The 72,089-nt window shown below is 46.9% G+C and overlaps 3 protein-coding genes across 6 annotated transcripts in view; all 3 read right to left on the bottom strand.

Moving 5' to 3' along the window:
* The window catches only part of SLC25A34 (solute carrier family 25 member 34), a 17,941-nt gene extending 7,979 nt beyond the window's left edge, over positions 1 to 9,962 (bottom strand). The window contains exons 1-2 of the mRNA XM_044278590.1: positions 9,322 to 9,962; positions 6,231 to 6,296 (exon numbers count right to left, since the gene is read on the bottom strand). Coding sequence (XP_044134525.1) covers positions 6,231 to 6,296; positions 9,322 to 9,723 — 468 coding nt within the window. The 5' untranslated portion in view covers positions 9,724 to 9,962. The remainder of the gene's footprint in view (positions 1 to 6,230; positions 6,297 to 9,321) is intronic.
* A 9,970-nt stretch (positions 9,963 to 19,932) lies between these two features.
* Positions 19,933 to 58,980, bottom strand: PLEKHM2 (pleckstrin homology and RUN domain containing M2). 4 transcript variants are annotated; one of them, XM_044282474.1, is made up of 20 exons: positions 58,842 to 58,980; positions 54,322 to 54,428; positions 54,130 to 54,239; positions 53,959 to 54,058; positions 52,867 to 52,954; positions 45,509 to 45,695; positions 45,308 to 45,367; positions 41,389 to 41,764; positions 39,671 to 40,348; positions 28,914 to 28,983; positions 28,736 to 28,826; positions 28,590 to 28,654; positions 28,424 to 28,512; positions 28,129 to 28,261; positions 27,700 to 27,890; positions 27,552 to 27,617; positions 27,315 to 27,474; positions 26,434 to 26,613; positions 22,425 to 22,541; positions 19,933 to 22,301 (listed from the first exon to the last, which is right to left on the bottom strand). In XM_044282474.1, exons 1-20 carry the CDS (start codon positions 58,899 to 58,901, stop codon positions 22,167 to 22,169), a joined length of 3,063 nt encoding a protein of 1,020 aa, XP_044138409.1. In that variant the 5' UTR covers positions 58,902 to 58,980; the 3' UTR covers positions 19,933 to 22,166. The 4 variants fall into 4 exon arrangements, with proteins under 4 accessions (XP_044138409.1, XP_044138411.1, XP_044138410.1 ...); XM_044282476.1 differs by having other exon boundaries at positions 41,389 to 41,626; XM_044282475.1 differs by lacking the exon at positions 45,308 to 45,367.
* Positions 58,981 to 71,343: 12,363 nt separating this feature from the next.
* Positions 71,344 to 72,089, bottom strand: part of LOC122929038 (protein DDI1 homolog 2) — an 11,779-nt gene continuing 11,033 nt past the window's right edge. The window contains exon 9 of the mRNA XM_044282472.1: positions 71,344 to 72,089. This exon is cut by the window's right edge and continues 871 nt beyond it. Within this exon, the coding sequence (XP_044138407.1) occupies positions 71,666 to 72,089 (424 nt within the window). The 3' untranslated portion in view covers positions 71,344 to 71,665.

The raw sequence follows: 72,089 nt of genomic DNA, 5'->3' as shown, positions 1-72,089 counted from the left end.
CCATGAAAGCTGGACCTCACTGGCCACTCCCCCAAATGACAAACCACGCCCTCATAAATGAAGCCACACCCACACCTATGTGACGCCACGCCCCCCTGTCGGCAGCCGGGAGGAAAAACGGGGAGAGGAGAGAGAAGAAATTTCGGAGGAGAAGGTGAGCTGGGGGCAGCAGGGGTGGTTCTCTCCCCCTCAGTCAGCCACAGGGAGCCATGTCTGCGGCTCTAGTGACTGACTGGGGGTAAAAGAAGCTTCAGTCAGTTACTGCAGCTTACACTCAGACAGCGCAATGCTGCAGTCTGAACCTGAGCTACTAAAAAGGAGAACATCCCTGTGTCCGTCCAGGCCCTGCGCCGGACGGAGGACAGGGAGCCTGAAAACCGGACTGTCCGGCCTAAAACCGGAAGTCTGGCCACCCTCCTAATTGCGCTCAGCTGCCGGCAAATAATGATTCTGTATGAGGTCAAGCGATGGCATTAGTGATCATTTTCCCCCATACTGTGGAGGAGATCACTGCATGTAATAGCAGTGGTCTCCTCCGCCGACGAGCAGGTGATTGCTGGGAAGGACTGCTTCTTTCATGTCAATCATAAGGCTCATCTGCCATTATAATACAGCCCTAACCACATGAACCCCAACACATGGGAAACAACATAAAGGCTGAAATACCCTAGTAATAGTAATATCATGACATTGTGATGAGATCTGCAGCATCCCACATATCTGTGTAAATGGGACACTTTAAACATCTGCTTATTTATGTATTTATCTAATGTATGGTTTTTCACATTATCAGTCTGGCATTGTCATTCCACCCATTCGCCCCTAGGTGGTGCTGGCACCACACTATATATAGCCTTGGGTGTTTCTAGCTTAGAGCAGAATGTTATGTTAGAGTCAGAGTGAGAGAGGGGAAGCAAGTTCATGGAGGAGAGAAACAGGCCTAAATCAACATGTAGCTGTTTTCCTTTTCTCTGGGCCATGATGAAGCCTGGAGAAGACAACCAGGCACCAGACAGTGAGTCTATGTCTAAATATGAAGCAAGCCTAGTGAGGGTTACAGCTGAATCTAGCTTATGGACCTCATCAGCACAAGTGCCTGAGAGCAACTTTCCAAGTGCCGGGACACGTATGGATAATTAGTGCGCAGAATTGTCCTTATCCACTACACAAGCCTTCCAGGACATAGTGGAAAAACCTAAACCTTTTTAGGAGAGCATCCTGCAAATAACGTAGCAGAAGACTGATGCCTGCCACGAGGGACAACTGATAGGATAGCTCAAAGTAAACCGAAACCAGCATATTTAGTACCACAGTGCTGTAGATTAAGCTTAGAACTATTATAAGAAGTCTTGCCTGTAAAGTGTCAGCCTTAAAGAGAACTCCTCAACTGACAATTGCCTGAACCTGATAAGTGGAATACAATTGTACTTATTTCTGAGTCATCACTTATGCCATATGAATGCACTTTATTGATGGACTGTAACATCTGCCTTGAGACTAATGGTTCAAGTAAAGGTTGGAATTGTTTTACAACAACTGACCTTACGGTGCTGGCGTCACGAACACAGGGACCCAGCCACCAAAGCACCTTAAACACCTACATCATAAAGGGCACCTCAACTTCCATCTGGCTGGTGTTCCCTGCAATAGAGAGTGCCCCGGAGGATTTAGTGCTGTCACTACACTGCTAACCGTGTGTACAAACAACTACTACCCCCATCGGCCCACCGTGAGACTCACGTGGTTTCCCCTGCGGTCCGGCTCGCTGCAGATCCACAAACCTTATACTACAGTAACAACTATTCATCTATCACTGCTGACAACCAGCCTCTATATCATGTCTGAGAGGTTGTCACAAATATATAAAAGTATATATAAAGAAGAATTCTAGCTATAGATAGACAGACTTACTAATCCTATAGATGGCGGACGCTTAGGGTGTCTGGACCTGCACCAGAAGTATCACAGGGGCTCAGGGTTGATGATGAATGAGGTGCAGACTTTATACCAGGTATTGGTTGGCGCTGTGGCTCAATGTTGGTGCAAAATGTCACATTTCACGTTTCTTGCGCAAAACAGGCAACAGATTCCATTGCCACATTTTGCTGCAATGTACGTCAGTTTCTAGGTGCAGTCCTATTAGTAGATGGGGGCCACGTTTTTCTGTACTTGTAGACGTTGGCAGCCCAGATGTGTAGTCCTGGCATCCGGTCTGCGGTTATAATGATGTCTTATCCAGATTAAGATGAATCGGGATAAACTCTATAATAATAACTGCGACCAACAGTCAGAGATGAGAGGCTGAGACGCCAGAGGATCTGCAGCCGCAGAGGACGACAGCTGCCAGGGCTGAGAGGTCAGACATGAGATGCTCTGCAGAGTCACATTCTGCCTCTGCCCCAGGGTGGATGTTGGGGTCCCTCCACTCCCCAGAAGCTGTAAACTGATCACACATTTGATTATTGTTGTCAGGCCTCTCTATGCCCGAGGGGAAACAAGGATCAGGTAGGTTATATTTTATCATGGTCTATCACAGGGGTCGGCAACCTTTTTCGGACGTTGTGCCAAGGAAAAACATCATAGCAGAAGCGCTCAGTGTGCCGGGCAATACAGGAAAGTCATATAAGGCCTCATGCACACGACCGTTGTTTGCTTCCTCGTCCGTTCCGCCGATTTTAGCATTTCAGGTGCGGACCCATTCATTTCTATGGAACCGTTAAAAATGCGGATAGTGCACCATTTTCCGTCCGTGATCCGTGGTTCCAGTCCGTCAAAAAAAATATAACCTGTCCTATTCTCTGTCCGCAGGAAAACGGTTTGCGGACCCATTCAAGTCAAGGGGACTGCTAAAAAACGCAGAGGCAGACAAGATTGTCACCCGCGTCCGTTTTATTCCTATCATTTGCATGGCAAACCTGTCTTAGACTTTTTTTTACCTTCCTTTATGTCTGGTGGTCCTCCAAAAATAAAGGAAGACACGAAAACGGATCACGGTACCCCATTTTGCGGAACGGAACACAACAACGGTCGTGTGCATGAGGCCTAACACAACAAACTGCATGTGACATAAAGTTACCATTCAGTCTGAGCCTTGTTCCTGATTTTCTTTGCAAAGACGATCACGCTGTGGTTAATACGAGGAGACTTTCAGGTCTCTCCGGCAGTCACATGCAAAATCACTATCCTCCAACACGTCCCAAAGTTGTCAGAAGCTTGCTCTCCTTGCCCCCAGCAGTCACATGCAGGCTCGCTATCTTCCAACAACCCCCAAAGTTGTCGGAAGCATTCCCCCCCATCACCCCCAGTAATCACATGCAGGCTCAGCATCCTTCGACCACCCCAGAGTTGCCAGAATCTTGCTCCACATTGTCCCCCCATTACCCGCAGCAGTCACCTGCAGGCTCACCATCCTCCCACCCCCAAATTAGTCACAATGCTTCCCCCATTCTTCAAGCTCACCATCATCTTTCCATCTGCCTGTCCTTGCACACCATGCCCTGCCCACTACTACTCCCTTCCAATGTCACCTGTGCCACTACTACTCCCATCCCCCTGCTGGTACCTGTGCCACTACTACTCCCATCCCATCACTGTCCCTTGTGTCACCACTTCTCCCTGCTGTCGCCTATGCCACTACTACTCTCACCCCCCTGCTGTCACCTGTCCCTTGTGTCACCACTTCTCCCTGCTGTCGCCTATGCCAGGAGTGATAGAGCAGCAGAGGACCACCAGCGGGTACAGCAGCCAGCCCTTGAGGTAGTGGAGTCTGGTAGCTGGCGGGCACGGCGGGAAGGGCCTAACAGACACACCCTGTGTGGCGCATCTGAATTGTTTTTTTTTTATTAAAAGTGCAGCACTCTGCGTCTTGTGAGGCTGCGTGCCAGTGAAACACTGCTTGTGTGCCATCTCTGGCACATGTCTATCGTTTGTTCCCCTGTCCCCTGGAGATAAGTGGATCTGGAGGTGTCTGGCAGTCACTTATCCTTCTCTCCCTGTGGCAATAAACAAAAACACTGGGGCACTTGATTTTTTCTTGTTATCACTGGGGGCAGATGGAGCCTCTGAGCCCCGACCCCTGGTGCTATACATTCGGCCTCATACTGGAGCTTTATAGACTCCTATGTCTTTCTGCTGGGGAGGACTGGAGTGAACTGGAAGTGGGACGTCCATAGGTGGCAGGAGGATCTGATCCCCTCTATTCCTTGCTTTAAGGCCTCATGCACAAGAACGTACTTTGTTTCCGTGTCCGTTCCGTTTTTTTTTTTGCTGATAGGATGCGGACCCATTCATTTTAATGGGTCCGCAAAAAATGCGGACAGCACACCGTGTCAGTATGTCTGTTCCGTAGCACCGCAAAAAAAAATATAGAACATGTCCTATTCTTGTGTGTTTTGCGGACAAGGATAGGCATTGTTACAATAGATCCGCAAAAAAAAAAAAACAGAACGGACACGGAAAGAAAATACGATTGTGCGCATGACCCCTAGTGCTCTGAGCAAACGAACACCCAGCACAGGTGCCATGTAGGAAAGGCGAGGTGCTAAAGCATTATGTGGGGTTTTGATCTCATTGGAGGCATTATGTGCCTCCAGCCTCAGTCACGTCCCACAGCAATGTCCGCTACAGCCACCAGTGACAATTCAACGTGACAAGGAGCAGGATGCAGAGACTATATGTGCAGAGTCCAGTCACCCCAGTAGTAGAATAATAATTCGGGGGGCCAGGCCATAGGACGGATTACTGATTGGGTGACGAGGAACGGCCGCTGTCACAATCATTAAACCAGTCAGAAGAGGAGACACGGCTCCCACCTCCTCTGGACTTTGTATCCTGACACAAACCATTAACAACCAGTTACTGATTGTAAACAACCATATATATCCCACCAATCCTGCTCAGAGGGAGCAGATCAGTAGTGTAATAGTCTGCAAAATAATATAGCATTTGTATCTGTCAGGAGGTAGAGGACAGAGCAATGTTCTGCAGATCTCTATAGAGATCAGTAGTGTAATAGTCTGCAGAATAATATATCACTATGTATCTGTCAGGAGGTAAAGAACAGAGCAATGTTCTGCAGATCTCTAGAGAGATCAGTAGTGTAATAGTCTGCAGAATAATGTATCACTATGTATCTGTCAGGAGGTAGAGGACAGAGCAATGATCTGCAGATCTCTAGAGAGATCAGTAGTGTAATAGTCTGCAGAATAATATATCACTATGTATCTGTCAGGAGGTAAAGAACAGAGCAATGTTCTGCAGATCTCTAGAGAGATCAGTAGTGTAATAGTCTGCAGAATAATGTATCACTATGTATCTGTCAGGAGGTAGAGGACAGAGCAATGATCTGCAGATCTCTAGAGAGATCAGTAGTGTAATAGTCTGCAGAATAATGTATCACTATGTATCTGTCAGGAGGTAGAGGACAGAGAAATGTTCTGCAGATCTCTAGAGAGATCAGTAGTGTAATAGTCTGCAGAATAATGTATCACTATGTATCTGTCAGGAGGTAGAGGACAGAGCAATGATCTGCAGATCTCTAGAGAGAACAGTAGTGTAATAGTCTGCAGAATAATATATCACTATGTATCTGTCAGGAGGTAGAGAGCACAGAGCAATGTTCTGCAGATTTCTAGAGAAGTTAGGCTCAATTCACACGTCCGCAATTTTCCTTCCGCATCTGTTCCGCAATTTTGCGGAACAGGTGCGGATCCATTCATTTCAATGGGGGAGTAATTGCTGTCCGCATCAGCACTTCCGTGATGTGGTTCCGCAAAAAAAATTAAGCATGTCCTACTTTTGGCCGCAAATTGCAGTCCGTGGCCCCATTGTACTCAATGGGTCTGCAAAAAAGCGGATGACATGCGGAAAGACACTAAATGTCATCCGCATATCATCCGCATTACCCTAGCAGCATGTATTCCTCCTTCCTTTTTTATTTTTGCGGAAACACAGAAGCACGGAACGGATGTGGATGCACTTTTGTAAAAAACTGAAGGTTTTTTACGGAAACACGGATCTGCAAAAAAACGGACCGTAAGGAAAATTGCGGACGTGTGAATAGAGCCTTAGTGGTGTAATAATCTGCTGAATATATCACTATGTATCTGTCAGGAGGTAGAGAGCACAGAGCAATGTTCTGCAGAATTCTAGAGAAGTTAGTGGTGTAATAATCTGCAGGATATATCACTATGTATCTGGGGTTATAGACGTCGGTTCCCCCCCCATCTCACCTGGTGATTGTGCTGATGTCCTACAGCAATGGCGGCCACCGTCTGCGCCTGAAGATGCGTCTTTACCTACAGAAAAGGAGCAGGGTTTCAGATGATGAATTTTCAGGAGTCGGTATTTGGAATAATATTGTAAGATTAAGTAAATCCTGGGAAATAAGTGGGCGATGCTGATATTGGGGTGAGCGGTGGGCGTACAAGCTCTGACATGACAGGGGAGGGGGTTACACTATTACACACTGCGCCATAGTTTTAACTTCCACCTGGATGGAGGCCATGGACTTACTCTGGGTTCTATAGGGTCCGGGGCTGCGGTGCGCTATTCTATCCAGGACTTCACATATAGACTATGGAAGGACTGTAATCTATGTGGCGGTATGATGGTGGACGCGTATGAGGGCGCAGTGTCCTTCCTCAATGGTCGCCTGCAGACTGAAGCTCCTAGTGATGTCACCTTGGAGTCGTGCAGCCTGAAATACCGGCACAGAGGTCATAAGTAACGAGAGACGCCGGTCACGTGAGGGACAGGGATGGCTGCATTATTACAGAGAAACTCGGGGGTCGCCAATCTGCTCAGTTTTGGGGGGACCTTATGCAGTTGCGCAATTTTCTAATCAACTATAGTTTATTAAATTATAAATGTTATTATTAATTTAAATTTAAATTAATTAATTACAATTTAATTAAAATTTATTAATTAAAATGTAATTACAATTAATTAACATTTAATTATTAATTTATTATATAATTTCTCACTATATTAAACATTTATTTTGCTGTCAGTGAATGGAAACATTATTGTTTACATCCAGAGGTTAAAAGACCAAATACTTCTGAAAGCTGAGGGTTTGCTACAATTATATCCATTCCAGGCAATCTATGAGCTGAACAGCCTGGACTCCAGAGTGATACAAGGTACCCGAACTGATACATTGTCACAAACTCTCAGGACAGGAGATCTGTGATGATCTTCCAGGTGGAATCTACCAGGATCCTCCTCCCCTCGTCATTGTTAGGGGAGCCTGGCAGAGTCAGCGCCACCAGTGCCAGGGACCTGCAGATCTGGTTTCTGTCACACAATGGCAGCTGTTTGCTCGTCACTATAAACTAAGGTCTTTTCTTACCAGGGAGGTCATTAAAACCTCTATTGTGCTAATTCTAAATTCTATCTGTCGCTGGAAAAGTTGAGTGATACCAATATGGCCGCCCCCACTTTCTTTCTGTGTCTGTTCCATTTTTTTTTTTGTGGACCGTATACGGAACCATTCATTTCAATGCGTCCGCAAAAAAAAGGAAGTTACTCCGTGTGCATTCGGTGTCCATATGTCCGCATGTCCGTTCCGCAAAAAAATAGAACATGTCCTATTCTTGTCAGCATAACGGACAAGGATAGGACTGTTCTATTAGGGGCCAGCTGTTCCGTTCCGCAAAATACGGAACGCACACGTAAGCCATCCGTATTTTTTGCGGACCACAAAATACATAAGGTCGTGTGCATGAGACCCTAGGGTTCATTGTGTGAAAGTCAGTTTTTCCTGCATATTTATACACATTAATAGTTTTTGCACAATAGCGCAAAATTATCTAATAGGGTCTAATATACGGAACCAGAAAAACACTTTCTGGATAGACATTGTAATTGTAAAGTTGAAAATCGACAGTCTGCCTCAGAGGGACTTGTGAGGTCTGCCCATGAGGGTGGTAACCAGTTTTCCCAGACTTCAGAATGGAGGATTGTGATGTGATAATACAAGGTGGGAATGAAAAAAGGCAAAGTGGCAACACCTATGGGAGCAGTGATGGCAGCCATGTTGGTGTCACCCAGTTTTCTCAGAGATAGAAAGAGGTATAGTGATGGAGGTAGTATAAAAAGAGAGTTGTCACTGTGTTATCTGTGGTGTTACATAGGACTGCAGGTGACATCTACTACATTATCTGTACTCAGAGAGCTATGCCTGTGTTATCTGTGGTGTTACATAGGACTGCAGGTGACATCTACTGCATTATCTGTACTCAGAGAGCTATCACTGTGTTATCTGTGGTGTTACATAGGACTGCAGGTGACATCTACTACATTATCTGTACTCAGAGAGCTATCACTGTGGTATCTGTGGTGTTACATAGGACTGCAGGTGACATCTACTACATTATCTGTACTCAGAGAGCTATCACTGTGGTATCTGTGGTGTTACATAGGACTGCAGGTAACATATCCTACATTACCCACACTCAGAGAGCTATCACTGTGTTATCTGTGGTGTTACATAGGACTGCAGGTGACATCTACTACATTATCTGTACTCAGAGAGTTATCACTGTGATATCTGTGGTGTTACATGGGACTGCAGGTGACATCTACTGCATTATCTGTACTCAGAGAGCTATGCCTGTGTTATCTTTGGTGTTACATAGGACTGCATGTGACATCTACTACATTATCTGTACTCAGAGAGCTATCACTGTGTTATCTGTGGTGTTACATAGGACTGCAGGTGACATCTACTGCATTATCTTTACTCAGAGAGCTATCACTGTGTTATCTGTGGTGTTACATAGGACTGCAGGTGACATCTACTACATTATCTGTACTCAGAGAATGATCACAAGCTTATATTCTACATTATCTGTACTCTGATCTATCACTATAATCTGCACTGTTACATAGGACTGCAGAGAACATCTACTAATTTGTCTGTACTCAGAGTTATCACTGTGTTATCTGTGGATGTTACATAGGACTGCAGGTAACATCTACTACATTATCTGTACTCAGAGTTATCACTGTGTTATCTGTGGTGTTACATGGGACTGCAAGTGACATCTACTTTATCTGTACTGAGAGAGTTATCACTGTGTTATCTGTGGTGTTACATAGGACTGCAGGTGACATCTACTACATTATCTGTACTGAGAGAGTTATCACTGTGTTATCTGTGGTGTTACATAGGACTGCAGGTGACATCTACTACATTATCTGTACTCAGAGAATGATCACAAGCTTATATTCAGATAAATGACAGGTTCAGCTCTGCTACATCCGTGGTACATACAAAGTGGAACAAAACAGTGGCCAGAGACTGAGTGGTTTACTTACCAGGTACGCTGGACTGCCCACGAATGCCCCCAGAGCTCCAGCGATTGCCCCTGCAGCCACATTGCCCCCCGGCTGCTTCGTCAGTCCCATGTTCTCAGCGTATGAGTACAGGTAGAAGCGCACTCCATTCATCATTCCCTGATATAGCAGTCCTGCCGTCAGCCCCTTCTGCAGCCCGCGCAGTCCATCTGCTTGACCAACCGCCACCATGGCCTGTAAGACCCCCCGGTAATGCCGCGTGTAAGACCCCCGGGCGCGCAGTTCACCCTGCAGCTGTAGCCTCGTCTTCACCACTTCCAGCGGGTTAGTAAACACACATGCCAGGCAGCACGCGGACGCACCCAGCACGAAGTCCACCGGTGGAGAAATGGAGATGGCCGCACCAGGCGGAGGGCTCGCCATGTTTATACACAGAGAAAAATAACGCAAAAGGTTAAAGGGACGTAAAATCTGTAACAGGTGCAATCGGTCACAGCGGAGACCTCGCGCCCTCCATCAGGACCCGCAGCAAATGCCTCGCATCAGACGTCCATCGACTGTGCTCTCTGATGTCAGCCACAGGGGCATGAAGCTGGCATCTAGTGGGAGGCTGCAGTCTCTTGTGTGGTGCAGCCATAGAGCTTCTGCCTGCACACTCATCAGCTCTGGGATCCTAACTCCCAGCGTCCAACCCTCCAGCCCTCCCCTGACCAATCTGTGGCTTCTTATCCACACACACCTCTGGGAACCGGAGGAGGGGGTGTGTGGGGGGGGGGGGGCGGTTTAGTGGAGCAACCGCTTGTCACATATAGGGGAAAGGTCACCGGCTGCCGCCTCTTCCACTGCATTTCCTGGTTCGTGCCTTTGTTTCATTACCGGCCCTTTAAATGTGATCTTCAGGAGGCGATTGTCTCTCTATTATGTGATCTTATGCTCAGTATCGGTTGCTGTGGGTTTGATGCAATAATGCGGGAAAAAAAGTGACAAAAGCAACTTGTGAATATACGTCATAGTTCAGAGGGTTGTAATAACCAGATATGAAGGATTTAAAGGGGGATTCCAGTGATTGACTACTGTGCAGTAAATGATGACTGGTCGGGGCCATTTATAAGGACAGGGGCGTAGCTAAAAGCACATAGGCCCTGGTGCAAGGGTTCAGCTTGGGCCCACCTTCCCTCAATGCTTTGTGGCCAGGGGCAGGAAAGCAACCCCCCCCCCCCCCCCTCCAATGCCAAATTCTTGACCTAACCCCTTCCCTCCAGCCAGAGGTGTAACTTGACCAGTATGCACTTTCTATAATACCAGTGTCTTATTATGCAGCACAAGGGTCTACCTCTGCACCCCCTATAGCTATGCCCCTGGTCTAAGAAGATATAATGAAGTAAAGTCACATCCAGACACTGAAGGAGCGCAGGGCTACATGTGGCCTGCAATGCAATTCTGTGTGGCCCCTCAATGGCCACATGCATGCTCGTCTGTGTCTGCTCACATGTAGTTTCCATGTCAGAGAGAAGAGGAATGACGCGTAGAGCTGGAGCAGGGACAGGCAAGTACTAATAGAGCAAGTTCCCATCTCTGGGTCCTACATACATATCGGCAGAATGAGGGTCTCCGGATGCCTATGGTGCACTCCAGAAAGGAGGAGATGAGGTGGAGAGGTGGTCATGCTTGAGCTCTGCTATCTTCATTGTGTTGGCTAATTCAAGCAGCTCTTACTAACTACAGTAGTGTTAAAAAAAATTGCAGAGTTTAAAAAAGCAAAAGTCGCAAAACCATTCTAATAACATTTATTTACATAAATGCATTTGCACTAGAGATACTACACATTCAACTCCAAATCAACACTTAACTCAACATAACATTTCTCCAGTTTGTGTTTACAGAAAGTAAAGAAAAATTAACATTAAGCTGCTCAAAAACAGTAGTGCCAGCATTTTTCTTCAAAAACTCAAAAATGTAATGTATAAATTCAACTCCTTTAATTCCTGCTTGAATATTTAGTGGAGGAACCATTGTTTCTGAGAACGGCTTGACGTGTGTTGCATGGAGTCGACCACCTTCTGGGCCCTTTGAACAGGTTTTCCAGTCCAGGACGAGGGGACTACATTCCACAGTTCTTCAACATTTTTGATGGCACCCCACAAGTTCTCTATGGGATTGGGCCGGCCATTCTATTAACCCAATCCTGTTTGTAACCAAGATGTTATTCTCTTACTACTTTGTTTTGGGTCACTGTCATGTTGGAAGACCCATTTCAAGGACATTTCTTCATCGGCATAGGGCATCATGATCTCCTCAAGTATTCTGATATATTCATTCTACGGTAATCCATGATCCCTCTAATGTGATAAATAGGCCCAACACCATGGTGTGAGAAACATCTCCCCACCATGCTTTACTTTCTTCACAGTGGACTGTGGCTTAAATTTAGTGCTCGGCGCTCATCGGACATACTGTTTGCTGCCACTAGACCACAAAAGAACAACTGTGCTTTCCTCAGTCCACAAAATGTTGCGTCATTTCTCTTTGGGCCGTTCAATAGGTTCCTTGGCAAAATTTTTACCTATTTTCTACAATCGGACTTTGCGGAGAGTTCTTTCTGGAGACTTGGTTTCACTTCATTGTTTTCCGATAGTAGCAGTGCTCTCTGGTCACTTCAGATCTTCTTGGATCTTTCTTGAGGTGATCATTGGCTGAGATTTTGCCATTTTGGCTATTTTCTGATCCATTCGAACAGTGGTTGCCCACATTATGACATTTCTTTTAGGTTTTTGTTTCCATTTGAGATGGAAACAAAAACTTCTCTATATGCACTTGTCTATAAGTTTTCCCCTCTCCAATCAAGTTTTTTTTAAATGAAAGTATGTTCTTCATGAGAACAATGTCTGGAACTATCCATTTTCCCCAGTATTTTAGAAGGAAATGCACTACAAGCAACAGTTGCCTTCCTATCTTAAAGAAGGGCCGCAATTGACACCTATTATTCCACTTATATCTGTAAAGAATAAATCAAGGCAACTGGACGTACTGTAGATTTCTTGAAAACGTTTCACTCGTTCTTCCAACGAGCTTTCTCAATTCTGAGTGACTGTACAAGAATTCTCTGGGAATAAATATGTAACTGAATCAACATCTGGTAATTATACCCAGCATAGGGTCAGAGGTCATTATACCCAGCATGGGACCCCATGCTGGGTATAATTTCCAGATGTTGATTCAGTTACATATTTATTCCCAGAGAATTCTTGTACAGTCACTCAGAATTGAGAAAGCTCGTTGGAAGAACGAGTGAAACGTTTTCAAGAAATCTACAGTACGTCCAGTTGCCTTGATTTATTCTTTACAGATATACCATGACCTGGATAAATGAGAACCTTCACAGACCTATTATTCCACGGAATGACTTCACCGGTTTTACTCCTTGCTGCTTGATTTTGAGCAAGCCCCTTTCAATTAATGATTCAATTACTCAGAATGTTCGTCATGCATGCCATAATTGCCGGCTCTGTTTTCTTTCTATTAGTTTACTACGCTAACAAGTAAATTATTTGCTACACAGAAATACGACTTGTACCAAAACCAGTGATTTACCAGGTTAAGGCCGAATGCACACGGACCGTGTTCCGCGTCTGAGAGCGGTCCGTGGTATGCCGGGCTGGATTCCTGTTGAGAGCAGGAGCGCACGGCGTCATTGGTTGCTATGACGCCCCACGCTTCATGCCGCCGCTGCACTACAGTAATACACTATACGAGGAACACGGCCGTGTGCATTCGGCCTAAGGATGTTGAACTGCTATTTTTGAACAGTACTGTACAAGCTTGTCTGTGTTCACATGTAGTTTCCATGTCAGAGAGAAGAGGATTGACACATAGAGCGCATGCACATGGCCGTTCCTGTATTGCAATCTGCCAGGTCAGTGATGCCAAGAGATGAGAGAGTTTGTAACAGAAGGGAGTGGTCAACAGTGTCGAAGGCAGAGGACAGGTCAAGGAGAAGGAGGACAGAGTATTGTTTCTTGGTTTTGGCTGTTAGTAGGTCATTGGTGACTTTGGTGAGGGTAGTCTCAGTCGAGTGGTGGGGTCGGAAGCCAGATTGTAGCTGGTCAAAGAGGGAGCAGGAGGAGAGGTGAGAGGACAGTTCAGAATGGACATGTTGCTCAATAGAAAACATGTGGGTGGTGAAGAAATCACGAACGGGAAACGTGGATTGTGTAATTGGAAAGTGTGAGTAAAATGTGGTTCCAGGATCAAGATGTGAAAGATGTGCAGAAACCTGCTGGAATCAAAGCCCAAGATGGTGAAGCAACTCTAAAGGAAGAAATAGACCTAATTTCGTACCATTACTTCATCTCTTCATTGTCCTGTTTTTCCCAATTAGGGAGAGGTCACATCACTGTCATGCAGGATATTGCATGCAGGAATATTTCCCCCCCCCCCCCCCCATCTAAAAAAAATGGATCTCAGACCGAAATAGCTTAAACGGATGCCAAATGTGCATAACTGATGCACAGGATCCGTTTTTTCACAGAATCCTGTTTTTTTCTTCTGTTCTATAACAAAAATAACGGTGATGTGAACTCTCAGTATTAGTAGGAGGCACGGAGAGAATGGGTCCACATCCGTGATGCGGGGTGCACACAGCCGGTGCCCGTGTATTGCAGATCCACTGTTTTCAGATTGCAATACAGGAACGGCCGTCTACATGAGTCTTTATAGAGGCAAAAAAATGCTGGAGTGCTCACTTCACTGCACACAATGGGGGTAATTTACTAACATCACTATGCCAGTTTTTGGGTTAAAAAATCCATAAGACCCCTTTTTTGCGACTTTTTAGATGCCTGTGGAAAATATTTTGGAAGTGGACAGGATATTGGCCCCAGCAAGGCATAGAAGAGGAGTAAAAACCACTGCAGTATGGGGGCTGGGGTAGTTTTCACTTCAAGAGCACGGACTGCTAGAGGTGCGTCTAATTTATGACCAGGCCTGCGCCTCATCATAAATTAGGCTTTTCATGTGGCTATCAAAGCCAATCTTTGATAAATGAACCCCAATGTATCTCTGATCTTTCACTGCGAATTCTCCTGATCTTGTGGTCACCTGCTCACTATGGATCCTCTGGATAATAGGGTCTTCTGACTAGTGAGGGTTCTCCTGATTATGTGGCCCTTCTGCTCACTGTGGGGCCTCCTGTTCAAAGGGTCTTCCTGATAACTGTGGATTATCCTGATCTTGTAGTCCTCCCAATCAGTATGGATTCTCCTTTGGAGTTGCTTCACTATCTTGGGCTTTGATTCCAGCAGGTTTCTGCACATCTTTCACATCTTGATCCTGGAACCACATTTTACTCACACTTTCCAATTACACAATCCACGTTTCCTGTTCGTGATTTCTTCACCAGCCACGTTTTCTATTGAGCAACATGTCCATTCTGAACTGTCCTCTCACCTCTCCTCCTGCTCCCTCTTTGACCACCTACAATCTGGCTTCTGACCCTACCACTCAACTGAGACTACCCTCACCAAAGTCACCAATGACCTACTAACAGCCAAAACCATGAAACAATATGCAGTACGCCAGTCCCTTAGGGTAAGCGAATGTGAGGTCACGGGGGTCAGTTAACAGAACGAGGGTTGCTCTTAGTACTCACAGTTATGTAGGATACCCTGGGCAGGCGTACAGCAGTGATAGAGAGGCTGGCTCGTGGATCCTCTGGGGCACTCTCTGGATATAGGGACCAGGCCGGGTGGTAGGTGAGGTGCTGCCCTGGGTGTTGTAGGTTTAACGTGCCTGTGGCAAGATCCCTTACAGTTCGTGACGCCAGTGCCGGTAACGGTGGCACACCGATTTGTTGTAGTAATAATGGAGGTACACTCGTTTGCAGTGAACTAGAACTCCACTTTACTGAACAGTTCAACTATACACAGGCTTCAAACAGTTCCATATAAAAGGTTTTGGGTAACAGGCAGGCTTCACATAAATGGCAGGCAAAGTCCTTGCAAGATACTCAGAGGGAATAACACTCACAGATCAGGCTGTACTTTCTTCAGATCCTGTCTGGCTTTCTCCAAGACCCGTATGCCCTATAGCTGGCTTTATCCTTGGGTAGGGAAACCTTCCTCTGGTATAAATCTTCTTGCTGTGAATATCCTTCTGCCCTTCAGCTTTCTACTTGGCTGGATAAAATTGGCTCTGCTCTGTACTTTGCAAGATGCTAGATATCTTCAGGAGGCAACTTCTTCCCCTGGATGCAAGCTAGGAACCTGGGCTATCTAGCTGCATATTAGAAGCTGATCTTCAGCTACTCTCTAGCTAAAGTGTACACTGGCTTCTAACCACACACTTCACTCCCTGAACTGGACCTGACTATATATATTAGGGGGTTCCCTGGCTCCCTCTACTGCCTAGGAGGAGGAACTACACCCCTAACAGGCCTGGTACACAGGAGATAACATGACAATACACATTATAATGCAATACAAATACCATGACCATGTTCCACAAAAGGTGGGGAACAACGTGACCCAATTGACCCTTGAGTAGTGCCCACATTTACGTAGTGGGACACTACAAATACTCTGTCTTCCTTCTCCTTGACCTGTTCTCTGCCTTCGACGCTGTTGACCACTCCCTTCTGTTACAAATTCTCTCCTTTCTTGGCATCACTGACCTGGCCCTCACCTGGATCACATCATACCTCACAGACCGGACGTTTAGCATCTCCCACTCTCACACCACCTCCTCGTCTCATTCCCTCTCTGTTGGTGTCCCGCAAGGCTCTGTCTTAGGACCCCTGCTCTTCTCTATCTACACTTTTGGCCTGGGACATCTCATTGAGTCCCATGGCTTTCAGTATCACTCCTATGCTGATGACACACAAATCTACCTCTCTGGTCCAGACATCACCACCTTACTATCACAATGCCACAATGTCTATCTTCCATATCATCCTTCTCCTCTCGCTTTCTAAAATTTAACATGGATAAAACAGAATTCTTCATCTTTCCCCCATCTTGCTCAACCCCCCCCCAACAGACCTATCTATCACGATCAATGGCTGAACACTCTCCCCGGTCAACCAAGTGCGCTGCCTTGGCGTGACCTTGGATTTTGCCCTCTCCTTCCGACCGCACATCCAAGCCCTTTCCACCACCTGCTGCCTCCAACTCAAAAACATCTCCCGCATCCGCGCTTTCCTCAAGTTTGAGTCTGCGAAAAATGCTTGTACATGCCCTCATCTCCCGCCTAGACTACTGCAACATTCTCCTCTGTGGCCTTCCATCTAGCACTCTTGCACCCCTCCAATCTATCCTCAACTCTGCTGCCCGACTAATCCACCCCCCCCCCCCCCCCTGTTACTCCTCTGCCTCTCCCCTCTGCCAATCCCTTCACTGGCTCCCCTTTGCCCAGAGAATTCACTTCAAAGTACTAACAAATACATACAAGGCCGTCCAGAACCTGTCGCCTCCCTACATTTCTGAGCTACTTTCCTGATACATCCCCACACGCACTCTCCGATCCTCACAAGACCTCCTTCTCTCCTCTCCTCTTATCACCTCTTCCCACAATCACCTCTAAGATTTCTCCCGCGCATCCCCCACACTCTGGAACCCCCAGCTACCCCAACATATCAGACTCTCACCTACAGTGGAATCCTTCAAAAGAAACCTGAAAACCCACCTCTTCAGACAAGCCTACAACCCGTGACCCTGCTGCCTCTATACCGCCACGACCAGCTTCACCCGCACCTACTGTGTCCTTCTCCCATACCATGTAGATTGTAAGCCCTCACGGGCAGGGCCCTCTCTCCTTCTGTACCAGTCTGTAACTCGTCTTGTTCATGCTTAGTGCAATTGTCTGTATTATATATGTGCGCCGCTTATCATATGTACAGCGCTATGGAATGAATGGCGCTTTAATAAATAATAATAATACTGGGTTCAATCCGGCGAGTTTCCCGGCTCCTCCAACGATGCATGCTGTACCTGGATATATGGCGGAGTGCCAGGGCTTGCTGAAACATAAAGTCACCACTCGGAAACCATTTCTGCAGCGTTGGTAGCAATTTTGTCTTCAGAAGGACCACAAATGTTTCACTGCTCCTTCAGTGGGATGGAGTCTCTGGTTCAGCAGCTGTAAGGGCGCCTTCACACTGCAGATTTTATTGCAGAAATTTCTGCAACTGAAGATCTGTTCCATTCATTTCAGTGGGGTGACAAGCACATGGATTTCCAAAAGCCCCATTCAGTCACTACAAAATCTGCAGCGTGTAAAGCCGCCCTAAAGCTTTGGATGTGGTCAGGTCAAAAAGGTTATCTGGGTGAGCGCTGGACAAACTTTGATCTATGCTCTTACACCTTTTTTTTTTTCTGGCGAAACTGAATACAAAGTACTTTTTTCCACTTGTCCACAGTGCAGTCTTGTGGTTTCTTTGCCCATACCGGCGCCTTCACATGCGGCAAATTTAGTGGCAGAAAATATCTGCAACTGAAAATCAGTTCCATTCATTTGAATGAGGCAGCAAGCACATTGAGGTTAATGGAAGTGATTTTCAGTAGCTGAATTTTCTGCCACAAAAATCTGCCGTGTGTGAAGGCGCCCCAACAAGCACTTCTTTTATGGTGGCTGGTAATGGCTGCTTCTTGACAGGTCATTTATCCCTGTAGGAACATGTCAGAAGTCTGCAGCGCACCGTCCAGGCATGGATATCGACCCTATGCGAGTCCATTTCACTTTTGATAATCCAGTTTACATTTCAAGAGTTGATGCTTAATTTCTGAATCGGAGCGTCATCTCGTGAAGCGGTTTTCCGTTGTCTTCCACAGATTCCGTTCCTGAAAGTTTCTGTTGTCCTCCACACTTTATGCAGAAAGGATACAATACATTGACTTGCATGTCCCAAGTAATTTCCATAGTACTACGACGTGCAGCATAGGCCATTATTAAAGAATTATAATAGAGGCACTTGTGTAAGCCTCATCTATGTATGTTGTAACTGGTGTAGCATTTATGGGCTGCTTGCCATCTCAGATATTCCGTTCTCAGGATGCGGACTACATTTCCCATTATGCCTCTGACTCTGTAGAGACAGAAGTGTGAAGTCTTACCCAAACCACTGCAAATGATAACTCAGTGACAGAACTGCCATCTACTAACTCACACTGCAGAGTCTCTGTGTATCCTATGTAATGCAGCTTCAGCCTGTCTCACCAGTTTCCTGCTTGTGATAGGTTCCATTACCATGGGCCATAACCGAATACCTTTAAGAGGCATTCCGTCATAATAGAAGTCTATGGGCCGCATAATGGATCCACCTGGTTTCCGTTATGCAGGGTTTATAAATAAACTCATCCCTAATGATCGATAGCTACCACGCTAGAGGCAGGAGACATGCAAGCTAAAATTGACAAATATGGTGCTCACAAGACAGGCAAACATGTCAAAGCATCAAAAGGCAGAAGGTGCTCCCTAAGGGAGAATAACTGGCAGTACTGAGTGGCTGTGGCCTCCACTATGCCACCTGGTGGACAATAGATGAATGACACGGCAGCAAATGCAGATTGTGCAAGATCAGAAGAGTGTGAAGCTCATCTAATCCGTCTATAATACCCTTACCCTAATCCGGACATTGAGAGCACATGGGGACCTGCAGAACATTGCTCTGTCTCCTCTACCTTCTGATTTATACATAGTAACATATTCTGCAGATTATTACACCACTCACCTGCAGAACATTGGTCAGTTTTTTCTACCTCCTGACAGTACTTTATATTTTGCTACCCTCACCTGACAGAGACATAGTGATATATCCTGCAGATTATTACACCACTGACCTCTCTAGAGATCTGCAGAATATCGCTCTGTCTCCTCTACCTACTGATTTTTATACATAGTGATATATTCTGCAGAATATCATGAAATATATACAGAGTTGGGGGGGGGGGGTTAAAATGGAATATATACTGTGAGAATTTTGACGTTTCATTTGGATTTATGTTCTGGTTAAGAAGCACGACTCGTACTTATTCACAATCAAATATCTGTAAGTAAAAAATTAATAATATCTAAAATTGTTATGTAATTATGCAGCAGACTGACAGCTAATATACTGTGATTACAATCTTTTTAATTGTAGGTAATTTACCAAAATATGGGTCCAGAAGGTTTATGCCTTATGTGGGGAATCTTTGTTCCAGAATATTTAAAACTTTTTCTATATTTTATATGGTAACAATAAAAAAAAATTAAACACCTATTTTTTTTATTTATATTGTACAATACATTAAAACCTATCGGGAGGGGAGCATTTTAAAGTTAGCCCTGGGGCCCATAGAATTCGAGTTACGACACTGGCTTTATTCATCCATGTGGGATCTGAAAACCTCTGTGGAATGTAAGTTGTGGTGCAGCCACGTTTCCAGCTTGCGCCCAGTTGTCTAGTGCAGAATGCAAGCAACACAGTGGTACGTGATCCGACCGTACCAATAGTGGAGTGTTACCCCCCCCATCCTCCTTTCATGGATATCTGGTGATGTCACCTCCCATGTAATATACCATCTGGTCTGCGATGATGGCAGTGCTGTATTTCCTTGTCCTTGCGGCGACATGGCATCTTTAGAAACATGAGTCACAGGGTAGAAGTGTTGTAGCGGTTTATTACGATGTGGTCACCAATGAGTGAATATTTAGTGTTTATTTACATACATGGGGCAGATATTATAAGGATAAAGCAGAGCTGAAAGTACAATACAAGCAGCAGCCGCCCAATCTTCTCCCTGCACACCTCAGAGGTCAGGACTAGGACATGTCGTACCAAGACCCAGTATGTTCAGCTACTACATCCCAAAATCCTCTAAAATCCAACAGGTCAGGGATGCCCAACCTGCAGCCCTCCAGCTGTTGCGACACTACAGTTTTGCAAGAGCTTGAGGGCCGCAGGTGGAGCATCCCTGCGCTAGGTCATGAGGGTCAGACCCAGGCTCTGCCCAGTCCAGCCACCGCCATACCCATCATCGTTCACAGGAGGACAAATAAATACAAAGTGGCACAAGGCACCGGGAACAAATCTGTAAGTAAATATCGCAAGATGGCACAGCTGGAGTTGAACGTCAACATCAGAAACGGCGCCAGGTGCAAAAAACAAAACAAAAAAAACAACAAAACAAAATGCGGAAAGTAAAATAGTGGTAACACGAGGCAGTGAGAGCGCAGACAGATCAGGGCGATCCCTCCCGGTATAACCCCCTCCCCTATGTGTGCAAATTATTATTAAAAACTCCACTGACTTGTCCGAGATGCTGTCATTCAGTGCAAAGGGTTAAATAAAGATGCAGCAGAGGACCCGGACTCATGCAGACAAAAAAGCGCAAACAAGGAATGGCGTCTCCGTGAGGCTCTACTGCACAGTTCTATGGAGACATGGGCTGCACAGATAGCTACCAGCAGAGAACCCGAGGGAATGGGGGGAGGGAGTGCTCCCCTCCCCCGCTGTTACATAGTGTGGTAGTAATGCATGGCATGCAGTATTTGGCTCCTTACAGTCAGCACGGCAATGCAGTTTTCCATAGAAGAGGCTGCCGGATAAAGAGCAGAACGTAGACGAAGGCTTCAGTAGGACTGCACGTCAGTGTATAAGAACTTAGAGGAAATATAGCAGGGAGCCGGGTCTGTGACATCCTTATTACACCATATGTATACGCAGCCTGTCCTATAGAACAAGCCATCATATAAACCACTGCATTTACCCCCACCACCTGCAGGGGGCAGCACAGCAACACTTAATGAGCCTCCTGTAAATACATTCTCTTAATTATTAGTTCTGCAACTTTCCAACAAACTCCATTTCCATTCCCCACCATTTAAGATCTCTGCTTGCTCTCAGCAAATAAAAACACACCATTTACAGCCATACCCAACATAAAACTTCTCATACCTGAGGGTTTGTAACAACTGTATCAGTCTAGGCCTCTGTAAGATAAAACGGCCTGATGTATTTTATCTGCACTGCTACATTGTAACAAAGCCAGTAGGATTTGAGGTTTTGTGTACAGCAGATCTCTCCACATCTTAAAATCATCAGGAGGAGATGACGGGTCGGACATGAACGTGTATGAGCACAGCATTAAAACCACCTAGTCCTGTACGCTCAGACAGAAGGCACGATGTGGAAGTCACCAGTCTCATTCTATATTCTCCACAAGGCCCCGAATTGAGCACTGTGACCCCCTCCCTCACCCACCCACCAACGATGATGATGATGATGGGAATGATGATACTTGTGTAAAAATTGTTAGAATCTAAAAAGCAGCAATGTGTTAGGGCACAATACACCCAGTTAATAACTCAACCATTCAACCTGATAACCCTGACAACTGGGTCCACATAGTTGTCCACACCCACAGCATCTCAGTTGTCAGTGCCATAGGTGACTACAAGCATGCACAAGGACCTGCAGGTTCTTACTTCCCTCCATTTTCCACCACTTCTGTGGACTGAACCAGCAGTGACATGCACTCTCCAGGCCCAGCGCTCACCCCTGCTGCAGACACACCACACCCTGATACATATTATACTGAGCAACAGGTATATACGGGTGCCATGTGATGCCAGTGGTAGGGTTAGCAGCAGCAATGTAAAGCGTCCCATCTTCTGTAAGGACATTCCAGGGGACTCCGACGTACAGAAGCCATCCTGTGGGTTGAAGCAGCGGAATGGCAGCATATATACACTCTCCTATATATAAATATACATAGATACATGTATAGCAGTACAGTCCCAGAGATGTCCACACCAAGAGTCCACCAAGCACTGGGACTGATCGTCATGCAGGGGCCATCCCACCATCTCATGGACTGGCACTAGCTTGATTATCAACACCAGGGGTCCCGGGAGGAGCGGCCGCGGCACAGGCTGTCACTGCGCTGCCAGATGCTGTGGATCAACGACAAGGCATCTTCACACTTCTTCACAGAGGACTCCGCAATCAGTTTATGAGGAAGGTCCACCTGAAACACAGAGAACGCGAGACACTGTAGTGTGTATGGAGGACTCTCCACGGGTTTATCCTAGTTCAGGACTGGCACTTATGATAAGGTTACCCCCTACTGACCTCCTGTTCTTAAACTCACCTGGTATATGGATTTCCACGATGACCTCAGAGAGGACAGAAAACGCTCAAGCTCCTGCCTGCAGCTAAAATACAAGACCCAGGGCAGCAGAAAGTGACTCCGCTCCTGTGTGAACTCCTGCAGGAAGCAAACCGTGGTTATAATAAAGCTGTATCGGTGTAAGGGCTCATGAACATGACCGCGATTGGCCTAGAAATGCAGTCCGTGTGTCTGCCGGATCTCCCGGGCTGACCGTGGCTCCCCTGAATGGAACTGACAGTATCATAGTGTTTTACGATGCAGTCAGTGAAAGGGATTCCGTCACAAAGTTTTGGGCTATAGAGATGCGGACATGCACGGCGAGATCGCCGCTAGCATGTCCGCAATATATCTGTCCTATAGGGCTGTGTACTTTTATTTTCTTTAAAAAAGGATTTTAAAGATATGTAAATTAGTCTTGTAGGTGCCCAAGGGGCTGTACAAACCTTCCTGGTGCCCAGCCACGCCCGCCTGTGAAGGAACCCAGCACCGCCTATGTCCTCCGAATCTCCTCCTTTCATTACCGATAGATTGCCGCGAGCTCGCGCATGCGCAGTTCTTTCCCTGAAGCTGATACCAGCACAGGGAAGGAACACTATACCGGCACTGCGCATGCGCGAGATTACGGCAATCTATTGGTGATGAAAGGAGGAGGACTAATTTCCATATCTCTAAAATCCTTTTTTAAAGAAAATAAAAGCACACAGCCCTATAGGACAGGTATATTGCGGACATGCTAGCCGCGATCTAGCCGTGCATGTCCGCATCTCTATAGCCCAAAACTTGGTGACAGAATCCCTTTAATATCCGATTGTGGAACGCTTTGTACTGAACAGTTCGGTACAAGAGACCCTCAATCAAATACAAACTGACTGCATCATAAATTACTATAATACAGTCAGTTCGGGTTGGGGATCCACAGTCGGCGTGGGAGATCCGGCCGCACACACGGACCGCGTTCGACTAATATATTTTGTGTTAAATTCCTCACTATTTCCCAACATCTCTTCATCTTATTGCTACCCAAACATATCAAAATGGGCATGTGAGGATCATAACATGGAGCAATGGAAGAAGACGGCCTGGTCTGATGAATCACGGTACATCATGTGGATGGGGAAGAGATGGCACCAGGATGCACTATGGGAAGAAGACAAGCTGGTGGAGGCAGTGTGATGTACTGAATAATACTCAAAACTTTGGGTATTGACATCATGTGGATGAGATACGTACCACCTACCTAAACGGTACAGACAAGTACCCCCATTCATTGCAGCAGCACCCCTAAATATCAGTAGGATAATGGCCCGCCAACACTGCATACATTGCCCAGGAATGAGGACCATGACAAAGATCAAGGTGAAGACTTGTCTCCAAATATCCCAGATCTCAATCCGACCGTCATCTGTGGGATGTGCTGGAGAAACAAGGCTGATCTGCGGCGGCGGCACCTCGCAATTGAAAGGATCTACTAATAAGGTCTTAGGCATCACGCACAAGACCTTGTGCTGGCCATGCCGTATTGTGAGTTGCAAACAGCGGGTCCCAATATACGGGCACTGGCTGTGTGGGCATCGTATCACGGATGCGGACCCATTCACTTGAATAGGTCCGCAATCCAGGAAGTGCGGAATGGAGGCACAAATCGGAAGCACTACAGAGTGGTTCCGTTGGTTTTCTGTCCGTGCCTTCTGTGACGCGATGTCACGTCCCCGTCCGGATCTTTTTTTATAAAAATGTTTTAGGGCTCTTTCACATCTGCGTTCTTTTCTTCCGGCATAGAGTTCCGTCGTCGGGGCTCTATGCCGGAAGAATACTGATCAGGATTATCCTAATGCATTCTGAATGGACAGTCCGTCGGAACGTCCGTCGGAACATGAACGGAACGTTTTTTGGCCGCAGCAAATAGCGCAGCATGCTGCGCTTTTTGCTCCGGCCAAAAATCCGGAACACTTGCCGCAAGGCCGGATACGGAATGAATGCCCATTGAAAGGCATTGATCCGGATCGGATCCGGCCTTAAGCTAAACGTCGTTTCGGCACATTGCTGGATGCGACGTTTAGCTTTTTCTCAATGGTTACCATGGCTGCCGGGACGCTAAAGTCCTGGCAGCCATGGTAAAGTGTAGCGGGGAGCAGCATACTTACCGTCCGTGCGGCTCCCGGGGCGCTCCAGAGTGACGCCAGCGCGCCCCACGCGCATGGATCACATGATCGCATGGACACGTCATCCATGCGCATGGGGCGCTCTGACGTCACTCGGGAGCGCCCCGGGAGCCGCACGGATGGTAAGTATACTGCTCCCCCGCTCCCCGCTCCTACTATGGCAACCAGGACTTTAATAGCGTCCTGGCTGCCATAGTAACACTGAAAGCATTTTGAAGACGGATCCGTCTTCAAATGCTTTCAGTACACTTGCGTTTTTCCAGATCCGGCGTGTAATTCCGGCAAGTGGAGTACACGCCGGATCCGGACAACGTAAGTGTGAAAGAGGCCTTATGAGTAGAATCTGGTTGACTGTCAGTTTGAAAAAATTAACCGCTTCTAGCCAGGCAATATCCGAATGTCCATATATATCCGTTCCACCCCCTGCTGAGATCACTTCACACCTCGGACAGCTTCAAAGGACAAACGCCAGACCATGCTTCTCCTGGCCACTTTGAAACCACGAAAGTTAAACACATGCTAGTTGCCCCCTTCATTGCAGCCTGGTCAATTTACACATCAGAAGCAGAGAGACATGTGAACCGTGCTCCATGAACCCCAAAAGGCATATTTGGGCTATATGGAATTATGACACAAAATTGTAGGTACACTCAAAATGCACCCCTCACCCAGAGGAACCAGGAGAGTCCAAACTTGGCAGCTCTGGGGTCTTCCCAGACTGGGAAACGGATTACTTCCGTGTCACCCATGGAATCGTCCATAAATTCATGGGGGACCCAGCACAAGCGCCCGAGTTTTCATATTTATTACGCCGGCAAAGTTATGGGCCATTGCCATTTTTGTAAAATTAAGGAAACCAGGCCTGGCCAGCAGCAGGGAGGGGCGAACAAGCCCTCCCAAACCCTCCTTCAGGAACATCCACCGTGCAGCTGTTGGCCAGCGATTGGCTGGGCCAACCCCCCTTACCCTCACACAAAATGGGGCAAAAAAGTCTGCGTGCAATGGGAGAGCTTTTTGCCCTATAGTCGACTGGTTTTAGAGACATAACTGTTTTTTGACTCGATTGGTGTTCGCTTGTAGCGTGGTACCGGGGCTGATCTGCCAGTGGTCCGAACCCCTATCCCTACAATTACAGAGTAATTCACTCACGAACGTGGTGGCAGCAGAAAATTAGGGGGGTCCAGGAATGACTGTTTGGGTAATTCTGTATCTCCCCCTGTCACTGTCCACCCTCAGTTGGGCTTTTTTTCCCGCTGAGGTGTTCTGGCGGTCATAATTCTGATTTAAACGGGGGTGGTCCGGACCACATAAAAGTAGTAAATGCACTACTTTTTTTGCGGTGCGGACCGTCGGAATACGGATCCCATACAAGTGAATGAGTCTGCGGCCGCAGATAGCAGGCACACTGTCGGTGCCCGTGCATTGCGGATCGCAATTTGACAGCTGAGGGTTTGTTACAGTGTATCAGTGTAACAACACACTGACATTTAAATGTATCAGAATAAATCTCTCTCCTGCCCTGCACTCCTGTCTACACAAATATATTGAAACAAGTCCTCAGCTGTCAACAGTATCATGTCTGTACAGGTTTTAAGCTTCTGGGTGTAAACCAGTATCTTTCCATTCACTAAGAGCAAGCAGACATACTGAAATAGGCAGGAGGCGATACAGAAAAAATTGCAGAAATCTTGCAGAGAACACCAGCGCGATTCAAAATTGGATGGGTCTCTAAAGCTGGAGAGGATTCATACAATTACACAGCATGAATGGGGGTGGCCCCTGGGAGGGGGAAATTTTATCAGTACTCACCAGTATACAGTACTCACCAGTATACAGTACTCCTTCCCATCCACGGTGCTCACACATGACAAGTCCGTTAACTCACTGATGGCGAGGGCTCGGAAGAAGCTGGTCTGACAATCCTGGTGGCACGTGATGATTTTGTCTTGTGTCTGCACTAGACAGCAGGGAATACACGGGGAGGGAACATCACCCTGAGGGATAACCTGAGGGGACAGAGCCATTTACATCAGGATTTGTATCATATGATATAGGAACCTCCCCCACAGTACAGGATAAGTAATGTATGTGTACAGTGACTGCACCAGCAGAATAGTGAGTGCAGCTCTGGAGTATAATACAGGATGTAACTCAGGATCAGTACAGGATAAGTAATGTAATGTATGTACACAGTGACTGCACCAGTAGAATAGTGACTGCAGCTCTGGAGTATAATACAGGATGTAACTCAGGATCAGTACAGGATAAGTAATGTAATGTATGTACACTGTGACTCCACCAGCAGAATAGTGAGTGCAGCTCTGGAGTATAATGCAGGATGTAACTCAGGATCAGTACAGGATAAGTAATGTAATGTATGTACATTGTGACTCCACCAGCAGAATAGTGAGTGCAGCTCTGGAGTATAATACAGGATGTAACTCAGGATCAGTACAGGATAAGTAATGTAATGTATGTACATTGTGACTCCACCAGCAGAATAGTGAGTGCAGCTCTGGAGTATAATACAGGATGTAACTCAGGATCAGTACAGGATAAGTAATGCAATGTATGTACACAGTGACTCCACCAGCAGAATAGTGATTGCAGCTCTATATAATCCAGGCTCTATAGTTTGTGTATGTGTAATGGGGATCAGTGATGAACAACAGAGCTCAGAAGTTCTCTGGTGGCTGCAGTGACTTACCCCTTTAGATACGGCTTGGCACAAGTGTAACATCCAGTCCGCCATTTCTACCTCATTGGCAGCACTGAGCTCCAGGGAAGGCTGATTGGTGAGGATCACCTGAAACGAGTGTGCCCTCTCTGTGGTGTTGGCCCGCCTGCATCCTCCGCACTGCTCTCCCCTGCAGGGTACAGGCAACTTAGCCATCAACATAGGAACCAGGTACAATATAAGAAGACCGTAGTATCAGAGTCTTACCCAAGATTGATGGACAGCAGGGGGATGACATCTATCCTGTCCGGGTACTGGTATAAGATGCCGTTACTGAAGGAGAATCATCATATGTAAACCAGATCCAAAAAGGAGAACCCACAGCAATACTTCCCGAGACATCCTGACCCCTCACCTGAGCACTACGTAACATGTCTTCCAGGTCTCCCTGCCCAGGTAGGACGTGCTGGCCTTGTAATGAAGGACACCTTCCTTGGACACAGCTTGGTCTCTGGAGAAGAAGTTTGACTCAGGCGATCTTAATGGTTCATCAAAAGGATCTTCCCAGTGTACAAGTCCATAGTAGAGCATGGCCACTTCTGAGGCCTAAAAGACAACAAACAAGGAAGTTCTCATTCACCGTCAGCCAACACAAATCTAGAACATGGCGAGAAACTGAAACACCAAGTAAATTATAACGTTGCAGGACTTTTCATTATATATTGAGCTTTATGTACAGAACTCATAAAAATCAAAGCCCATCAAGAACTATGACAGATGTGAGCAGGCCCTCCCTTCCTTGCAGCAGCATGTAGAAGGGTTGGGAGCAGCTTCTAATTTTCACCTCTATTTTGGACTCCTGAGACACGAATTTTGCCAGAGCAAGTCTCTCCATCGTGGCATCGGTAAGGACACCGGGGTACGGAGGCTCCCGACACCCATTTATCATGGCCGACTTCAAAGCAGAGATGAAGAGTCTGAAGCAAAAGAACAAAGAAGGGTTATTCAGCCGGTGTCTGGACACAAACCCTGCTATAAGGACCAAGCACACCATGTCCTTACAAATACCCAAATAAAATTGATCAGGGTCTCTATCTATACGACGAGCTAGAGAAGCCGTCCACAGCCCCGTGACTCACTCAGTTAGTAACTGGTCCGCAGTGTCCACCAGAAACTGCCGCCGTCTATTCGTGCACACCAAGGTCATCGCTTGTTGATCGAGGCCGACCTACCAGAAACCAGGGAGAGAAGCTGAGCACGCAAGACTGATGACAAGCAGAGACTAAGACACTGCATGACACCTACTGAGACGTAGTCCAGCTCATTGTATGACACAGCGTCTTCTACCATGTACGGTTTATCAGCAGCACCTGAGCGAGACATAAGACACGTCAGTCATTGGAGGGACCCCGAGGAGATGTTACACAGGAGAAAGACGCGGGAGGTCTCACCTTTCCTCAGCAGGTAGATGTAGCAGTCAGTCAGCAGCACATAAACCAACTGCAGGTCTCCCTCCATGTGTCCTGTGCTCATCCGGAACATCTAGAGAATGTAGAAATAAAGGACAGAAGATGTAACACAGCAAGAACCTGTCCCCCCTCCCCACACTACCTCGGGAGGAACCCTCACCTTAAACAACTGCTCCTCATTCTCTCTAAAGACGTGAAGCATCAGCAGGAGGAGGAGGTTATTATCCACCCTGAGGAGATAGACATATCTCAAGAACATGGGGAACCAAAACTGCTCCAATACATCAAGTATACCCCTTGTATATCCAGATACCCCTTGTACTAATAGCAGAGCTCTCATTATATCCAGATACTCCTTATACAAATAACAGAGCTCGCGTTATATCCAGATACTCCCTGTACTAACAGCAGAGCCCGTGTTATATCCAGGTACCCCATGTACTAATAACAGAGCTCTCGTTATATCCAGGTACCCCCTGTACTAATAGCAGAGCTTGCGTTATATCCAGGTACCCCCAGTACTAATAGCAGAGCTTGCATTATATCCAGATACCTCCTGTACTAACAGCAGAGCCCGCGTTATATTCAGGTACCCCTTGTACTAACAGCAGAGCCCACGTTATATCCAGATACCCCCTGTACTAATAGCAGAGATCTCTGTATATCCAAGTACCCCCTGTACTAATAGCAGAGCTCCCGTTATATCCCAAAAAAAACTGTACTAATAGCAGAGCCCACGTTATATCAAGATACTCCCTTCGCTAATAACAGATCTCTGTATATCCAGATACCCCCTGTTCTAGTAGCAGAGATCTCTGTATAGCCAGATACCCCCTATACTAATAGCAGGGATCTCTTTATATCCAGATACCCCCTGTTCTAGTAGCAGGGATCTCTTTATATCCATACCCCCTATACTAATAGCAGGGATCTCTTTATATCCAGATACCCCCTGTACTAGTAGCAGGGATCTCTTTATATACAGTTACCCCCTGTACTAGTAGCAGGGATCTCTTTATATACAGTTACCCCCTGTACTAGTAGCAGAGCTCCGTGTATATTCACATATCACAAGGGGCAGAGTTTCGCGGCCGAGCTGTATGCAGGCAGCACATGAGCTTTGCTGCAGGCCGGCCCTGATCGGGCAAATTATAAGCTATTAAATCCCCTAAACATATGCAAATCCTCGAGGGACAGATCTAAGGACCTTCTGAGACCCTGCAAAGCAAGCGCCCCTCAAGGGGAAATAGAGCGCTTCTTGAGGAGAGCATCAGCAACCCCGGCCATGAATTAAGCAAGATGGCGCCGGCAAGGCAGAGAAGCGAGCCTTAGACTGAGGATATGGGGGCTGAAGGGGGAAGTGAAGTGGAAGAGGCACCAGCAGACGGAGATGACCAGAAGATATCTAAAGCTTTCCTTAAGATGCTGATGACACAGTCTCTGGAACCACTGGTACATGAACTTAAGAGATATCAAACATGATCTAAGGCACATGCATTCTAGATTGTAAAAAGAGACTACGGAAAACATCCTTAGTAGATTTCAACAATAAGTCTCTCATAACTTAGATAACTGCCAAGTCCACGTGAATCACTTGTACTCTCTGATAGAGGATGAAGAAAACTGTGGACGGAGGAACAACCTGAGGCGGAAAGGCATACCAGAATCTGTGTCGCCTGACATGCTGATAACCTCCCTCACCGCCATCTTTTCAAATTTACTAGGCCAAGAAACAGTCAACCTTGAACTGGAGCGTGCTCACAGAGCGCTGCATCCCCTACCAAAGCAAAACAAAGCTCCAATAGATGTCATCTGTAAGCTGGTTCATTTCCAGACAAAATAAAAAAATCCTCGCGGCCACCAGAACTACAGCCCACATCACCTACGAGGGATCGGCGGTCACCATCTATCAAGATCTGTCCTCCATGACGCTGCGTAAGAGGAATCATTTAAGACCGCTGCTGGACATTCTCAAAAGTAAAAAAATAAAAATTTAATTACATGCCGCTGACTATACCCCTTTGGGTTGCTTATTAATTTTCCAGGCCGTAAGCTAGTGGTTCGTGCAGTGGCTGATCTCAAGAGGGTATACGAAACCCTTGAAATAGAAGCTCTAGACATCGTGGACTGGAACTTTGCTTAAAATATAGCTCCATTGCCAACTCTTTCAGTGCTTTCTCCTTGGACCCCAGGTTCTTCTGGTAAATCGCAAAGGTCTAAAGCTGCAAACCGCCAGATGACACTGAGAAGACCACCAACTACTCAAGATAGACCATTAGATGACATCTGAGAAGGACATCAACGTCCCTGCAAAATTGCCCATAGGGAGATGATACAGCTACCATTTTCCAGTTAGCCCGATCAGGTAGCTACAGGCCGTGTGGATGGAAAGTTCCTCCCCTCACGACTTTATTCTACTTAGAAGTTCTCTCCTAATGATTAACATGTTCTGTACCTTGTTACTTGGTTTTTCCTATTTGATTACCCTGTCTGTCCTCCCTGTCAGCTCGATAGGCTCCACAAAGTGCACCAAGACACTTATAACTATACATACAGGTGAAACTCGAAAAATTAGAATATCTTGCAAAAGTCCATTTATTTCAGTAATGCAAATTAAAAGGAATTGCATTAATGCAGCTTAAAATTAGAATTTTGTGAAAAGGTTCAATATTCTAGGCTCAAAGTGTCACCCTCTAGTCAGCTAATTAATCCATACCCCCTGAGAAAAGGGGACCTCAAAATTGTGACTTTTGGGGTTTCTTACGCTGTAAGCCATAAGCCTCCAAATTATAACAAATAAACGCTTGAAATATCTCGCTTTGCATGTAATGAGTCTCATATGTTAGTTTCACCTTTTAAGTTGCATTACTGAAATAAATTAACTTTGCACGATATTCTAATTTTTTGAGTTTCACCTGTACATGAAGAGCTCCTTTCTAGGGAACCATATTATACCTATGACAATACCTTTCTTAGATGGTACAATGCTATTTCCCTTTAACTTGCAACCCCAAACCTCTGGTCAGAAATGGCTAATAATATCAATATCTGTACTTACAATGTAAAAAAGTATGAACGCACCGACAAAGAGGCGCCAAATATGTAAATTCCTGAACAAGCATAAAGTAGGAATAGCTCTGTTACAGGAAACACACTTTAGGCATAAGCTTGTTCCTGGCCTATCACACCTGCGTTATAATCAGTGGTATCACAGCACCTCACCTGGCTCTGCATCAAAAGGAGCTAGCGTAGCAATACATAGGTCTCTCCGCTTTGCCTTGCGTTTATCCCAAGTCGATCCGGACGGGAGATATGTTTTACTCAAAGGAGTAATAGGTTCACAACTGATCACTTTGGTAAGTATATATGCCCCAAATGCTCACTAGGTAGACTGGCTGTGTAAAGTATTGGTTCAGTTTAAAGACTTTGCAGAGGGTTCCATAATCTTGGGCGGAGATTTTGAATGTGGCACTAGACTCGTCTCTAGATTCCTCCGGCCCCTCCACAGCCATCACTAGGGTGACTCTGGATAGGCCGCGGGCATCCATGGCGGACTCTACGCTGGTTGATGCCTGGAGATCGATGCACCCTGGGGAACGCGATTACTCCTTTTTCTCTCACCTCCATCAATCTTACCATCGACTAGATTATCTGTTTGTCCCTCCTCAACTATTACATCTCTGCCTAAAAATAGATATAGGCAATATGTTATTATCAGACCATGCACCGAGCTATAATCTACAGGGTACTCCTAAACCTACTTACAAGTGGAGATTAAATGGCACTCTCTTAGGAGCACAGAAAAATGCGAAACTAATAGAAGATGCTCTACAAGAATATTCTAGACCGAATGACTCCCCGGAAATACCAAGAGGTTTATTATGGGAGGCTCAAAACCAGTTATTATGGGTCACTTAATAGCACTAGGGGCGCATATTAATAAAATTAGACAACAATCCTGTTTAAATCTACAATTAGAAAGATCCCACAAACATCAAATAACCCCAGATGTGCTTGAAAAATTAACCCAGGCACGTACGGAATTGAAAAATCTACTGAACGCTCAAACGGCTAAATTGTTCCGGTCCACCCAATTAAAATATTACGCCCATGGAAATAAAGCTTCCAAATTATTAATGGAGCAGATCAAAAAGAGTAAAGCCAACTCATACATAGCAGCAATTCAAAACAATACGGCGCAGCTTCAGCATACCACGGAGCGTATTGCCCAACAATTCAGCGAGTACTATAGAGGTCTGTACAATCTAAGGACTCGGTCCTCTCACTCACGTAGAGACACTACTGACACCCGGCTCTCCTCTCTCTCACTCCCCTCTATCACAGATAAACAAGCTGCACTTTTAACTAAACCCTTCAACATGACTGAGCTAGAGAGGGGCCTAAAGGAACCCCCAGTAAACAAATCTACAGGTCCCGACGGGCTGCCAATCCCCTATTATAAGACATTTCGGTCTATACTGTTACCCAGTCTGCTGGAAGTATGTAATACGGCCCTGAAAGGCTCTCCACTCCCACCCCAAATGCTATCAGCTCACATAACTATAATACCAAAGGATGGAAAAGACCCGACGCAATGTGCGAGTTATCGGCCAATATCATTGTTGAATAATGACTTTAAACTTTTCGCCAAACTCCTTGCCAATAGATTGAAACCTTTCCTCCCATCCATAATTTCCCCCGAACAAGTAGGGTTCATCCCAGGAAGGGAAGGTAAAATGAATACCACCAGTCTCCTTCATTTAACCCAATTTGTGAAAAAAACAGCTACCCCCTTAGTCTTACTCGGCACTGATGCTGAGGAGGTCTTTGACCGGGTGGACTGGCTGTTTATGTCTAGAGCTCTTCACCGGTTTGGGATCCCACCATGCTTCATCAATGCCATTATGTCCATGTTTTCCCTCCCCTTATCTCCTCCCTTCAACATTGGTAATGGAACCAGGCAGGGCTGTCCTCTGTTCCCCCTCCTATTTGCATTAACGCTCGAGACAGTTCTGCAAGCCTTTAGGCAGGAGGAGAAGATAGAAGGGAAGGAAACACTCATCATCCACTGGCAGCCTTTGCTGACAATGTCCTTTTGTTCATTACTAATCCTGAAGAAGCGTTCCCGGCAGTTATGTCTATATTGGATTTCTTTGGACAGTTATCAAACTTCAAAATAAACCCCAACAAATCCCAGGTTTTGAACATCTCCCTCCCTTCATCAATAGCCAATAAACTCCAACAATCAACTCCATTTATATGGGCAACCCACTCAATCAAATTCCTAGGCGTCAATATAACCCTGGAAATATCCAACCTATACAAGGCCAACTATGTAGACCTTCCTAAACAGGTTGAGACTACCCTACAATCATGGGACATACCCTACGTCTCTTGGTTCGGGCGTAGAGCCTTACTAAAATCTGTTGTTCTATCTAAAGTACTATATGTGATGCATTACCCAACCCTGTCCCATTAATATTCTTTCAAAAATTAAGGAGGACTATCTCTTCCTTCCTATGGAAAAAACTTAGGTCCAGACTGGCCCATAAATTTCTGCGCCTCAAATGAAAGACTAGCCAGAAAAAGCTACATGCCCAACAACCCTCAGCTCTCTGCTGCTCAGCAAAAAACCTATTTCACTCATTAATAAGAACGTTTATAATACACTAAGCCATTGACATGTTTGCGGACTGAAGAAAGCACTTACATTTAACTCCATAACAATCCCACGAGTCACAGATGCTCTCCTAGACTCTCAACAAACCTTTAGGGACAACCTTCCCCCAACCGCCTTTAAAATGTGAATTCCATTGCTGGACATGTGCCCTCGGGGTTCATTGCCCAGCATACAAGATCTCTCTTCCGATCTGCGTCTGCGGGGGGGGGGGGGGGGGGTCTCTCTCCTTTCCACCTCCAGCATCTTATCCATTATATTAAAGTGTATCTGCAGTTTCATTTTTTTATTCCCTAATCGTATAGTACACCCTGCTGTATAAGTGCTTTTGTGCTTTAAAATTTTATCATTTTCAGTTTTACCTGCTAATAACTCCCACAAATGCATGCTACTTTCCTATTCAGCAGCTCTCATCTCCCAGCGTAGCCATGTGCAGTCCGTCTCCTCAGTATTATAACAAGAGACTTTCAGCTTCATTCACAGCAACCCGATTTCTATCATTGATATCTTCCCCTGTACTGAACAGATTTATGTCATTCTGGTATTGTCTGAAAGCTTGGAATGTCAGCTTTCAGAGATATAAGCAGCTAAAGTAGCCGCCCCCCCCCCCCCCCCCTGTCAGTCTGGAAGAGAATGAGGGACAGCTGGCTATTAAGAGGTTAAAAGAAATGCTTACTGGTTTAATGTAATTGCTGGGCTTGTCTCTGGTTAGCTGTATGTGAGGATACACAATGCTCTGGGTACTGTGGGAAGTTATCTGCGTTCTGATTGGTCCTGCTAGTTCATGTGAGCAGAGCAAGGGCTTATGGGAAGTGAGGGAAATACAGGATGGCCTCAAGGAAGGGCAAAGATCATCACAGGAAGAGCAGCAGAGGCCATCTTAGGAAGTTGCTGAAATAGAGGCACAGAGAAATGTGGTTGCTAAGGTCTGAATACAGACATCAGAAAGGTAAAATTAGCTGAAAAATGCAGCTTCATGAATATCTTCCCTTCAGCATCACATATGTTAGGAATTTCATTTTTCGCCTCTGCTAACCCGGAACATGCAATGTTAAAAAAAACTAGCAGCGCAACAAAAAGAACCTAGTAAAAAGATCTCGACTGTCTACTCCCTGCTTCTACCTAAGATTCAGTTGAATGAATTTTGGTTTATTCCAAAATGGGAAAGAGACTTGGGGATCAAATTATCAGATGACGAGAAGATAAAACTTTTGTCACCAAAAATTTCTAGATGTGCCAAATTGCAGGAAAACTACTATAAAAGGTGCTCAAAAGATGGCACTATATGCCCTCCAAAATCAATGCTCTATTTCCAAATAGTGACCCAACGTGTTGGAGGTGCGGAGGTGAGAGAGGCTCTTACATCCACATCTGGTGGCAGTGCCCCGGGATCAGAGGCTTTTGGACACAGGTGTGTAGCCAGCTGTCTTTAATATGCAAACTTTGCCTTCTAGGCCTCATGACGGAATTACAAGTCCCATAGGAGCAACAACATTTAATTCAAACGTTACTGGGTGCAGCTCTGATATTGGTGGCTGGTCAATGGAAACAGAGGGAGCCCCCGCATTGGAACATTGGGTAAATAGAGGGGATAAGTTGTACAGTTTTGAGCAGCTGGCCCACTGGAGCCATATGGAGCCCCTGGCTGAAATACAGAGGCCTTGACCCAGATGTTCAAAACACAGCATAACTAACAGACGTACTCAGGTATACTCCACAATCTATTATTGCTGACAGGACTAACACCCCCCACCCCCCATACACACCCTGTCCGTGAGTCCTCTAAGTTGACATATCTTGTTAAAAGGACAATAGTCTGTTCTTATGTACGTGTTCTGTATTTAATATGATATGAGGGGAAAGCTCCTCTCTTAATGATATGTCAATGAAAGGTCAATTTCTATACTTGTACCTATGCTTTGTCTTATAAAATAAAAAATTGTTATAACAAATATATTCAGATATCACCTGTACTAATATCAGAGCTTCCTGTAAATCCAGATACCCCCTGTACTAGTAGCAGAGCTCCCTGTATATCAAGATATCATCTGTACTACTAGCAGAGCTCCCTGTATATCCAGATACCACCCTGTACTAGTAGCAGAGCTCCCTGTATATCAAGATATCACCTGTACTACTAGCAGAGCTCCCTGTATATCCAGATACTCTCCTGTACTAGTAGCAGAGCTCCCTGTATATCCAGATACTCTCCTGTACTAGTAGCAGAGCTCCCTGTATATCCAGATATCACCTGTACTACTAGCAGAGCTCCCTGTATATCCAGATACTCTCCTGTACTACTAGCAGAGCTCCCTGTATATCCAGATACCACCCTGTACTACTAGCAGAGCTCCCTGTATATCCAGATACTCTCCTGTACTAGTAGCAGAGCTCCCTGTATATCCAGATACTCTCCTGTACTAGTAGCAGAGCTCCCTGTATATCCAGATACTCTCCTGTACTAGTAGCAGAGCTCCCTGTATATCCAGATACTCTCCTGTACTAGTAGCAGAGCTCCCTGTATATCCAGATACTCTCCTGTACTAGTAGCAGAGCTCCCTGTATATCCAGATACTCTCCTGTACTAGTAGCAGAGCTCCCTGTATATCCAGATATCACCTGTACTACTAGCAGAGCTCCCTGTATATCCAGATACTCTCCTGTACTAGTAGCAGAGCTCCCTGTATATCCAGATACTCTCCTGTACTAGTAGCAGAGCTCCCTGTATATCCAGATACTCTCCTGTACTAGTAGCAGAGCTCCCTGTATATCCAGATACTCTCCTGTACTAGTAGCAGAGCTCCCTGTATATCCAGATACTCTCCTGTACTAGTAGCAGAGCTCCCTGTATATCCAGATACTCTCCTGTACTAGTAGCAGAGCTCCCTGTATATCCAGATACTCTCCTGTACTAGTAGCAGAGCTCCCTGTATATCCAGATACTCTCCTGTACTAGTAGCAGAGCTCCCTGTATATCCAGATACCCCCCTGTACTAGTAGCAGAGCTCCCTGTATATCCAGATACTCTCCTGTACTAGTAGCAGAGCTCCCTGTATATCCAGATACTCTCCTGTACTAGTAGCAGAGCTCCCTGTATATCCAGATATCACCTGTACTACTAGCAGAGCTCCCTGTATATCCAGATACTCTCCTGTACTAGTAGCAGAGCTCCCTGTATATCCAGATACTCTCCTGTACTAGTAGCAGAGCTCCCTGTATATCCAGATACTCTCCTGTACTAGTAGCAGAGCTCCCTGTATATCCAGATACCACCCTGTACTAGTAGCAGAGCTCCCTGTATATCCAGATACTCTCCTGTACTAGTAGCAGAGCTCCCTGTATATCCAGATACTCTCCTGTACTAGTAGCAGAGCTCCCTGTATATCCAGATACTCTCCTGTACTAGTAGCAGAGCTCCCTGTATATCCAGATACTCTCCTGTACTAGTAGCAGAGCTCCCTGTATATCCAGATACTCTCCTGTACTACTAGCAGAGCTCCCTGTATATCAAGATATCACCTGTACTACTAGCAGAGCTCCCTGTATATCCAGATACTCTCCTGTACTAGTAGCAGAGCTCCCTGTATATCCAGATACTCTCCTGTACTAGTAGCAGAGCTCCCTGTATATCCAGATACTCTCCTGTACTAGTAGCAGAGCTCCCTGTATATCCAGATACTCTCCTGTACTAGTAGCAGAGCTCCCTGTATATCCAGATACTCTCCTGTACTAGTAGCAGAGCTCCCTGTATATCCAGATACTCTCCTGTACTAGTAGCAGAGCTCCCTGTATATCCAGATACTCTCCTGTACTAGTAGCAGAGCTCCCTGTATATCCAGATACTCTCCTGTACTAGTAGCAGAGCTCCCTGTATATCCAGATACTCTCCTGTACTAGTAGCAGAGCTCCCTGTATATCCAGATACTCTCCTGTACTAGTAGCAGAGCTCCCTGTATATCCAGATACTCTCCTGTACTAGTAGCAGAGCTCCCTGTATATCCAGATACTCTCCTGTACTAGTAGCAGAGCTCCCTGTATATCCAGATACTCTCCTGTACTAGTAGCAGAGCTCCCTGTATATCCAGATACTCTCCTGTACTAGTAGCAGAGCTCCCTGTATATCCAGATACTCTCCTGTACTAGTAGCAGAGCTCCCTGTATATCCAGATACTCTCCTGTACTAGTAGCAGAGCTCCCTGTATATCCAGATACCACCCTGTACTAGTAGCAGAGCTCCCTGTATATCCAGATACCACCCTGTACTAGTAGCAGAGCTCCCTGTATATCCAGATACTCTCCTGTACTAGTAGCAGAGCTCCCTGTATATCCAGATACTCTCCTGTACTAGTAGCAGAGCTCCCTGTATATCCAGATACCACCCTGTACTAGTAGCAGAGCTCCCTGTATATCCAGATACTCTCCTGTACTAGTAGCAGAGCTCCCTGTATATCCAGATACTCTCCTGTACTAGTAGCAGAGCTCCCTGTATATCCAGATACCACCCTGTACTAGTAGCAGAGCTCCCTGTATATCCAGATACTCTCCTGTACTAGTAGCAGAGCTCCCTGTATATCCAGATACCACCCTGTACTAGCAGCAGAGCTCCCTGTATATCCAGATACTCTCCTGTACTAGTAGCAGAGCTCCCTCTATATCCAGATACTCTCCTGTACTAGTAGCAGAGCTCCCTGTATATCCAGATACCACCCTGTACTAGTAGCAGAGCTCCCTGTATATCCAGATACCACCCTGTACTAGTAGCAGAGCTCCCTGTATATCCAGATACCCCCTGTACTAGTAGCAGAGCTTCTTGTATATCCAGATACCCCCCTGTACTAGTAGCAGAGCTCCCTGTATATCCAGATACCCCCCTGTACTACTAGCAGAGCTCCCTGTATATCCAGATACCCCCTGTACTACTAGCAGAGCTCCCTGTATATCCAGATACCCCCTGTAGTAGTAGCAGAGCTCCCTGTCCATCCACATATCCTCTGTACTAATATCATAGCTCTCTGTATATCCAGATACCCCCTGTAGTAGTAGCAGAGCTCCCTGTCCATCCACATATCCTCTGTACTAATATCATAGCTCTTTGTATGTCCAGATATCCCTTGTACTAATAAAATAGCTCAATGTACATGCTAACAAACCATCACCCCTGTACTATTAATGTATGGATGTGTAGGCTGCAATACTAGACATAACCATGGACAGGAGGGGTGCAGACATGAGCATTTTACCTGAACTCGCAGGGGTGCGGGGCTTCAGCAGGACTCCCTTGTCCTTCCTCTACTCCAGAGTCTTCTGCAATGCTCAGCACAGGACTACTATTCCCACCAGAGTCAGTGCTCAGGAGCGGCTTGCTGCTTTGATCTTCTATGATCTCTTTAATCTCTGTGTCTCCTTGTGTTCCTTCTTCTTCTCCAGCATCCTCAGGGCCACTAAGAACATGTGCTGGTTTGCTCTGGCTTGCAGGGTCATTGTTGCCACCACCTGCTGTAGGAGTGTTTGGACTCTCTGGGGTAAAGTAGTAGAAGTCCCTGGGGTCCTGTATTCCCTGGCTAATGTCTTGGCTCTGGACGCCACCGGGGGTCTCTCCCGGCGAGCAGGTCCGAAAGGAATGGTCTGTGGGTTCTGGGTGAGAGTCCCAACTGTGAGGTTCCAGTTGGCCGTTCAGCTTTTCAATGACTTCGCTCAGAGGCTGCCCCACTTGCTCCATGGAAGTGTCCTGCATCTTGGGCAATCGTAGAGCGGGCTCGGTCACCTCAACGGCATTCTCTTCTACGTCACCATTACAAACACGTGTGTTCTGTTCACTCTCCGGGTCATCAGGCTCTGAGGTGCTGAGGAGAGGCTGGGGGCCACCATCCTCTGAGTGAGCTTTCTTACGCTTTCCTCCTCTTTTCTTTCTTACTATCCTGAAAAAAAATAAAGGCCACTATTAAAGGCTGAACACAGCAATGGAGGAGACGAAACCCCCCCAGAAAACCCTAACAAAAGCCAATCACCCTGATGGGATGTGCCATCACAACGATCTGACCCACCGCCTCGTCCTCGGTGCTCTGGGTTCATGCCTCACCCCCTCCAGCTCGCTCTATATAGCAGGGATCAGCAACCTTCGGCACTCCAGCTGCTGTGAAACTACAACTCCCATCATGCAAACATGCTTGGTTGTTCTTCTAGCTCCCACAGAGGTGAAGGAAACATTCTGGGAGTTGTAGTTTCTGAACAGGTGGAGGCTGCTGATCCCTGCTATATAGTCTGTAATAAAGTGAACTGCTGCCTAGAACAGGACTTGGGTCAGGCTGAAGAAGAGAATGACAACCTCCTATTAATCTCTATTCAAGAAAGCATGGCTGCAGTTGTCAGACACCAGAGGGGTGCGTTTGATTTCACCTGGCATGATGCTGTGGGGTGCCATAAATTGCCAACAGACATTACATTGCCAGCACACAGAATGAAAGAGATTATCTGGCGTCTATGGGCAGGTGCCATTGAAACACGTCGAAGGGATTGTCCCATCTGGCACATTTATGATCTATCCTATTGATTGCCATAAACGTCAGAGGGAATCAAGTCCCAGAGGTTGGACCTGTACCTAGAAAGGGGCCCTTAAGTGAATGGAGAGCACACCATGGGCTGCTAGCGCACGGCTATTTTCAGAAGTCCCATAGTAGCTCAGCCACCCCATCATTCACCACTATAGAGTTCCTCTAAAGCCTCATTCCGCAGGACCATCTAAGACTGATGTCATCACCACACTAACGCTGTATGGTGACATCATCAGAGTCTGTTGACCGCTCAGTCCACTGGCTGCTTGTACCGGTAATTAGAGGAGCAGCAGGGGACCGATGGAAGGGGGTCCCCAGCAGACAATATGTTTGGGAGGCGTGGAGACATCTGGTTCGTATCTGGAGGTCTTGCTGCTCTCATATAACGTTCCTCCTCCATCACTCACCTGATCACCTCCAGCTCGGAGTTGTTTTCCGTGTACGTAGTGAAGTTTGCTCCAGTCTTCTGGGATGCACCGTGCACCGGGGTCGATTCAGAGGTGGAGAGGCCATCAGTCACGTCTTGGTGAATGGCCCGAGGGAGTCGATTGTAACACAGGGCGGTTTCTGAGGACACAACTTCAAGCTCTGAGTCTTGTGTGATGGGGTCACTGGTGTCGGGTGTGTCGGCCGCCGTACCTGGCCCTGGGGTGACATCAGAAGGTGACAGATCTTGTGTAAACGGGTTGTATCGGTGCACTGAACTCTTCCCTTGCGCTTTGTGGCCATTGAGCACAAATGGTGCAGAGCTGGGGAAGCTGCTGCCATCATGGAAGTCTCCGTCTGTGAGGGACACGCAGGTGACAGAGGAGCAGGGAGGTCATAAAGAATTGTTATTCACAAATTTATAGGAGGGGGGAGGGGGGGGGGTTATTCTACACAAAACCAGGAGGTATCGGAGATTTCCAGAAAAGGAAATATATTCGCCCGATCCTCCCAGTACACAGAAGATACAGGAAGTAGGATGCAGTAAGGTGTCCACCGTGCAGCAAGCTATTCTCTGCAGTTATCAGCCATGTCACTCTCTATAAAAGCTACACTGGCAGTAAGTTAGAAGTCCATGCAAAAATTCCAATAATCCAGAACCTTCCCGCTCGCAAACTGCTGGATTATTGCAAATCCCCAATAATTGGATTTTTGTGTTTGCACATCATCGCCTCTATTCCCTGCATTGGGAGGGTCAGCATGGCAGCCAGGATTGTGCGCACCCAGTGGCAACATTCTGCTAATCCAGCAAGGGACTATTTTTAGCTCATGCCAAATTAAAGGGGTTGGCCCATCTCATACTCGGATATGCTCCCAATGTCTATTAGTTGGACCTATCCTTAGGACGCAGCCCGCAAAGGAAAGGAGAGCGGACCACCGTGCATACGTGGCAGCCCTGCATTCATTTCTATGGGACTGATGAAAATAGCCAAAGCTCTGGCTATCTCAGTCAGCCCCATAGAAGTCAGTGGAGTAGTGGCCATGCTTACGCTTCCCATTCGTCTCTAATGAACTTCCAAAAATAGCTGAGCGCGCTGCTGGAAGGCAGCCGCGCATGCACAGTCTGCTTCACTTTGGGGGCTTTGTTCTAGAGATAGGGGCAGGCCCCAGAGGTGGCACCTACCAGACATTGCGATTTGCCCCCAGTGTATGAGATGGGCCAACCCCATTAAAGGGATTTGCTGAATTAAAACAATTTGAGAGTAAGCATAAGCAAATGCTGTACCCCCCACAATCGTCACTTATAGACCGGTGACAACCACTTGAGCATGTTGTCACTGCCCCGCCCCCTAGCATCTTGTCAGCATTTCACTGCGTTTTAGAGACTTTATCTACAAAATGTTAATTCAGAACAGGATGAAACTGAATGTTAATAGGAAAGCTGAGAGGACAAAGGCATCCACTGAACAGACATGCAGGAGTATACGGGGGTATACACAGGTGCAGAACATCCCATTAGCTGCAAAGCACAGAACTGATTGGTTAGTGACATCTCAAATCATAAGTAGCATCAACACAGAAGAGAAGCACCCCCTGCTGTCAGGATGCAGTACTGAACCCACACCATCATGGCGATTGCTATACCAGGGATCTCCAGATGTTGTGCGACTACAACTCCCAGCATCCTTTCTCATCCTGTATGAATTCGGTCTCTAAGCTCTTTGTATTTGTAATTTTTCCATCCAACACAACATGTGTCCACAGGCGCCCCCGTATGACAGATGAGGACCTAAGGCAACATCTGGTGGGTTGTTGTCTTTATCACCAAGAGCCGATGCCTGTGAAGCTGGTTTTTACTCTTCTGTGTGGGGACAGATAGCCAGCTCCTGGTTTTTCAATAAGGCTTTATTGTGCCGCACCGCGCTGTATGTACTGGAGGGTAAGTCCAGCAATAACCCGGGGAGAACATATATTCTCACTGCAGGAGCCGAATACTCCTCTAGTATTTACGGAAGGAGAAAAATCACAGCAAAGCGACAAGAAGCAATGAAGTGGGAGTGTAAAAAATGACATACCGAAATCACCTGGCTCCTGTGCACGTGTTACATATAGAAACCACGAAGGACACAGAACACTTGTGCACGTATCACATATAGAAACCACGTGGGACGCAGGGCTCCTGTGCACATATCACATATAGAAACCACGTGGGACGCAGGGCTTCTGTGCACATATCACATATAGAAATCACGTGAGACGCAGGGCTTCTGTGGACATATCACATATGGAAACCAATGCGAAATGCAGGGCTCCTGTTAACATATCTCATATAGAAACCATGTGGGACACACAACGCGTGACCACGTATCACATATAGAAGCCACATAGGATGCAGGGCTCCTGTGCACATATCATATAGAAATCACACAGTACACAGAACGCCTGTGCATATATCACATATACAAACCATGTGGGACCCAGGGATCCTGTGAACATATCGCATATAGAAACCACATGGAATGCTGAGTTCCTGTGCACATATCACATATAGAAATACATGTGGGAAACAGGGCTCCTGTGAACATATCTCATATAAAACGTGTGTCCACATATCACATATAGAATCCACATAGGACGCAGGGCTCCTGTGCACATACCTCATATAGAAACCATGCAAAACACAGGTCACATGTGCACATATCTCACAGAATTCACATGCAAACATGTCAAAGAATGCACCCAGGATACAGCCTTGTGAGCACATTTTTACCAATATTTTATTATTAGGAGAGTTAATTCTAGGGAGCAAGAATCTGGAGAATATTAATTGCGGTCTCCTCCTCTGATCCAAGTGGTGTACTGGAGCCCTGTGTCCCCTATGGTTTGTATATGTGTTGTACATACAGGAGCCCTGCATCACACCTGGTTTCCATGTGTGATCTGGTACTTCCTCACTTCATTACGTTCTGCACTGTTGTGTCTTTTCTTCTGCAATGAACACTAGAGAAGCAACTTTCTGCAGCGAGACGTTCTACTACCTGGATTATTCCGGGACTGACCCTCCAATACATACAGTGTGGTGCAATTCACCGTAGTGGACTTGTAGTTCCCATAACGATACGCAGAAATAATTTTAATATTTTAGTTCCTCTCTTTTGTCTGTGGACTCTGAGTCACACAGAATCGAGCACCAGACCCATCTACAGGGATTATCATCGATTTTGGAACTAGGTGCGTTAGTATAAAAAAAATCAGCAGCACAAAGACGTGACAGAGATTAGTGATGACATCAGTAAGAGAAAGGATGGTACAAAAGAAGAGAAGACAACACAAGGAGAAAGAGGAGGAGAGAAGAAAACATGACGTGAAGGAGGTGAAGAGAAGACAACACAATGTGAAGGAGGATAGGAAAATGTCAGTAGGAGGTGAAGAGAAGACAACGTGTGGAGGAGGAAAAGATAAGCCAAAACGAGGTGGAGGAAGAGCAGGAGACGAGGAGAACGTTAGGTGGAAGATCAGAAAATGAAGAGAATGTGAGGGGGAAAAGCAGGAGGTGAAGAGAACACGGGGAGGAAAAGCAGGAGGTGAAGAGAACACGAGGAGGAAAAGCAGGAGGTGAAGAGAACACGAGGAGGAGGAGCAGTAGATCAAGAGAATGCGAGGATAAGAACAGGAGATCAAGAGAACGGGAGGAGAAGGACAGTAGAGGAAGGGAACACAAGGACGAGGACCAGGCGGTGAAGAGAACATGAGGACGAGAAAAGAGGAGGAGGTGGAGAAGTCAATACGAAAAAGAGGAGAAGCGAACACGAAGAGGAGGAGGTGAAGTGAACATATGGTGGAAAGTACAACATGAGGAGGAAGAAGCAGAAGCAAGATGCAACAGACAGCTGGTCCCACCTTCCCAGTCTGTGCTGGGGACGGACGGCACTGCAGGGTAAGCATCTCCAAAATCATAATCTACAGAGACCAGGGACAAAAGAGCGGATTAGAAACCAGCGCAGATAGATTCTGAACCACCACCGCTCCATGTTCTGTAACTGTGTAACCCAATGCCCCTGGTGTCACCAAGACCACACCACACCCCATCAGCACTCCTACCTTCACTGGAAGGAGCAATGGCACTGTCGTCCCACTCCAGGTTGGTGGAGTTGATGGAGTTAAAGGAATTGAGAGACAAACTGTCAGAACCACGAACATTGCTGGGCAGCCGATCTTCAAAGTCAAGGAGATACTGGGGCTTGTAGTATTCTGGCATGTAAGGAGCCAGGTCCAGGTAAGGAACATCCTGAATATAAGAAGAACCATTATACACTGCAGCAGACACCAGGCACTAATGGACAAACTCAGATACTGCATAATGACCCGTACTTCACCAATATATGCACCCAGGTATATAACTGGAGGAGAGGAGACCACTCACACCTGCTAAACTAAGAGGCGAATGAAGTGCTTGCTGTACATCTCAAAAACAATGACACCTCCCAGCAACGCACACACTTCTATTCACTAGGACCAGATTATATCCATGAATAATTCACAAGAGCAGTCGGCACTCTGCTTAACTGATGCGCGGTGCACGTGTCCAGGGTCCACGTCCCCTTACATATACAAGGAGAAGACCGGCACTCACAAGATGGATGCAATTCTTATCTGTTTATTGCCCCATCAGAAGAAAATGACGCGTTTAGACTCAACAATCAAGTCTTTCTCAAACAGCTGTAGTTGAGTCGAAACGCGTCATTTTCTTCTGATGTGACAAACAGATAAGAATTGCATCCATCTCGTAAGTGCCGGTCTTCTCCTTGTATATATCCATGAACAGTCAGTGTACATATATTACATATCCTGTACTGATCCTGAGTTACATCCTGTATTATACTGCAGAGCTGCGCTCACTGTTCTGCTGGTGGAATCACTGAGTCGTGGCCTAAAGTTTTGAGAATGACACAAATACTAGTTTTCACAAAGTTTGCTGCTAAACTGCTTTTAGATCTTTGTTTCAGTTGTTTCTGTGATGTAGTGAAATATAATTACACGCACTTTATACGTTTCAGAGGCTTTTATCGACAATTACATGACATTTAGGCAAAGAGTCAGTATTTGCAGTGTTGGCCCTTCTTTTTCAGGACCTCTGCAATTCGACTGGGCATGCTCTCAATCAACTTCTGGGCCAATTCCTGACTGGTAACAACCCATTCTTTCATAATCACTTCTTGGAGTTTGTCAGAATTAGTGGCTTTTTGTTTGTCCACCCGCCTCTTGAGGATTGACCACAAGTTCTCAATGGGATTAAGATCTGGGGAGTTTCCAGGCCATGGACCCAAAATGTCAACGTTTTGGTCCCCGAGCCACTTAGTTATCACTTTTGCCTTATGGCACGGTGCTCCATCCCAGTGGCGTTGCTAGGGCTGGTGTCACCCGGTGCGGTAGAAAATGGTGTCACCCCCCCTGGGTGACACCCGACAGTGGAGGCTATATGTATATAACAAACATATTTCATATGAAAACTTACAATTACTTGGCTTGGCCCTTGGGGATCTCGGACGCCACTTCCACACTTTGGCCGGGGGCTCGGTGGAGCTGATGATGTGTTTTATCCTAATGAGAAAGATTTCATAATAAGTATTTGGAGAAGGGGCAGAGGGATAGCAGAGCAGGGAGAGGCTGGTGCTGCTACTAGGGGGTCATACCATGGGGAGTAATAACGCCCACCATAATGCCCCCCCCCCCCAGTAGAAATAATTCTCCTTATAATGTGTCAGTGCAAAAAATACCCCCCTGTAATGTCCCCAGTTGAGCTAATGCCCCCATAGTGCCTCCATAATGTGCCAGTATAAAATACCCCTATATAGTGACCCCAGTAAATGCCCCCATAGTGCTCCTCTCCCCCCTAGTGCCCCCATAATGTACCAGTATAAAATGCCCGATATATAGTGCGCCAGTAGATGCCCTCAGTGTCCCCCATAATTTGTAAGCATAAAATACCCCTTCTCAGTTCCCCGTAGTAGTCCTCTCCCCCCTTCCCCATAGTACCCAACACAATGTGTCCCAGTATAAAATGCCCCTATACAGAGCCCCCATATAAAATAACCGTTCTTTGTGGCCTCAGTAGATGCCCCTATAGTGCCACCAATAATGTGCCAGTAAGAAGTGCCCCCATAGATGTCCCCCAATAATGTGCCAGTGAAATGTGCCGTCATAGATGCCCCTTAATCATGTGCCAGTAGCCTAAGCCCCCCATCAACATGTGCCAGTAGCCATAGGCGCCCCCCTATCATGTGCCAGTAGCCATAGGGCCCCTCTATCATGTGCCAGTAGCCATAGGGCCCCCTATCATGTGCCAGTAGCCATAGGGCCCCCCTATCATGTGCCAGTAGCCATAGGGCCCCCCTATCATGTGCCAGTAGCCATAGGGCCCCCCCATCATGTGCCAGTAGCCTAAGCCCCCCATCAACATGTGCCAGTAGCCATAGGCGCCCCCCTATCATGTGCCAGTAGCCATAGGGCCCCTCTATCATGTGCCAGTAGCCATAGGGCCCCCCTATCATGTGCCAGTAGCCTAAGCCCCCCATCAACATGTGCCAGTAGCCATAGGCGCCCCCCTATCATGTGCCAGTAGCCATAGGGCCCCTCTATCATGTGCCAGTAGCCATAGGGCCCCCCTATCATGTGCCAGTAGCCATAGGGCCCCCCTATCATGTGCCAGTAGCCATAGGGCCCCCTATCATGTGCCAGTAGCCATAGGCCCACCTATCATGTGCCAGTAGCCATAGGCGGCCCCCCCTATCATGTGCCACTAGCCATAGGGCCTCTCCTATCATGTGCCACTAGCCATCAGTATTGTACAGAAAAAAAAAAAAAAAAAAAAAGGAAAAAAACACTTACCTCTTTGGCAGCGATGCGATGCAGGCCTCTTCTGGCCTGTGTCCCGCGCTGTGTACGGCTCAGGGCTTAGGCGGCGCGATGACGTCATCGCGCCGCCTGCGCCGGCCTCTGATAGCAGGGCTCCAGACTATAAAAAATACCTAGTAGCCATTGGCTCCTGAACTGAAAAATTTAGGAGCCAAATTACATTTTTAGTCGCCAAATCAAAACCGAATGAAAATTTTGGTATCGTGACAACGCTACGCCGATCAGATCGGCGTAGGGTTGTTTCAATACCAAAATTTTGATTCGCTTTTATGAAACGTTCGGCCCATAATAGAACAGTCCTATCCTATTTTTTGGGGTGACAAGGTGACTAAAAAATGGCAAATGCTCACCGCATAGGAGATATTTTTTAATAATTTAATAGTTTGGACTTTTCGGACGCAGCGCTATGTAATATGTTTATTGTATATATTTTTTATATGTAAAATTGGGAAAGGGGGGATTTAAACTTTAATATTTTAGAGTACTTTCACACTAGCGTTTTTCTTTTTCGGCATAGAGTTCCGTCCTAGGGGCTCAATACCGGAAAATAACTGATCAGGCATATCCCCATGCATTCTGAATGGAGAGTAATCCGTCCAGGATGCATCAGGATGTCTTCAGTTCAGTCATTTTGACTGATCAGGCAAAAGATAAAACCGCAGCATGCTACGGTTTTATCTCCGGCGAAAAAAACTGAAGATTTGCCTGAATGCCGGATCTGGCATTTTTTCCCATAGGAACGTATTAGTGCCAGATCCGGCATTCAAAATACCGGAATGCAGGATCCGTCCTTCCGGTCTGCGCATGCCGGTAAAAATGTGTAAAAAGATACAAGACGGATCCGTCTGTCTGCATGACAAGCGGAGACATGGATTCATTCTTGCAATGCATTTGTGAGATGGATCCGCATCCGGATGCATCTCATAAATGCTTTCAGTCACATCAAGATCGGCGGATCTGGCAGGCAGTTCTGACAACGGAACTGCTTGCCGCATCACACTACCGCAAGTGTGAAAGTAGCCTTAGTGTTTGTGTTTTATTTTCACTTACTATTAGCCCCCTTAGGGGCTGGAACCCTTGTCCTATTCACCCTTAGGCCCCTTTCACATGGGTGAGATTTCTGCGCGGGTGCAATGCGGTGAACGCATTGCACCCGCACTGAATCCGGACCCATTCACTTCTATGGGGCTGTGCAGATGAGCGGTGATTTTCACGCATCACTTGTGCGCTGTGTGAAAATCGCAACATGCTTTATGTTGTGCGTTTTCATGCAACGCAGGCCCCATAGAAGTTAATGGGGCTGCGTGAAAATCGCATTGTATCCGCAAGCAAGTGCGGATGCGGTGCGATTTTCACGCTTGGTTGCTAAGATGAAAGTCTATTCACTGTGTTATTTTCCCTTATAACATGGTTATAAGGGAAAATAATAGCATTCTGAATACAGAATGCATAGTAGAAGGTCAATATAATAAACATTGAGAGCGCCCCCCCCAGTATATCAAACATTGAGAGCGCCCCCCCAGTATAATAAACATTGAGAGCGCCCCCCCAGTATAATAAACATTGAGAGCGCCCCCCCCAGTATAATAAACATTGAGAGCGCCCCCCCCAGTATAATAAACATTGAGTGCGCCCCCCCAGTATAATAAACATTGAGAGCGCCCCCCCAGTATAATAAACATTGAGTGCGCCCCCCCAGTATAATAAACATTGAGAGCGCCCCCCAGTATAATAAACATTGAGTGCGCCCCCCCGTATAATAAACATTGAGTGCGCACCCCCAGTATAATAAACATTGAGTGCGCCCCCCCAGTATAATAAACATTGAGAGCGCCCCCCCCCCCACAGTATAATAAACATTGAGTGCGGCCACCCCCCCAGTATAATATACATTGAGAGCGCCCCCCCCAGTATAATAAACATTGAGTGCGGCCACCCCCCCAGTATAATATACATTGAGAGCGCCCCCCCCCAGTATAATAAACATTGAGTGCGGCCACCCCCCCAGTATAATAAACATTGAGAGCGCCCCCCCCCCCCCAGTATAATATACATTGAGTGCGGCCACCCCCCCCCCCCCCCAGTATAATAAACATTGGTGGTGCAGTGGGAAGTGCCAATGAGGGTTAAAAAAATAAAAAAAAATTAACTCACCTCCTCCAATTGATCGCGCAGCTGCCGGTCTCCTGTTCTATCTTCAGGACCTGTGAAAGGACCTGTGGTGACATCACTGTGGTCATCACATGGTACATCATATGATCCATCACCATGGTAATGGACCATGTGATTAGCTCAGTGATGTCACCACAGGTCCTGAAGATAGAACAGGAGACCGGCAGCTATGCGATCAACTTGAGGAGGTGAGTTCATTATTTATTTTTTTAACCCTCATTGGCACTTCCCACTGCGCCACCAGTGTTTATTATACTGGGAGGGGGGTGCACAAAATTTTTATTATACTGGGGGGGGGGGGGGGGGGTGCACAAAATGTTAATTATACTGAGCACTCAATGTTAATACAAATACAGGAGGCGGGTGCTGGAATGAAATAGCCGGCACCCGACCTCTATGATAGGGGGCTGCGATCAGTGGCAGTTAACCCCTCAGGTGCCGCTCACTGTCATAGAGGTCGGGTGCCGGCTATTTGATTCCGGCACCCGCCTCCTGTATTTGTATTACAGGTCAGTTTTCTTCATTGGTGGCGCAGTGGCCACAGCCCCTCCCCTCCTCCTCCCATCCCTCTTCTCATTAGCGGAGGCAGCGGCAGCACAGGGGGGAGGGAGAGAGCCCCCCCAGCCCCCTCCCTGCCGGCCGGCGGGTGACACCCCATCAGACTGGTGTCACCCGGTGCGGCCCGCACCCCCCTCGCAACGCCACTGCTCCATCCTGCTGGAAAATGCTTTGTTCTTCACCAAACTGTTGTTGGATTGTTGGAAGAAGTTGCTGTTGGAGGGTGTTTTGGTGCCATTCTTTATTCATGGCTGTGTTTTTGGGCAAAATTGTGAGTGAGCCCACTCCCTTGGATGAGAAGCAACCCCACACATAAATGGTCCCATGATGCTTTACTGTTGGCATGACACAGGACTGATGGTAGCGCTCACCTTTTCTTCTCCGGACAAGCCTTTTTCCTGATGCCCCAAACAATCGGAAAGAGGCTTCATCGGAGAATATGACTTTGCCCCAGTCCTCAGCAGTCCATTCACCATATTTTCTGCAGAAGATCAATCTGTCCCTGATGTTTTTTTGGGAGAGAAGTGGCTTCTTTGCTGCCCTTCTTGACACCAGGCCATCTTCCAAAAGTCTTCGCCTCACTGTGCGTGCAGATGCGCTCACACCTGCCTGCTGCCATTCCTGAGCAAGCTCTGCACTGGTGGCACTCCGATCCCGCAGCTGAATCCTCTTTAGGAGACGATTCCTGGCGCTTGCTGGACTTTCTTGGACGCCCTGAAGCCTTCTTAACAAGAATTGAACCTCTTTCCTTGAAGTTCTTGATGATCCTATAAATTGTTGATTGAGGTGCAATCTTAGTAGCCACAATATCCTTGCCTGTGAAGCCATTTTTATGCAACGCAATGATGGCTGCACGCGTTTCTTTGCAGGTCACCATGGTTAACAATGGAAGAACAATGATTTCAAGCATCACCCTCATTTTAACAGGTCAAGTCTGCCATTTTAACCCAATCAGCCTAACATAATGATCTCCAGCCTTGTGCTCGTCAACATTCTCACCTGAGTTAACAAGACGATTACTGAAATGATCTCAGCAGGTCCTCTAATGACAGCAATGAAATGCAGTGGAAAGGTTTTTTGGGGATTAAGTTAATTTTCATGGCAAAGAAGGACTATGCAATTCATCTGATCACTCTTCATAACATTCTGGAGTATATGCAAATTGCTACTATAAAAACTTAAGCAGCAACTTTTCCAATTTCCAATATTTATGTAATTCTCAAAACTTTTGGCCACGACTGTACATTACTTATCATATACTGATTTTGAGTTACATCTGTATTATACATTGCACTCACTGTTCTGCTGGTTGTTGCTGAAAACAATCAGCAAGTTTGTGGAAGACATGTCCCAACTCCTGTAATCTAGAGGATCAGTAGTTCCACAGCAATGTCCACATATGATGATATGAATGGAAGGGTGTAGATGTGATGGTCTCTACTTGTTATGCTTAGTTTTGGGGTGTTTGCTCACCCTCATTTGTTTTTGTTTTTATAAGCATCAAAGAAATTCAGAACACTTCACCCGATTCTGTTTTGCAGCATAAAGGGGTTGTCCAAGATTAGGAAAACATGGCTACTTTCTTCTGAAAACAGCGCCACACCTGTCTGTGGGTTGTGTCTGGTACTGCAGTTGAGCTCCACTGAAATGAATGGGACTGAGCTCGCAATAACACACATAACCTGGGGACGGGAGCGGCACTGATCTTGACAGAAAAAAAGCCTAATCCAGGACAACCCCTTTAAAAAAGGGCTGGGTCACTTCCACTTCCTGTATCCAGGACCACAAAATTCCATAGAATGCCGACTACCCACCAGCTCTAAGTCAAATCTAATAAACTCCAGGCCGGACACGAGGGTGAGGAAAAGGGTGAGATGATCGTGGCTGCAGACCAAGGCATTCCTGGAAAATAAAAACACAGTACTGCATGTTGTACGGTGAGGGTGGGAGAAGAAGAGTGTGCTGGGGAAGATATGGAGGCATAGAAGATAGTACTGTGTTATGCATGGAGGTGGGGAAAGAAGGGGCACTGCAGCCAACATGGCAGTGGGCGCTGTGGTAGAGTTGGGGTGGGGGGAGAGGCGCACTGAGGTAGACAGAGGTCATGGAAGAGGAAAGCTGCACAAGACACAGAGGGGGCGCTGCACAAGACACAGAGGCGGCGCTGCACAAGACACAGAGGCGGCGCTGCACAAGACACAGAGGCGGCGCTGCACAAGACACAGAGGCGGCGCTGCACAAGACACAGAGGCGGCGCTGCACAAGACACAGAGGCGGCGCTGCACAAGACACAGAGGCGGCGCTGCACAAGACACAGAGGCGGCGCTGCACAAGACACAGAGGCGGCGCTGCACAAGACACAGAGGGGGCGCTGCACAAGACACAGAGGGGGCGCTGCACAAGACACAGAGGGGGCGCTGCACAAGACACAGAGGCGGCGCTGCACAAGACACAGAGGGGGCGCTGCACACACAAGGGGGGCCACACACAGAGGGGGAGGCGGTGCTTGCACAACACACAGAGGGGGAGGCGGTGCTGCACAACACACAGAGGGGGAGGCGGTGCTGCACAACACACAGAGGGGGAGGCGGCGCTGCACAAGACACAGAGGGGGAGGCGGCGCTGCACAAGACACAGAGGGGGAGGCGGCGCTGCACAAGACACAGAGGGGGAGGCGGCGCTGCACAAGACACAGAGGGGGAGGCGGCTCTGCACAAGACACAGAGGGGGAGGCGGCTCTGCACAAGACACAGACGGGGAGGCGGCTCTGCACAAGACACAGACGGGGGAGGCGGCTCTGCACAAGACACAGAGGGGGAGGCTTTGTTGCAGACATTAAGATGGGGAAGGAAGAAATGGGGATGGGGGTGCACAATGGCGTGGGGGTCTCTGCTCGCAGAACATACTTGTAGTAATATTTCTGTAGAAGACTTTGGTTCTCCTGGAATAACCTCAGGTAACTCTCCAGGGAATTCTCGTTGAGTGCCAGGTACAGCCAGGCGCGACCTATAGGGGACAGCAGAGGTTACATGCCTACCGCGGGTCACTGCGGGCGGCTATAGATCATCAGTACTCACTGCGGCCCAGCAGCGTCGCCACATGCTGCTGATCCTCAATCTGCTTCACAGCTTCTCTGCGGGTAAAGTGGACGACAAACACCCAGTAACCCGACGAAATGTCCTGCAAACTGCGCGAGACAGGACCCGGGTCAAGGAAATTGTTCTATCCCCCGATTCCACATCAAATCAGAACCCCCAAATCTCACTCACCCGTACAGCAGGGCATGGTCAAGGTGCTCACACAGCCTCTGCAGGACCCGGTCGTGGTTGCGGATGGCAGGGGTCTCATCCTCACATGCAGCAAAGTAACTCTGTAACTGAAGAGAAGGGGGGGAAAAGACCAGGCGTTACTGCAAACCAGCAACACAGTGCTCCCCTGAAATCCTCTGTCCTGCTGGAAGATGCTGTTCCTTCCACTATCTAGCTTTCAGTCTATGCCCACCCACAAGATCTGCACACTTCTGTCCTTAGATCCTCTGTACTGCTGGGAGACTAGGCTCTTTCCACTAGGTAACCTCACTATATGACCACCCACAAGATCTACACACCTCTGTCCTGAAATCCTCTGGGCTGCTGGCAGACCACTCTCTTTCCATTATGTAACCTCACTCTATGGCCACCCTTAAGAGCGGCACACTTCTGTCCTGAAATCCTCTGTGCTGCTGTGAGACACCGCTCTTTCCACTAGGTAACCTCACTCTATAGCCACCCTCAAGATCTGCACACATCTGTCCTGAAATCCTCTGTGCTGCTGGGAGACACCTCTATTCCCATTAGGTAACCTCACTCTATGGCCACCCACAAGATCTGCACACTTCTGGCCTGAAATCCTCTGTGCTGCAGTCCTGTCCTTACTAACGTAAATGCACATGATATAGGTCACTGGATTTGCAGCACACTGTTCAGGTCCCCCAAAAAAAGGGAACTTCTGTCCCCACAATGTCACAACACAAGCAATCACAAGACCCGGCCTTCAGAGCTGACAATTAAAGGGGCCACATCCTGTCAGAATGAGGGGCCCCGGTATACTAGGGAACTGGCAGTAATAAGCACCGGAAAAAGGACAAGAAATCTGCTCAAGGGCCCTTGAGCAAAAGGATGTCACATGAAGCCCCGCCCACAATGACTCTTCTCGGCCAATCAGAATCTATTTTCAATACATTCAGTCAATCAAGACAAATCCCTGAAGGGATAAAATTCCAGGCTGCCATTAGAGGGATGGTCCCCCGACGGTCTGCACCATTCATGTCCCTCACCCTAAAATCAGACCCTCCCCAGCCTGAAACGGCTGATAACAGAGAGCAATAGACAGATCTATGTCACAGGCCTAATTACACTGACGACACTGCTCCTTAATCAGTCTTGTAATTATATTTCCTGACGGTTGGGATTCTTTACATACACAGGCAGGTCATATGACATTTCAGAAACGTGTTCTGAACTACAAGTGTAAGCATGTCTCCTCGCCAGGTGACACCACCTTCCAGCCAATGAGACACCACCTCCAGGACACGAGGTGCAAGCTACTACAAGTCCCAGCATCCCACCGCCATCGGCCTTGGAGGTCAAATGATCCAAAATAGCTCAAAAACAGCCATCAGTCCTGAGGCCCGTTATTTCCAGACACCCTGGCAGGGTCACTGCAGGTCATAGGGTCTATTCTTACAGCTGCACGCTGACCACTATGCCCGCAGAGGACCCATCACAACAAGTCTGAGCCCAAAACTAACCTAAGGGGCAAAGTTCAGACCCCTCCCCCGGTCCTGGAGCATGTGATATGTAACCTGCATCATCTCAGGTAATGTTCCAGCAGCTCCAGGACGAGTGGTAGATCCCAGGAGATCCCCAGTAACGTCCATGCCCAGGGAATAGTACAGGGGGGTGACAGGTCTGCTGCCAGGGCACCTCACAACTGGCACTCAACAACCCCCCCCCCCCCCCCCATTTATAACTGTGCCACAAGGCTCTGCTTATAGCTGTCTCCATCTGCATCTCGCACCTGCCACCCACAGTGCACCAAGGCACACAGGTGGCACACATGGTCTACAATGCACCATGGCTCACAGGTGGCACACATGGTCTACAATGCACCATGGCTCACAGGTGGCACACGTTATCTGCAATAAACCAAGGCTCACAGGTGGCACAGCTATCCACAATGCACTGAAGCTAAGGCCTCTTTTAGACGGGCGTTGCGGGAAAATGTGCGGGTGCGTTGCCAGTGCAAAACATTGTAATGCGTTTTGCACTCGCGTGAGAAAAATTGTGCGTGTTTGGTACCCAAACCCGAACTTCTTCACAGAAGTTCGGGCTTGGGATCGGTGTTCTGTAGATTGTATTATTTTCCCTTATAACATGGTTATAAGGGAAAATAATAGCATTCTGAATACAGAATACATAGTAAAATAGCGCTGGAGGGGTTAAAATAATAATAATTTAACTCACCTTAGTCCACTTGCTTGCGTAGCCAACATCTCCTTCTGTCTTCATCTTAGCTGTGTGTAGCAACAGGACCTGTGGTGACGTCACTCCGGTCATCACATGATCCATCACCATGGTAAAAGATCATGTGATGACTGTGACGTTACCAAAGGTCCTTGTTGCTACACACAGCTAAGATCAAGACAGAAGGAGATGCCGGCTGCGCGAGCAAGTGGACTAAGGTGAGTTAATTTTTTTATTTATTTTTTAACCCCTCCAGCGCTATTGTACTATGCATTCTGTATTCAGAATCCTATTATTTTCCATTATAACCATGTTATAAGGGAAAATAATAATGATCGGGTCTCCATCCCGACCGTCTCCTAGCAACCGTGCGTGAAAATCGCACAGCATCCGCACTTGCTTGCGGATGCTTGCGATTTTCACGCAACCCCATTCACTTCTATGGGGCCTGCGTTGTGTGAAAAATGCACAAAGAGGAGCATGCTGCGATTTTCACGCAACGCACAAGTGATACGTGAAAATCACCGCTCATGTGAACAGCCCCATAGAAATGAATGGGTCGGGATTCAGTGCGGGTGCAATGCGTTCACTTCACGCATCGCATCCACCCGGAATACTCGCCCGTATGAAAGGGGCCTAACAGCTTGATGTAAACACAATGGGCCAGATTTATCATTAGCTCAGGTCAGAATAATGGAGTGAAAAAGTTCAAAAAAAAGTCCCAAACGCTAAAACTGCGCACAAATTTGCGACTTTTTTCTGCTCTGCACTATGCTCGTCAGTTTTCTGAACGTGGGCGTGTTTTCTTATGTAAATAAATCTCTAGACAGATTTACTATTTGGGACTATTAAAAAAGTCGCAATTTCACTCCAGCGAGGACCATGCTTATCTTGAGACTTTTTAATAGAACATGCGACTTTTTCAAAAAAACGTGCGACTTTTGTAAAGCTGCTTACTGACGGATAAACTGCTACCGTCAAACCACATTTATTACAGTCTTAAAGGGCCGATCATAAATCTGACTTGGCTAAAACTGACTTTAGCCATATGTTGAAGTGGAGTGAGCTGTCAGAGTCGTGATAAATCTGGCCCAATGCTCTGGCTCAGGCATTGGTAGAATTACAGGCTTGAGTGCGATGCTCTGCAGCACTGCCATCACCTGAGGACTCACTCGCAGATTCCTCACCACTTGTCAGGGAGGAACCTAAAATAAAAAAAAAACAGGTCTGTCGGCTGTCCAATTAACCCCTGCTCTCCTGGCTTATTGACATGCGACTCCCTGTGTCCTGACCACACATCCTAAAAACTACACACGACTATACACCCTCCAGAAGAGAGAACTGACGGCAACCCCTGTGAGGTCCAGAGACGGCTGCAGAGCTGACACTCTAATGCGTCTGTGCTGGCATCAGTTATCAGCTGCACAGGACAGCAGTCTTCATCTCTCCAAATACTGGGAAACTACAACTCACAGCATGCCACGTTATCCTGCAGCACTTGTGTATGGGGATGCAGAGTAGTGATGGACCCGCTGCCCACACATTGGATGCTATACACTATATACATACACAGATAATAGCAGCATAAAGGAGGCCCCTCCCTGCAGGAGCGCACAACATGTGGGTGATACGAGGCGCTATACAAAATACTCATGTATTATAACTAATGCCACAGGGTTTAAAATGTACTATAGGGCACGCCGTATATATAACGTACAGTCTGTAGGGCACGCCGTATATAACGTACAGTCTATAGGGCACGCCGTATATAACGTACAGTCTATAGGGCACGCCGTACATAACGTACAGTCTATAGGGCACGCCGTATATAACGTACAGTCTATAGGGCACGCCGTATATAACGTACAGTCTATAGGGCACGCCGTATATAACGTACAGTCTATAGGGCACGCCGTATATAACGTACAGTCTATAGGGCACGCCGTATATAACGTACAGTCTATAGGGCACGCCGTATATAACGTACAGTCTATAGGGCACGCCGTACATAACGTACAGTCTATAGGGCACGCCGTATATAACGTACAGTCTATAGGGCACGCCGTACATAACGTACAGTCTATAGGGCACGCCGTATATAACGTAGTCTATAGGGCACGCTGTATATAAAGTATAATCTATAGAAGTTTTTGCCCGTGAGTCTACAGGACCCACTAGGTATAATGCTAGGTGTATTGGGAGCACTGCATCTCATATACAGCCTGCAGGGGGCACTGTAATCTGAACAGTCTATAGGGGGCGCACACAATGGAGGCGGGGGTCACCTTCTTGACAGATAGGTTTATGTTCTCCAGGATCCGGTCCTTCACCTCCCGCGGATCCATCCGCCCAGACCGACCGGCTCCCGACCTCCGGGGCTGTCATGGGACAGACAGGAAGTGACATTACGTCACCAGGGGGCGGTACAACGGCAGAAGCGACGTATGGGGGCGTGACTAATACAGCTTTAGCCGAGCAGAGACTGGGCGGGGCAGTTGCTGATTGGGAGGGGCTGTAGAGTTGTTTTGATTCTCGACACGTGACTATACTGTTAGGCGCGTTCCTCTGAGATCACATGAGAGCCTAGAGCCGCCCCAGGACTACAACTCCCACCATGACCTGGAAGCCGCAGAGTTCGGAAAGTCAGAAAATGAGGGAGCGTTAGCAGTAACGGATGGGGAGCTGGTGCGCCTAAGAACCAATCACATAGTAGATCACTTCTTGGGAAATGAGAGCAGCGGCACGATTGGTTGCTGGGTGGTGACCCGTAGCCCTAGCAACCGATGCTAAATATATCATCTTTTGGACGCTAGGATCCGGCTCTCTGCTCGTGGCTGGAGCGCCCCCTGGTGCATGGGGTGTGTACTACACCTCCATGTGTACAGCTGTATACATTCCACACCTCTTGGGGCTAGGACTCTGTCAGTCCCCTAGAAGTGAATGGAGGGACTTGCAGACTACACCTCCATTCAGAGAGAGGACCCCCTCCCTCATTCTCTGGATTGCTGGGGTCCCAAAAGGTTGAATCTCTGCAATCTAATATTCTGTTGATCAGTGAAAAACACATTTTGTGGGATCCCCTCATTATGTAGTCATTTACAATTATCTTGTATACGACCTCATGCAGCCAGCAGATCAATTGGCCCATAACTAAAGGGGAACTCCACCCTTCACATGATCTCCCCCCACAAGATACCACTGTTGCTGACACCTGTAAACTCTACAAGGGGACGCGTATAAATTTCTCAAGTTTGTATGTTCTCCCCGTGTTTGCGTGGGTTTCCTCAGGGTTCTCCGGTTTCCTCCCACATACTGATAGGGACCTTAGATTGTGAGCCCCATTGGGGACAGTTGGATGCTAATGTCTGTAAAGCGCTGCGGAATATAGTAGCGCTACAGAAGTGCGTAAAATAAATAAAAATCTCTGATCCGTTACCTGCATACCTCCCTGCGGCCATTCTGTCTTGCTCCCGTTCTGTCGGCGTGGCCTACTTGTCACATGCAACTGAACAAAGAAATATAACATAAAAGGGTGGAGTCTGACACGTATTTGCTGCTGTGGGGGAAAAAAGTCACAGAGCTGCTACGACGTGGACACCTCCAGACTGAAAGCGACAAAAGGCAGGGAGCGGAGGATTGAGAAAAACAAAAACTCTGTTAAGATGGCGCTCAAGTAGGAAAACCCACAGACTCAGGGGTCAGCAACTCCAGCTGTTGTAAAACAATTCCCAGCATGCTCCATTCATTTCTTTGAGAGTTCTTAGAAGAGCAGAGCAAGTATGCATGCTGGGAGTTGTAGTTTCACAACAGCTGGAGTGCAGGAAGTTAAATACCCCTGCTCTAGAACCAGAGAAAAGGCACACAACCGGCAGAAAGTCCTACACAGAAAGGGTTAATCGTACCATGGAAAGTTCTGCAACTTTCTAATATACTTTGAGAGACTTAGGCTGAGTTCACACGAGCGTGACAGATTTGGTCCGGATGCGTTCAGGGTGCGTTCAGTGAAACTCGCACCATTTTGCAAGCAAGTTCAGTCAGTTTTGTCTGCAATTGCGTTTAGTTGTTCAGTTTTTTCCGCTCGGGTGCAATGCGTTTTGATGCGTTTTTCACGCGCGTGATAAAAAACTGAAGGTTTACAAACAACATCTCCTAGCAACCATCAGTGAAAAACGCATTGCATCCGCACTTGCTTGCAGATGCAATGCGTTATTCACGCAGCCCCATTCACTTCTATGGGGCCAGGGCTGCGTGAAAAACGCAGAATATAGAACACGCTGCGATTTTAAAGCATTGCAGAAGTGATGCGTGAAAAAAAACGCTCATGTACACAGCCCCATTGAAATGAATGGGTCAGGATTCAGTGCGGGTGCAATACGTTCACCTACTGCATTGCACCCGCGCGGAAATCTCGCCCGTGTGAACGCAGCCTTATCAATCCTGAGGATCGGCCATCAATACCTGGTCGGTGGGGGTGACATCCCGCTGATCAGCTATGCTCAAGCAGCTCCGCGCAGGAACTATACAGCGCCATCCACTGCATAGTGTGCAGAGCTGGTTACTGCAGTGCTGCTTCTGTTCGCACATGAATGGGAGCAGCACTGCAGTAACCAGCTCTGTCCACTATGCGGTGGATGGCGCTGTATAGTTCAGGTGCCGGCTTCCCTTGTGGAGTTGCTCGAGTATAGCTGATCAGTGAGATGCCGACACCTGCTGATCAAATATTGATGGTCTGCTCTTAGGAATCCTGGAATACCACTTTAAAGGGGTTATCCAAACTTTGGGAGCCCTTCGGTCACGCCCCCTGACTTCTCTCGACCTGCTGAGGGAAGCATACTCACCTTTTCCCCTGCTGCAGGCTTTCGGCTCTCGTTTCCCCCGCTGCCGCACTCTGGTCCTGCTTGTCAACATCTGGTATGACGGGTGCCCCAATGACTGACCAAAGCAGGGGCGTGTACCCCATATGTCACATGACTGACATGATGCATGGGTAATGCATCAGCACTGTGGCCAGACATTGGCTGCAGCAGCACACATGACCCTTGTGGAACGGGATGTTAAGCAGCAGGATCAGAGGGCGGCAGCGGGGGACCGAAGAAGATGCAAACCTGTGGAAGGGAATAGATGAGGCGTATGCTTCTCCCAGCAGGTCGAAAGATGTAAGGGGATGTCGGGGGACATGACTGAAAGGCTCCCAAAGATTTGATAACCCCTTAGAAGTGGTATTCCAGGACTCCTAACTCCCCAAATGCATACGTGAAGTGGTTAGCCTTGCATCTTTGCAAGGAAAGATTTTTTCCCTAGCTCTTACGCTGTCCAATGATTGCGGACAGCATTAAAGTGGCCTGCTGCAGCGTTACTATGGCTCGTTAGCCCACAACGTATATTAGTGATCCCACCAGTGATTGAGGACACTAATAAAGTGGTGTGCTGCAGCGGTGCTTTGGCTTGTGAGCCCACCAGTGATTGCGGACAGCATTAAAATAGAAACATAGAATGTGTCGGCAGATAAGAACCCTTTGGCCCATCTAGTCTGCCCAATATACTGAATACTATGGATAGCCCCTGGCCCTATCTTATATGAAGGATAGCCTTATGCCTATCCCATGCATGCTTAAACTCCTCCACTGTATTTGCAGCTACCACTTCTGCAGGAAGGCGATTCCATGCATCCACTACTCTCTCAGTAAAGTAATACTTCCTGATATTACTTTTAAACCTTTGCCCCGATAATTTAAAACTATGTCCTCTTGTAGCAGTTTTTCTTCTTTTAAATATTCTCTCCTCTTTTACCGAGTTGATTCCCTTTATGTATTTAGCAGTTTCTATCATATCCCCTCTGTCTCGTCTTTCTTACAAGCTATACATATTAAGGTCCTTTAATCTTTCCTGGTAAGTTTTATCCTGCAATCCATGTACTAGTTTAGTAGCTCTTCTCTGAACTCTCTCTAGAGTATCTATATCCTTCTGGAGATATGGTCTCCAGTACTGCGCACAATACTCCAAATGAGGTCTCACTAGTGCTCTGTAGAACGGCATAAGCACTTCACTCTTTCTACTGGTAATGCCTCTCCCTATACACCCCAGCATTCTGCTAGCCTTTCCTGCTGCTCTATGACATTGTCTGCCTACCTTTAAGTCTTCTGAAATAATGACCCCTAAATCCCTTTCCTCAGATACTGAGGTTAGGACTGTATCACTGATTTTATATTCTGCTCTTGGGTTTTTACGCCCCAGGTGCATTATCTTGCACTTATCAACATTTTAGTTGCCAGATTTCTGACCATTCCTCTAGTTTTCCTAAGTCCTTTTCCATTTGGTGTATCCCTCCAGGAACATCAACCCTGTTACAAATCTTTGTGTCATCAGCAAAAAGACACACCTTACCATCGAGGCCTTCTGCAATTTCGCTGATAAAGATATTAAACAATATGGGTCCCAGAACAGATCCCTGAGGTACCCCACTGGTAACAAGACCTTGGTCTGAATATACTCCGTTGACTACAACCCTCTGTTGTCTGTCCCTCAGCCACTGCCTAATCCATTCAACAATATGGGAGTCCAAGCCCAAAAACTGCACTTTATTGATAAGCCTTCTATGTGGGACAGTATCAAAAGCCTTACTAAAGTCTAGATAAGTGATGTCTACTGCACCTCCTCCATCTATTATTTTAGTCACCCAATAAAAAAAAAAATCAATAAGATTAGTTTGACATGATCTCCCTGAAGTAAACCCATGCTGTTTTTCATCTTTCAATCCATGGGATTTTAGATGTTCCACAATCCTCTCCTTAAGTATGGTTTCCATTAATTTCCCCACTATTGATGTCAGGCTTACTGGTCTATAGTTGCCCGATTCCTCCCTACTACCTTTCTTGTGAATGGGCACAACATTTGCCAATTTCCAATCTTCTGGGACGACTCCTGTTGCCAGTGATTGGTTAAATAAATCTGTTAATGGTTTTGCTAGTTCACCGCTGAGCTCTTTTAATAGCTTTGGTTGTATCCCATCAGGCCCCTGTGACTTATTTGTATTCATTTTAGACAGCTGACTTAGAACCTCTTCCTCTGTAAAGACACATGCATCAAAAGATTCATTCGTCTTCTTTCCTGAGGTCCTTTTCCTTAATTTTCCTTTGTAAAAACTGAACATAAAGTATTCATTGAGGCAGTCAGCTAGGTCTTTATCTTCTTCCATATACCTTCCTTCTTTTGTTTTTAATTTGGTAATTCCTTGTTTTAATTTCCTTTTTTCATTTATGTATCTGAAGAATGCCTGATCGCCTTCTTTCTCTGACTGAGCTAATTTCTCTTCTGCCTGTGCTTTAGAAGCTCTTATAACTTGTTTGGCCTCTCTCTGCCTAATCTTCTAAATTTGCATGTCATCCTCATTTTTTTTTTTTTTATAATTCCTAAATGCTATCTTTTAGGTTTTTTTAAATGATTTTGACTAGGGCTGCAACGATTAATCGATGTAATCGATTATATTCGATAACTGGATTCGTTGTCGACGAATCCAGTTATCGAATAATCGCCGATTCGTTGCTATTCGGGCGGGCGGGCGGGCGGTCGCTGCATCTTTATTTTACCTTTTTACAATGACGCTCCCGCTCCTGTAACAGCCAGGCAGAGCGGACGGCGGCGTAACGTCACTCACTCACGTGACACGCCTGCTCCGCCTCCTTCATTCATGAAGTGGGCGGAGCGGGCGCGTCACGTGATTGAGTGACGTTACGCCGCCGTCCGCTCTGCCTGGCTGTTACAGGAGCGGGAGCGTCATTGTAAAAAGGTAAAATAAAGATGCAAGCATCGGGATCGGGGCCGGGGCTGTTAGGGGGTAGGGGGAAGGGGGGATCTGTCTATGGCACTGCTATGGGAAGGGGGGTCTGTGTATAGCACTGCTATGGGGAGGGGGGAGGATCTGTGTATAGCACTGCTATGGGGAGGGGGGAGGATCTGTCTATGGCACTGCAATGGGGAGGGGGGTCTGTGTATAGCACTGCTATGGGGAGGAGGGGGGGTCTGTGTATGGCACTGCTATGGGAAGGGGGATCTGTGCACTGTTATGCCCATAACAGTGCACATATCCCCCTCTCCATAACTACGCCGTCCACAGATCCCCCTCTCCATAACTGCGCCACCCACAGATCCCCCTCTCCATAACTGCGCCACCCACAGATCCCCCTCTCCATAACTGCGCCGTCCACAGATCCCCCATAATAGTGTGGTCCACAGATCCCCCATAATAGTGTGGTCCACAGATCCCCCATAATAGTGTGGTCCACAGATCCCCCATAATAGTGTGGTCCACAGATCCCCCATAATAGTGTGGTCCACAGATCCCCCATAATAGTGTGGTCCACAGATCCCCCATAATAGTGTCGCCCACAGATCCCCCATAATAGTGTCGCCCACAGATCCCCCATAATAGTGTCGCCCACAGATCCCCCATAATAGTGTCGCCCACAGATCCCCCATAATAGTGTCGCCCACAGATCCCCCATAATAGTGTCGCCCACAGATCCCCCATAATAGTGTCGCCCACAGATCCCCCATAATAGTGTCGCCCACAGATCCCCCATAATAGTGTCGCCCACAGATCCCCCATAATAGTGTCGCCCACAGATCCCCCATAATAGTGTCGCCCACAATTTGTTTTAATATGGCCTTTGAACATAATTTTTCAAGTAAGATCATATAAACCTCTGTTTTGTAATTTTGTCGTTTTTCCCGATTAATCGATTAATCGAAGAAATTAATCGGCAACTAATCGATTATTCAAATAATCGTTAGCTGCAGCCCTAATTTTGACCACTTCTGCTGAGTACCACAGTCGTCTCTTCCTTTATTTGCTTTTACTGACAAGCCTAATGCAATTTTCTGTTGCCTTCAAAAGTGATACTTTTAAGTAGTCTCATTTCTCCTGGACTCCATTGAAACTGTTCCAATCTGATAGGGGCTCGTATACCACTAATCTAATTTTAGAAGTCAGTTATAGTAAACCACACTGACTGGTGATCACTAGATCCCAAGCTTTCCCCTACAGTAATATCAGATACCAAATTCCCATTTGTGAATACTAAATCTAAAATGGCCTCCTTCTGGGTTGGCTTCTCAATGACTTGCTTTAGAGATAATCCCAGTAGGGAATTTAGAATATCTGTACTCCTGGCAGAACTAGCTATTTTGGTTTTCCAGTTTACATCAGGAAGTTTGAAGTCTCCCATAATGATAACTTCCCCCTTCAATGTAATTTTAGCTATTTCCTCAATTAGTAGATCATCTAATTCTTTGACTTGGCCAGGTGGTCTATATATCACACCTACAAGGGTTACCTTATGATTATCAAGCTGCAAGGTAACCCAAACTGACTCTAAATTGTTCTCGCTAACTTGTATCAAATTAGATTTTATGCTATCTTTCACATACAGGGCCACCCCTTCCCCTTTTTTGCCTTCTCTGTCTTTCCTATATAGAGAGAACCCTGGTATTGTTATATCCCAGTCATTACTCCCCTTGAACCACGTCTCAGTAACAGCCACTAAATCTATATTCTCAGATGCCAATATAGACTCAAGTTCATTGATCTTATTCCCTAAACTGCGAGCATTTGTAGATAAGACTCTGAGCTTGTCATTTATTAACCTATGTGCTACTGGCATCTTCTGGCATTGTTCTGGGGGGCAGTCGGACTGCCGGATTATCACTCTTTTGCCCCCCTTTCGTAGTTTAAATGCTCCTTAGCAAATACTTGGAACTGTTCACCGAGGACATTCGTTCCCTTGAGAGAAAGATGCAAACCCTCTTTCTTGTACAGTTCTTTTCCATTCCAACTAGAGCTAACATGAAACACAAAGCCAAACCCTTGGTTCAGACACCATTCACCAAGCCATACATTGAATTCCTTAATGCGCATCTGCCTGTCATGCTGAAGGTTATGCACAGGCAAAACTGCAGAGAATGAAACAGTTGATGCAACCTCCCGTATATAAATTTCCAAGTGTGTGAAAAGCTTCTTTCGCCTTTGAAACCTCATTGCAAGCCAGATCATTTGTCCCAAGATGGGCAATAACACCCACCTCCCTTTCCTGCTTTGCTTGCCTAACAATATTAAGGATCCGTCGTCTATCCCTGCTAGCGGTAGCACCAGGGAGACATCTCACAACACCATTCTCCTCAAACTTCACACCTCTTATGATGGAATCGCCCACCAACAGTTGCTTACTATCAGTCCTCACCTTCTCCTTTTTGTCTTTGACTTCTTTTTTTCGGAAAGTCAGAAAATGAGGGAGTGTTAGTTAACGGATGGGGAGCTGGTGCGCCTAAGAACCAATCACATAGTAGATCACTTCTTGGGAAATGAAAGCAGCGGCACAATTGGTTGCTGGGTGGTGACCAGTAGCCCTAGGTATGGCTTGGGAGCCCACCATGTATCCCAACTTCAGCTTGGACATTCAGACTGGAGTCAGATGCCACCGCATAAAGAATCCCAGCCATCACTGAAGACTACAGGAAGGTGCCAGAATCCCATCTAACAACGGGCGTATAACTTTACCAATTACGTAAAAACCCCCGGGGATCGAGCAGTGTTACTGGAAATCTAAATATGCTGGCTTTTCCACAGGAGACTGTGCCCATTTGTCATCGAGCAACTGAAGCTGGGAATAAGAAGATATTTAAAGGCTGGCATTTTCACATTTTTGGCCACCTCACATCCGCCATGATTTTGTAGCATACCATAATTTTGGCAAAACCCAGCTTCAAATAGTTTGTAGTCAAGGGGGCACAGTCTGATGTGAATGAGTCTGCATATTTACATAGTAACACTGCTCAGGCCACTCTAATGCCCCAATTCACACGTCCATGGTAAAATCAGTGATGGGGTTGGTGGTCAGTGATTCATCTGTGAAGATGTCCATGAACAATCCGTGTGTCATTAAAACGAACGGGCACATGTACGCTACGTGGCTCAATGCTCTCATTGGACAGCATCAAATTGGGGAAGAAAGCTTCCCTTGCAGAAAAGCAAAGCAGTTGCCATCACTGTGGCATAACTTCAAAGATGCCCATCACGAGCTGCAAGTTTAGGGGGGACATAACTCAAGGGGGCGCAGGCAGCTAAACTACGCCCTACTGATGGCAGCGCAGATCTCATACAAACAGTTCCTATTTATTAATATAGTGACAAGTGCTCTTAAAGAAAGACGTCTTATACACGCATTTGGTCCTTACTCGTGGCACGTCGCCTGTCCGTGTGCCCAAACTGAAATCTGCACCAACTCTAGATGTAGGGGTAATTTACACCAGATTTCCAGCATAAATTATGATAAATGGTTGGAACCACCTAAGCAGGGCTTGTGCAAAAATCTGTCACTAATCTGGCTCAGCGGGCTTGATAAAACTCCTTTGTGTTGTGACTATTTTGAAGATCTCTGCTTGCTGGGAATGAATAGATATTCTTGTAAAATAGAGTGGTTGAAAGTCTGCAGCGACCTAACACTTCTCACAGCTCTTGGGGGGGTGGGACAAGGGTCAGACATGTATGATTTTATCCAGGAAGCTTTGACGTTTGGACCCCCTTTTTGGAGGGTCAAGCAGGAGATGCCCACTCGGGCAGTCACCATTGCAGCCAGTGTTTAGCAGAGCGGGCATCTCCTGCCATTTCCTGTATTGAGCAGGGACCAGGAAGCAGGGACCGGTGGTAAAGCCTGTAACAGAGGTGCCAGCAATGAGAGGCAGGGTCTGGATCATGGCACCTGCCGTGCTATCAAGCTGCTAGCAGGGATGCAGCGTGGTAATCCGCATGCGGTTATTGTAGCCTTTTCCTAGGGCATGTGATGTCATGTACATGACCTAGGAGCAGCTCAGAACTGCAATACCAAGCACAGCCACTATACAATGGCCGGCACTGTGCTTGGTGAGCTGCGAGGGGGACACAGCGCTCACCAGAACACCACCTCTTCCAAAAGCGGATTGGTGGGGGTGCCAAGTGTCGGACCCCCCTGCATCAGATATTGATGGCCTATCTGCAGCACGCCCATATTCAACTCAAATCGATCCTCCCCCTGCTTCTGCCTTCCGAAATCTCGCGCCTGCGCCGTTCGTCGCGGCATTTGGCGCAGGCAATGTCTGACCGCTCCCTGCTCAGACATTTCCACTGCGCCTGCGCCGATGACGTCATCGGCGCAGTGGAAATGTCTGAGCAGGGAGCGGTGAGACATTGACTGCGCCGAATGCCTCCGAATGCCGCGACGAACGGCGCAGGCGCGAGATTTCGGAAGGCAGAAGCAGGGGGAGGATCGATTTGAGTTGAAGATGGGCGTGCTGGAGCGAGGAGCTGGGCGGCAGTTTAGCAAGGTAGACGGAGCCTCTAGGTGCTGGAAAAACGCCCGCATAGCACCTAGAGGCTCATTTGCATAAATATAAAAGTCCTTTTTTTAACCAAACTGCTGAACGGATTAATATAATAATTAGCTTGTATGGTACAGCTGCAGCAGTGGGTTTTTTTCTACTTATTCAAGTAAAACCCTTTAGGCTACGCCTACACTACAACATTTGTCGCGCGACAATTTTTATAATGGTCTATGGTGTCGCACTGCAACGCAACAGTCGCAGAAAATCCATTCGAGATGGATTTTTCAGCGACTGTTGCGTCGCAGTCACAGTATGTTGCAGTGCGACACCATAGACTGCCATTATAAAAATTGTTGCGCGACATTGGCGCAACAAAATGTTGCATTGTAGTTGTGCCCTATCTGTGGCGCGACAAATGTTGTCGTGTAGACGTAGCCTTAAAGTTGCCATATTGCACTTTGTGACGCCACGTGGCTTAGATGGTTTAGGGAGCAGCTTCAATGCTTGGTGGGGGCTGCAGGCCATTGCTCATACTGGATGGACAGCAGGGGGTTCCAGCTGCCAGTCCCCACCGCTCCGACTCCTATTTCTGAAGTACTCCTTTAAAACTGCAATACATTAGGAGGCGGCACACGCCATCTAGTGGCAGACCAACACAATCTGACCCCAAAGCTTAGCCTGTGGCGCATTCGCACTGTCAGATTTCCAGCCAACACCAGGATCAGATAGTTCTTACTTGGGATATTTGATGGAATTCACTTCTGTGTTCGGTGAAAACCAAAGAAACCTGACACAAGCAGAAGATGGCGTCACGTCCACTCACGCGCCAGGATGGCGGTGTGAGCATCTTCCATGATTTTTATTACTGCAGCCTCTCATGGAAAGCAGTTGACTAGTGACATTGTCACATCTCCAGTGCCGAGAACTTCCGGTGACATTCACACCCCCATAACACTGCTGTGCTATAATAAACCTCCTGACCATGAAGGTTACTGTCAGTTAATGCAGAGAATTGAGATTAGAGTCTGCAGTACTTTTCCCTTCCGCATAAAGAATTGGGCGGCCACGTTTGATGGTTTAATTTTTTGGCTTCTGAGCGATGGCTGCACCGCCCTGCGCAGGTCTGGGCAGATCTCAGGCCTATGAATCACCCTCCATATAAGAGGACTGAGCAACTCAGGAGCTACATCAGGCTTATCCTCCAGTCACACCGAGAGCTGCTGCTGCCTAAAAGGCCGTGTTCACTTCTACAGCATGCCTGATCCGGTTGGCTGTTCCAGCAAAGATGCCAGACAAAAAGCACTGCATGCAGAAAAGCAGAAGGGTCCCAGTCGGATCCAGTTATAGTCAGTAGGGATCTGGTTGATCTGTAGAATCCAGTGAACTCCTACCAGAAATGTTCACCGGAGATGTGAACGCGGCCTAAGCAAGAGCCCCCAAACATCTTCACTAACTTCACCATTGGAGAGACCCAAAGTCTGCACCTCAGAGCAACATGGCGGATTTGTTTGGTGAGCACTTCTATGCAGGCTTATTGACATCCTATCTTATGCTCCAGAGCTGCACTCACTATCCTTTTCCCACCTCTAATATTATAAGAGCTCTGTCTGTGTACAGGCTCGCCATTTCAAAGAACACAGAGTGCAGCTCTGGAGTATAATACAGGATAAGTAATGTCATGTATGTACACAATGGGGGGGGGGTTATTGATGGCCCCTGTGCTGCTGGAGGATGCGCCACTTTTTCAATTAGGTGCACCCTCTGTCAGTCTGTGCACCTAGTTAGAATTAATTACAGACATAATGTATGCCTGGGAATGGGTGTAGACATTAGTGAACTTGCTGGGGCCAATGTCCCTGCCTCCGCAGCTCCCTGGTGGCAAGGACAGTAAAAACCATCTATGCAACAAAATATTGTCAGGCGTTTTAAAAAGTCGCAAAACTGGGTCTTGCAACTTTAAGCCAAAAACTGGCATAGTAATTTTAGTGAATGACCCCCAGTGACTCCAACAGAATACTGTGCAGCAGTGGAGTGCAATACAGGATGTAACTCGGGATAAGTAATGTCTGTACACAGTGACTGCACCAGCAGAATAGTGAGTGCAGCTCTGGAGTATAATGCAGGATGTAACTTGGGGTATAAGCATTACTGACCCCAACTCATTTACATCACATTCACCATTTTTCAGAAAGAAAAAAGTGGACAAGGGGAAGCGCTGAAGCCAATCAACCTGATGACAGCAGACACGGGGGATTGTGTATTCCGCTCTGGATGTGACTGGAGTAAAAAAAAAAAAAATTTGATATTAAACAAATATTAAAAAAGAGCATTTTGGTGATTATTATTTGGCCTGAGTGTCACTAGCTGCACCCTGCTATTCCAGCAGCAGAAGCAGTCACACTGAAAACATAAAAAAAAAATACAGTAAAGACGATGGAGGATAGAAAAATGCATTCATTATGGCTCTCGGATTTCTAGAAAGTCTGATCTCAACAGCACAGACACAGCCTAAGAGATCCCTGGTTTAAAACAAACAATTGCTTTCATGGCTTTGGGAGGCACATCACGACCTCAGCGACACTGTTGCAGACAGTCCTGTCTAGATCTCGCCCACAGGAGGACATTTGGGGCAACCACTTGACTGCAGAGACAAGACAGGGTAGCAGTCCGCCAGCCACAGGTCCTGCCTATCTTCTGCGCTTGGAGGACAAGAGGCAAGTTCTTCTACGCAGTCCACTGGTGGTATAAATGCAATAAATTAGGAGGGGACAACAATATTCTTAGCAAGCAAAGCGAGCAGCGCCATCTCCACGTTCCCATCAGCTCTTTCCAGGGCGACAAGGGCATCCTGCATGGTGAACCCTGCACTCACAATGCGCTCTACAGCAGAATGTGAAGGGGGATCTGATGGCGTCATAGATGAGCTCCATTCACAGACCGCTCCCTCAGATTCACGGCTTAGTTCTAGGACTTGTTCTTCCTCCGCTTCTCGGTCACCGGAGTTATGCATCGCACCAGTGTCTGCGTCTTGACTCAGCACAGTACCAGGCAGGGGCTGATCAGGAGCAGATACATCATCAGATGACTCCATGCAGTCGCTAGAATAGTCATTTCTTGAGGATACCTGTAAGGAGTCTGCCTCAATACACCGAGGCATCTCGTCAGCGACTTGTCCACTCATT

The sequence above is a fragment of the Bufo gargarizans genome, chromosome 2 (genome assembly GCF_014858855.1).
Source record: "Bufo gargarizans isolate SCDJY-AF-19 chromosome 2, ASM1485885v1, whole genome shotgun sequence".
Taxonomy (NCBI): domain Eukaryota; kingdom Metazoa; phylum Chordata; class Amphibia; order Anura; family Bufonidae; genus Bufo; species Bufo gargarizans.
The sequence above is the reverse complement of the archived record's forward strand: the minus strand, read 5'-3'. Positions and strand labels throughout refer to the sequence as shown.

What these genes read in the sequence shown, in the direction of transcription:
- PLEKHM2 (XM_044282474.1), bottom strand. Translation starts at nt 58,901, where the DNA reads ATGGATCCGCGGGAGGTGAAGGACCGGATCCTGGAGAACATAAACCTA. An exon ending in TAAACCTATCTGTCAAGAAG is followed by an intron (nt 54,429 to 58,841) that starts GTGACCCCCGCC and finishes CCTTCTCTTCAG; the next exon opens with TTACAGAGTTACTTTGCTGC. An exon ending in CTACAGAAATATTACTACAA is followed by an intron (nt 52,955 to 53,958) that starts GTATGTTCTGCG and finishes TTTATTTTCCAG; the next exon opens with GAATGCCTTGGTCTGCAGCC.